General features: G+C 48.1%; 1 long non-coding RNA gene and 1 pseudogene across 1 annotated transcript; one reads left to right on the forward strand and one right to left on the reverse strand.

The window, feature by feature from the left end:
• Window positions 1–3,315: 3,315 nt before the first annotated feature.
• On the forward strand, window positions 3,316–60,588 carry LOC144175950 (uncharacterized). The gene is made up of 5 exons (XR_013323726.1): window positions 3,316–3,447; window positions 12,325–12,500; window positions 21,215–21,451; window positions 54,810–58,533; window positions 60,452–60,588. It is a non-coding gene; the product is annotated as an uncharacterized LOC144175950 (long non-coding RNA).
• LOC144173766 (uncharacterized) lies at window positions 38,444–39,305 on the reverse strand (annotated as a pseudogene).
• Window positions 60,589–72,089: the final 11,501 nt, after the last annotated feature.

Here is a 72,089-nt window from a genome sequence, read left to right on the forward strand (position 1 = left end):
GATACATCAAATTTACAACTCATTTTAAATAGGCCATCTATCTTCTTACCTTTCTCTCAGAGTTAGGGAGGAGGCTTCTGCACTGAAGGTCCCTCTGTCAAACACGAACAAGACACCCATTTATAATTTTATTCCATCATGGCACCTTCGTCATGTATCATGCGACCTATCATTCACACTAGTATAAAAAAATAGGGTACCCATGCAGGAGTGCAATTCTGCAGCACTTCCTGTTCCTGCAGGACAAGTACAGGCGCGCAGAATTTTATAGCGACGTGTCGAGAACTGGTTCTACTGTCTCTTGTACAGCGCACCGACCAAATTTTAGAGTTAGAAAAACAATGAATTTTCGTAACAGTATTTACACGGCAGAAGCGTATGGCATTTTACTCGTTCCAAACCACATAATCAAACATAAAATTCTCAAGTCTATCGTGTACAACGATTCTCTAAGCGTTGTACGTAGGCAGTGTCATTAGGAAGGTCATCTAAAAACTATGTGATCAATGCTCTTTTCAAGGTGCTAATGACTGCAAATGCCTCAAATCTTGAAATAACCATATGCTGGGTACCAGGACACTGTGGAATCCCTGGCAATGAGGCCGCCGATCAAATGGCTGGTGATGCTGCTCTCATGACTACAGTTGACATTACAACCGTACCTTACACCGACCTAAAAACAAATATCAGACGACAGCTTCGTAACACATGACAATTTCACTGGAGTCAACAAACAGACAACAAACTACATGTAATCAAAACACAATTGGGACGCTACACAACTGACTCACACAACAGATACACTGAAGTCGCCCTGGCTAAGCTGCGGAAAGGCCATACACATGTAACGCACTCCCACCTGCTCACTGGATCTTCGCGACCCACGTGTAGCAGGTTAGGAAGGGACCTATCCGTAGTCCATATACTAATCACATGCAAAGCACTTGACACTACACGACACAAACATTTCCCTGAATTATACAGACGACACATTCCACTGCACACATACTTTTTAGCCGACGTACCAATGTTTTCTAGTCAACTTGCTTTTAAGAGTTTAGCTGTAGTAAACTTTCTGCAGCTCTTGTAATATCACGTGTAATCATCCTGGTCCTATACATCCGCCATCTCCATTGTCTTTTGTTTTGCGTCAATTTTACTTTTAGTCACATGTTTTAGTATTTACGGTCTCATTAAAATTCAGTAACTTTTTTTTTGGCGCTCTTTGCCCATAGTCGGCCTTGCGCCCAAAAAAACCAACCATATCATCATCATCATCATCATCATAATCTCTCTCTCTAATCTTTTGTGAACCTTTTATTTTGTTTTTGCTAACCTTTTATGAACCTTTTGTTCTCACATGTTTCGATTTACACGGTGCTTTGCGTCTCTGTCTCTCTCTATTACATTTCGTGAACCTTTTATTTTGTTCTTGTTAACCTTTTGTGAACTTTTTGTTCACAGATGTTTCGATTCACACGGTGCTGTGCCGTGAGCACGGACGCCGGACGGATTGAAGGGTGCATGAAGAGAAAATACAACTTTGTTTAAGTTTAAAGAGTTACACTTTAGTACATCACTCAGCTTCAATCCGTCCACGAAGGACCTTTTTTAACCAATGAAAACGCAAAAAATACTTAAGGACTTTCGAATTTCGCGCCACAGTGACGTGGATCGGCGCGAGTGACGTCATATGGGCCAGCCCGAAAGCCATAATTTTCAGTGGGTTAGGTGCACGTTAGCATTCAAGTGACTCGATCAAACGAACTAGCGGCCGCACTACAATCGTCCAGTCAGTGTCCTGGCGATGGATTAGTTCGACCGCCGTCAATCGCCCAAACAATTGATTCTGTGACGCCATAGAAAAGTTGCCGAAAACTGACTAGCGAGTCACCACAACTCCACACGTTTTCTTTAATATCTCCGTTATTTTTTTTTTTTGAAGTTTGCGATGAAATCGGTATCATTTTTATCAGGGCAAAGCAGCCTTTTTATTGAACCAAACTTTTATTGTCTTCATGGCTACTTTAAGGTTCTTCGCGCCAAAAAAGAAGACTAGACTGGCATCGTATGCGACAAAGCAAGAAGCCCATAAAATACGTCAGAATACATCAAAGTACGTCATTTTCATATACAGTATCGTGCTTGCATATTGGCGTCAGTTTCTGAAGCACGCACTACAAGGTCGTCAATGGTATCAACGGCTTCGCGACCATCGCGACGAAAGCCCATGTATCGAAATTTGACACGAATCGTCAGATCAGCTGTTCGTCGCTGGACTGAGCAAAATGAGCCAAATGCCTGGCGCTGCAAGTTCGAATTTCTGAAATTGCGATCCGATATGCGGCGGCAACGAGCGGCAAGCCACTCGTCGACGACGCGTTTCGAGTCTTTCGACCACGTCCGGACTCGACTCTACTCCTTTCGCGCGGGAGGAGGGGAGTCGAGTCCGGCTGTGGTTTCGACTTAAGTCCCTTGATCGGCGCTTAGCAGATGAAGGGACTTTAGTTTCGACAAGCGGAGCCGCGGCGCGCGGCAGCGGCGTCCTGGAAGCAGACGCCAGGCAGCCGGCTTTACTATTGTTTTCAAAGCGAGGAAACAAATTCTGTTCTTTGTGCAGGAATGGGCACAGGTGTTAGTGACATTACCGCTGGGATTGCAGAAAAAAAAAAAAAAAAAAAGCCTCTTTGGTTGCAACGTATGAAGAGGCCGAAAATGATGGAGCTCTTGGCCTGCACTCACTGCACTCATTCAGGTAGTGCAGCACTCGCCTATTCGATCTTCGAGTGCAGCGCGCGGCGCCTGCACTTTTCTCTTCGATTTTCCGACGGTGCAGAGAGTGCAGGATGAGTTCACGGCTTTCCGTGCACCTCCCAGGGAGGAGGTGCAGAAGCAGACGACGAAATTGCAGGACTGGTTCTGCAGTGGCGGCGCCTGCGCTTAACTGGCTGAACTCATTCTGAACTCATGCAGAAAGTGCAGGCCAAATCGAAGAGACCAAATGGTAGGCCAAATTGAAGAGCGCGGAAAGCTGCACTACTTCCCATTTCTTACAGCGAATGCTCATTCTGTCCTTGACAAAAGCTCGATCGAAGACACTTATTCCTGCTTTTTCTCTTGAAATCATGATTTAACAAGGTCTGGTCTGTTGCAGGGAGTGTTTGGCCTGAATTATGAACGTACCATGCCAACCGCGCGACCGCGGCGTCGCGTCCGTATTGAAATACCGCGCCTCCAGCGGCCTTTTTTTCAACTAGGGATGTTTGGAGGCAGTAGCACAAAGCAACAGGTCTTCGAAAACTCCCGCGTCGCAGTGACCACCACGTGAGCGACGTGTGAGTTGTGGCGGTCGTCGAATTTGCGTGCGTTCGGCGTGGTTCGTTCGTGCAGAAAAGTGTTGCGCGATCACTGCCTCGCATCACCTTTCCTGTTGACAACCCACCGCAGGTACGTAGCGAGTAAAGCAGCGTGGGTGAAGTGATGCATCTAGCTGCGCAAGTTTGGTACACATTCGTAGTGTACCAAGACACAAAGGAGGCGAGCAAAACGAGCGCTCGACCTGTTTGTCTTCTTTTGGGTCTTGTTTACTGCGCTGCATTGATAGAAGAAAAAGTGGGGCTAGAATTTTCACCGTTAGCCCCGAGTATCTTAAAAAACGGCGCTACGTGGAGTGCCCACCACTGGAACCGCTGCTTGTTATGGCAGGTCGTCTAATTCGGAGTATGCAGGATTTCGAGGGTGCAGGATACGAACTGAGCACACTGCCTCCGACGCATGCCGCACCGTCTGGTTGCACTTTCAGTGAACTGCGCGCATGCGTAGCTCTTTCAGAGTGTTTGCGAGTGTGGCGTACTGTTACACGAAATGTTCGATAATGAAGCGGCGCCAATCATTTATTCTGAGGCGTGTTTTTATGCTCTGTCGCCACTGAGCATCCAGTTATCTGCTACATTCGGGAGCCAAGCGCGCAGCAGGTTGATTGGAGCTAGCATGATGCGCTTCAACGATCACCCTGCTCAGCGGCGACACAGCGTGAAAAGGCGCCCTAAAATAAACGATTGGCGTCGCTTCTTCATTTCCCATAAATGCAGGGTACACTCTCAAATGCTGTCAAAGAAGTGCGCATGCGCCCAGTTTACTCACTTTGGAGCCAGATGGTGCAGCATGCGTCGAAGGTTGGGTGCTCCGTTGCTCGCATTTCTTTTAAATCCCCCTGTATAACTTTGGTTACGCAAAGAAAAAACATAGGGAGGGGGGGGGGGGGGAGGTCGTTATTGGGCCGCCTCGACTGCCGGTGCCTCGATCCGGTGCCCGATTTTCCCATGTATTCTTATGGGACCTCTGGTCTGAACGCAGTCTTTGGACTGCTCGCGGACCGTCGAGCATGCCCATTATTTTGCTGGCCACTAGAACTCAAAACATAAAAATGGCACCAGCGCCGGCCAAACTACAGTAACCAGTGGCAAAGCGCAGTGCGTCTTGCGAGTGATGCGGGAATACAAAAAAAAAATTTGCCCTTAACACTCCTCTACCATAATGTGCGCATTATTCATGTGGTGCGTCTGGTCCGGCGTGCGCTTTTCTTGCTGACCGTTTGGTTACGTAAGCAATCGTATCGCAATCCCCCCCTCCCTGTCAAAAAGAGAATCTGGTTTCGTCCGATTTTCTCGCAGATAGATTTATTGTTCTCACTTGAATTTGAAAGAGCGCAAAAAAGATGGGACAAGAAACTACCACGCACGGCTCTGACTAGCAACTGGTTGGTTTATTCTGCGGCTTGCGAAAGGAACGAAGGCGAGAAGGAATCATGAAAAACAAGTACATCAAACAAACACAAAGCGCTAGATCTATACACGTGCAATGAGCGAAGATGAGCAACGCTGATGCAGCACAGCGCTCCAATACGTAGCCAGAGGCACGAGGCAATGAAAGGCAAAACTGAACAGTGCAACTTCTTTTTAGTATTTATGAATCCAGATAACGGATGGAAGGCTAGTAATTACTAACGCAATCATCGCCTGCCTTGTGAATGAGTTATGCTTCATAGATTTCACGCTCACGCTGACCCTTATATGTTCGTGCAACACGCGTATCGTGGAATCTGGGCGAGCACCCGTGGTCGTGACAGTGCGTGGCAAGGTTGCTGCCAGTGCCCGTTTTTAGCGTGTTTGCGTGCTCGCGCAGTCGATCATTTAAACAGTGCCCAGTCTGACCAATATAGGTCTTTCCACAGGACAGCGGAACTTCGTACACAACTCAGCACCTACAATCTACGTAGAGTTTTGTGTGGCCTTTCACGCAAAAGGTGCACTTTGGCTCGTTAGCGTTCAATCACCTGCAAAGGCCACCTAGTTTGTTTGGTGCAGAAAATACCACTCCAACCCCTGCGCATCCCGCTACCTTTTTCAGCATCTGCGAAACCCCATGCACATAGGGAACGACAGCGAATTTCTCCGGCCTGTCTTTCACTGATCCACCTTCGCTGCGCTTGTGAATCTGCCCTAGCAACACCTCAGCCAAGTCACAAAGCAACGCAGCTGGGAAGCCTGCCGACAAAAGCCTCGCAACCTATGATTCATGCGGGCAAGACCGCTTAGGGGAGCCCCTTAAAGTGGCTAAGGCGATGCTCCGTTTCACTATTCCAGTGTGCCTATTCACAATTCCAGTGTGCCTAACTCACTTAAAAAAATTATGGCGCACACAACCACTGCTTCTCCTTCCTTTAGAAATTCTTCCGTGGTGTCATCGGGTCCTGTGGTGTTGCGGCGACTGTGCTAACTTAAGGGGGCAGTTGGGTCTTTGGGGCCGAAAAATGGTAAAAAAAGCGTTTATGAAAAATGGCAATTTCGGCCTCCACGGCCATTTTTCTATCAGTCTGTAAATTTCCTCATCAAAAGGCGCCATATTTTGTTGTTATTATATTATAATAGCATTTTAAAGTGCACTCTACAGCTCAGCGCAGAATTCGATGGTGAAATGGCACTTCTTGCAATGCAGAGCTAGCATTTTGCCCTCAGATATCTCGGCACTCAGAGCAGGTACACCTGTAATTCTTTTTGGTTCTGATACCGAAATGTGGTGAGATTACAATGTTGGAAACAACTTTTTCAAATGGAGGCTTTGGAAAATTATTGCTGTGTTCAATTGGCATCACCTGCGAGCCGTTTCTGGCAGAGCACAGGAGAAGCGAAGTTTGCCGTGTTGTAAAACGACCAAAAGTAGCTGGATCAAAAAAGTTCTTCCTACATTGTATTCTTTAGTCATTTATCTGCCAAGCCACGTGGTAATTGCCATTCTGTATAGAGTGGTTATTTTGTAACTGTGACCCAAACTAATGGCGATTAATCATTGTCTCAAAAAATAATCAACTTACAAAAAATCTAATGGCAGATTTGAAATCAGCACAAAAAACTCTATAATGCAGTGCAGTTTCATTAAAATTGGTTGGTAAATAAAAACATAGCTCTAAGACCAGTCTGCCCCCTTAACTGATGCTTCCATCCTGCTGCTTGTGCTGCAGGCCTACAATCCGGTGCTAGGTTTCCCCGAGGTGCAGCCTTACTTGGTTTTTCGGCTCGGTGGTGCGAAGGAGGCAATAGCGAGGGTCCCCGTACATGGCAGCGCAAAAACTATTCGTGCCACACTGGTCTTGCTTCCTCATTTACGTGGGCTCTTTCGCGGCAACTGGCTTTGTGAACTCCTCATCAGTAGAGTGCACACGGTGTCTGTGCGGCCCACTTCAGGCACGAACGCACGTGAACTGGTGAGTAAAAGATCACGTGAGAGATAACGCCACGAACGCTGGGCAGCCTGTTCTCGAAGGTCCAGCCTGCCACTGCCAGGCACTTCCCACGAAGCGCACGCTCATGTGCGCTCAGTGTTTTTTCTCGGGATTTCTTTGCGAGCTCCTGACGTGGCGCAACCCCACGCGCAAGCCTGGACAACACTGGGCGGTCCTCGCGAGGAGCACGCTCACGTGCTCTCAGCTGGGCTGAGTTTTTTCTGGAGACGCTCCATGGCGGACTAAAAGCTTACTGTACTGCTAAAGGGACACTGCAGTGATATGTAAACATTGCGGGATTACTAGCGCAAATTGTAGTGCGGAGTCCCCAGGCCATGTTTCGACCACTCTAGGCGCGTTTACGCGATTTTATTTAGTAGAAAAACTAATTCGAACATGCTGTCCTCCTCTCTTTACGCTCGCCCATTTTCTGTGGCGTTTTCGTGTGACGTCAGGAGGGGATGAGCTGGCAATTGGCTGCGCCACGGCTGCGCTACTGCACGGCTCCCCGGCCGACAGAGTCAGTCGGCCCAGCGTTTCGTCCGCCGGCCGCCGGCGGGTCGTCGCAATCAAGGAGGTTAAAAAAAATTGCTTGGTCGCAATTCGTTCGCTTAGTTGAAACGAAGCCAGGACACGTTTGTGAATGGAAGAATGTGCCTTTCTTTACTTGGTTTGTTTGTACACTGTATCTAGCTCCAAGTCAAGGTCGCTTCACACAAGCGCTGCACAAGCGCACATGCGACGCTTCGCTGACTGGTACGCCAGTAGGAAAATATAAGGCCTCTTGAAGGCGGGAGAAGAGTCAGCGAAGTCAATATAGGTACTAAGAAAATAAAATCAACTGATATTTTTACCGTACAGCGTAAAACTAGGGCGCGGGAAGCACTTTTTTGCGCTGGGCGAACAAGCACAGCGGTCAGCAGCACGACTACGCATCTGCGAACGCTTTTCCGTCTACGAAATGCAATTGCTAGAAGTGAGCTACTGTGGAAACTCGAGCGACGCTTACTGCACGATCGCAGTACAACAAATAGTCACCTAAGCTGCTTGAAATGCCAAAACTAAATAAAAGTGTAAACCGGTTGTACAATATATACCCTATATTAACTAAGCTTTCGCGTCCCGCTCCGTGGCTCAGTTGTCTGGGGCGCTAGTTATGTCACCGCAAATGTTTTGCAAGTCACGAGTTCGAATCCCCGTGGGAACGTGTTTTTTTTTTTTTTTTTTTGTAAGTTAACTTTTTTGTTTTCCGCCGATGTTTTCTATATTGAGTTCACCTTTTTTTGGGCCGCAACGTTCATGGTTACACGAACTAGTTCACAAAACGCGCGCAGGCTGGCACTGGCACGCTAGCGAGTTCTCGTTGGCGTGCTGTTGCCATAAGCACCGACTGCTTGCAGGCAGTGGGCACAGGCCAGAATGAAGAGACCCTTGGCCTGGTGCGAACACGCTTTTTACGATACAGGCATGAGGGAGGCAAGTTCCAAATATGGGGGAAAAGCGCATGACATCTGGGCGTCTGCGGGTACGCGGAGGGCGTTCATGCACTGCGTAGGTCTCGGCTAGTGAATGCTACGACTACAAGCCGTCCTGGGAGGCTTATCTTGTGCATTTTACAGCCGACAACATGGCAGAAGCGCGGTACGATGATTACTGAGATATTGAGAATGCCCATCCAACAACGCCATTGGTTATGTTTTACAGAACCGAAACCGAAACCGAAACTTGTGTGATTGCTAACCTTGGGCATCGTCCAATCACGGCGCCCCTCCTCCCAACGTCACAGCCTTAGTTGGTGCGGCCGCCGCAAACCGCGCATGGTAGTTTTTCTTCTTTCGCGCTTTGTAAAATAATTACCGATTTGTCAACCGGATAAACGATGAAAAGTGTGCTAATTTGAGCCAGTCTACGCAGTGCAAGCAAAAACGGGAGCTTGACAAATTCACTTCAGTGTCCCTTTAAAACCAGCTTGCTCTTCGGAATTCGGCGGCCGCAGCTTCGCAGTCAACTAGCTCTGCGTGGTGTCGTGCCACCTAGTGCCTCCCTGTAGCCCCAACCACCCCTTCTTGGATTGCACAGGTGTGCTGTAAGCCTGTGCGTAGCACATACTCGCAGTGCGTGATTGGCCAACCAAAGAATCCATCACCAAAAAGTTTCATGTTCAACCATTGTCATCGTTAGATGAAGGGGTCTACGATTTTTTTCACTGCGACCTGTGTTTACAAATATGTTACACAGGGTGTTGCAGCATTAGTGTGCACACTTCAAAGATGTTTTTGAATTTTTTTTTACAAACTGGTTACTCGTTTTAACTTTTTTGCGGGAAGTTCACATTCAGTGATATTTTTGTTAACACCACGATTGTGGACCAAGTTTTGCTTGATTGTCCCGCAGTCAGGTAAAACCTTTTTGCCTGTTGGAGTTGTTTTACAGTGGTCTTTGGTCTACTTTGTGAACCAGTAGCCCCATTGCTTTGTCAGCATTTTTTTTGGCCACAATTCTATAATGAGGACCAAATAGCCAAGGTGGAATGCTCACTGAAGTGTAAATGCTTTTATTTGACTGCAAGGTCACTGTCTATCATTGGCGACAGTCAATCAGAAAGCAGCTTTCTGAAAAATTTTTGTGGGGTGTGCTATGTATAATGCATCGCCTCCTGTATTTTCACAATGCCAAACGCATCGCCCGCTTCTCAATGGGAGAGCCGGGTACGCCTGGTTCGCTGATTCGCCACAAGATGGGGCCGCGGGATGAACCGGGCCGGGAGCGGGCTAGCGGGGCAACAAATCAACTCGAGAGCGGACGATTCGTGGCTGTCAAGGCCTCCCCCTCTGATGCCTGTTCACTTCGCTCCGGCTTCTTGGTTGCTTCAGTTCGCCTAGGTACAGTGTTCTAGCTAGTACACTGTAGCCTAGGCGCCGTGACAAAGCTTTCTGCTTGGCGCTGAACAACTCTTTAGTACAGGCGGCTTTTTTAAACGGTGCCAGCGCGCAGGATACGCACATTTTTTTTTATTTCGTCACTTCGCTGTTGTTAAATTTTTGTGTTGTGTTTCTTTCGATTTTTTCGAAATTATGTTCGATCAAATATTTCAATCTACTCAATTAAAACAAACACGGGTGTTATTTCCGCCAGTTGTGCATTTTTTTGTGGAAATGCAGGGTGTTACACGGCCCTGGCTGTGGGGGCACTCGGCAAGCAATGGTAGGCATGGAAAGGTTTTTATTTCGTAATAATGTAAAAATACTAAGAACGACACTCACGCAGCCATTGTTATTAAAAACATGAATTGCGATTAACAATTTTAGCGGGAAAAAGTTCTTATGTAGGACATTCCGGACAAGGACATGAGCTGTCCTTGCCCGTCTCGTCCTGCGTCCGAGAATTTTCGGGCTTGAAGTTGCTGATCATGCAGTACCAATTAGCTCAAACCCATTCTTTGATAAAGTATTCGCGACATTCGCGAAAGTATGGTTCCCATTAAACCTGCAGCCGTCCATGTCCCGCCGTATTAAAAAAAAAGTACTTTTATTTAACCATGCAAACGCCAAACCCATCAATAACTACATGTTTGATTTATTTGTGGGCGTGGCGCGTCCAAGACGAACGGCAGTAAACTAACTTCAAAGCTATATCGACGCTATCAATGCTCGCCGACAGAAGTTATATTTACGAAGTTTTTTTTTTTTTTTTTTTTTTTTTTGCATACGCTCGAGGCGAATCTCGCTTCGAGGACATATAGCCGTGCTAGCGTATTGCGAGAGTTCCAATTTGAATTTCCTTCAAGCTGCGCGACCTGGTTGAATGTTTTAGCGGCTGTAAAGATGCGCGATGCGCGGCAAACACGCTGCGAGGGGGGGTTATTTACATTGGAGGCAAACAAAAAAAAATATATGGTACAAATATACAAAAATGATATAACGCGAAATTGTTTGCTGGAGTATTGCGCGAACCATTTCCGTCTGCGGGTCATCTGAGATTATGCCTGCCAACGCCGGCCATTAGTAAGAGCTTTAGTGAAAACGAATAGACTAATTTTAACCGTTATAAAATTACGCAATACTTTTTCTTTGTGCCAATACACGTTTCTGCGACAACAATTAATAGCCTGTGAAAGTTTCAGTTAGACTTCGCCCTAGTTTCATTTCTACAAACCAGGAAACAAAACCCGCCCATCTGCCGTCTGCATTTTAGGCGATTTAGGCATGCAGTTTTGCGGCACCAACAAACGTCAAGCGCTTTTCTTATCTATTACTTTCTTCTAAATTTTTGAATTCCACACCACTTGAATATTAGTCCGAATATAAACTGCCGAGCACGATGTTTGTCGCTGTTTTATTATTATTTTTTTTGAATCCCTGTCTAGTTCGTCAGAGGTTCTTAGTAGGCTTACGATAACTTTTTTTTTGTTGCCCTAATGAGTAAAAAATGACCGGGCCATCGTACACTAACACGAAACCTGGGGAGGGGCAAAGCATGCACTGTATACATGTATTCAAAAATTGTAAGTCTCTCTTAGCACACAGCGCCAGACATCCCAATTATGAAGACGGTGGAGAAGGGAAATTGGAAACGTAGAACTGAAAATTTTAAGACTAAGCGACTACGGCACGGAATAGGTTTAAACAAGGAAGCGCGAACAAAAAGCGATGTTCCGGTGTGTTGTTCTGCGACGCGTTTTTCCCACGTACATGAAACATTTCTAGCGCAAGGCGCTGGGAAACTAGTGTTCTGGTGTTTTAGTACCGCGACCACATGAGAATATGACGACGAAGGACGGCGACAACATGAGCCGCCGACAGCCCGAGCCGCCAAGGTGCTTAAATCAACCTTATCAGCAGTCATTTTTAGTCTTGGCTGCTATCAAGGAGACAGGTCGGCCAAAAAACAAACAAGCAGAGGCAATGAATGCGCCGCGTCACGTTGCAACGGCCTGAAGCGCATCCACCGCGTCTACGGCCACTGTTGGCGAACGACAGCAATCTGACATTCATACAAAGAAAATGTGATCACTGTAGCGCCCCTTATGAGAAGTGGCAGAACAAAATAGCTTGGTTGCCGTTGTCCACCACGCGTCGCCCCAGGATGAACCGGTCACGTGATTAAAGCACTGGGAAGGCTGGCGATTGGGGGAGAGTGGCCGGAGTAGAGGGAGAGGGCTTGGTCGGCCGGTCCGGGCTGATGTGTTTGGCATTGTAAAAATACAGGAGGCGATGGTATAATGTTGTGGGGCATCGTTTGTCATGAATAGCACGCCTGCACCTCGTTTTACCGTGCAAATGGGTCCCGAGTTTCTTTTGCAGTGGAGAAAATTGACGCAAGCGATTTACTTTGTAATGTGTGTGCAACACCGTTAAGTGCGGCTTTTGTATTATTTTAATGTGTGGACTTGGTGGGGGCATTTGTGCAACCATATGGTCGTGTTGACCTGGAATAAGACTACATTAGAAATGCAACACTACCAAATCATCGATTCACCGATCTGTAAATTGCATGTTTCCTATTTCCCTTGCTGCGGCCGTAATCTTCTGTCCATTTTTCAGCTTCCTTTGCGCTGGTTGGACCTGGACCTCGAGGTAGAGCTGGATGCTGTGGAGGGCCGCTGGGGACGTGGCACCGGCGGCAGACGAGCTTCCCGCCGAGTGCCAACTGCCTGTTGGTGTCACCTAGTAGGCCCACAGCTCAGCTGGCCTCTGCCCTGTTAGGCCAGGAGGGGACGGTAAGGGCTGCCCTCTTCTGATAGCACAGGTGAGGGCCGGGGTGTGCTTCTTTGAGGTCCAGGCCGGGGGCTCACGGCCCTGGGAATCTGTGAACCCACCTCTTCTTTTCACCTCTTAGCCTCTTGACCAGGAAAGCAGTGGGTAATTTATACAAGACGCGTTCCTGTCTGTTATTGAAGGCCTTGCTCATTGAAGGTTCAGCGCTTAATAGGAAAGGCTCATCAGGATGTCCAGTTTGCTACTTGCCTTGGGTGCTTAAATTCGGGTTAAACCCAGCCAGTGCTGTGCCGAATGAAATCATTATCCGTGTTCCAGGCGGTGTTGTTGAAGCCTGTTTTTATTAGCCATTCGTTAGCCCTCTTAGGACCAAAACAAATCTATGCAACTAATTTTATTTTAGGTGCACAACGTTTGGTTAGTGCAGGGTGGAAAGTTCTCGAGTTTCGGGAAGATTAATTTATTCACTGAAAAGTGACAGTGGTGTACATTTAACGGTACGCTTGGCTCTTTCCATAGCAAAATAAATGTTTGCTCTATGCTGCTACTTCACCACGTAAAACTTGTTGCATCCCTGTTTCAACAAAGTGTAACATTGCATTTTGGGTGACCGTCCTTGTTAAGTACAATGTCACCCGCGGGGGAGGCTTACTGTCTGCAGGTGTTTTGTGCGGAGGCACAAACAGCACCGTGCGACATTTCGTAGGAATGCAAGGTTGATGGGTTCATGTGTAATTGGGATAATTCTCCCAATTGCCATTGAGGACGAATAGAATTTCAGAAGTTCTGCGAAAAATTCGTCCAGCCTGTCTGGTCTCTTGTCGAACAGTCTCAGCTTGTGTTTTTCTTCTTGCAGCATCGCAGCATATTCGGCAAGTACTGAGTCTCGTTGGTGACTGTGCAACCTTCTTGCAACAATAAGGGCATCCAGAACTTTCATGATACCTGCTAGGCACTGCTCTGGTTTGGGGCACATCTGCCAGGGGTCCAGAGAGGACGAGCCTCTCGCGAAGCTCAACCTCAGAGGGCTCGGGCTCTTCAAAATATTCTTGGTCATGCCCACTGAGAACATCTTGCGCAGCATCTTGAACGCAAATGAATTTTTTGCGCTGACCTTTGAGTTCTTGAGGATTTGTTCGGCTGTGTGGCCAATATCCACCTTTTCACACACTGGTTGCTTGGGTCTCCAATGCTAATTTTCAGCAGGCCTGTGACTGCGGTTGATGCAGACAGAACTGAAAACTTTACAAACTTTGTGAGCAGCACTTTGGCAACAGTTTCAAGGTCCTTTGCCAAAAGGAACACAAGAGGCTTGTCTGCTTGATATCCTGTCAGGGAAGGCGTTGCAATATTTGCAACGCCAAGAGCAAAATGAAACATTGTTGGAACCAGTGGGTTAGTGCAGAAGTTTCACAAGTTCTGGAATGAGGCACGTTTCGGCAGATTCACTTCCTTTCTTCTTGCATACTCAATGTATTTTTTCACATCAGACCACAAAAACAGGGCTCGCTCAATCACGGGGACATTTTCCACCCAGCGATGGGCAACATACTTAAGGGGAAATGCTATCTGACCAATCACTGCTGTGAAGTCTTCACGTCGTGCTTGTGTGTGGTTAGCGCCGTCGTGTGTGTCTTCTCTTCTGTGTCCCGTTTCAAGCGCTACTTACGATGAATCAAAACCAACTAGCCCAACTGTCAATTTTACAAAGTCGTCGGCGGTGCACTCCATGCCAAGTTGGTCCCAGTTCTCGATCTGGACGGAAGATCCGGCTCTTGCGAAGCGGTGGCCGCACAGAATTTGGAGATGCCACACTTAGTGAAGCAGTTAGCAATCGGCGGCGGCGGCACACGCTGCCAAGCCATCGCAATGAAGTGTAGGGCATCCAGGAGGTTGATTTGCAAGTCTTCGTTCCTGCGGTCAATTTTCGCGAGGAGGCGGTGCAACAAGAAACTCTTGTAGCGATGCTTGGCATTCTTGATGATGCCGGCATCAAGCGGCTGCGACTTTGCAGCGTAATCTCATTCGGGTGCGCTGGGCACTGGTCCAAAATCAAAACAATCTTCCTGTTTTCGCAGCTCGTCTTACCGTCCAGGTGGGTCACAAACTCCAAAAATGACGACGACGTCATCCACACCGTCTTGTTTGCTTCAGAAAGGCGAGGTAAACTGCCTGGCCACCTTGAAGCACCGCGGCTTGTGCGGCTTGCCTGTGACCGGGAGCTGCATCTTCTCCGGTCCGTCTGCATTGCAGCAGAACAACACATTGTTTACCGTGGTAGAAGCACAAACTCCTCTCTGGCAGCAGGTTATAAAAGAGCCCAGCCTCGTCCTCATTGAAAATGTCTCAAGGTTCGTATCCCTCAATTAAAGCTGGCAGTGTTGTTGCCATCCAATCCTCAACGACGGAGGCGTCGGCCTTTTTACCTTCGCTGCAGATCTGGTCTTGTAGGCAAGGCCATGCCTGGCCTTAAACCTGTGGATCCATCCTCCAGAGGCCTGGAAGTCGTCGATGCAGAGCAAAAGTGCTACGTCCGCGGCTTTTTCGCATAGGACTTTGCCGTCAATATTGACGCCTGCTGCTGTGACCTCTTTAAACCACGTCAAAAGAACTTCTTCTAACTTTACGTGATGGGATGTTTTCGCCTCCTCCTTGTTTATCCCGAAGCGCTGCACATTGCGCATTACCTGGTCGCGCTGACCGACAAGCATTGAGAGAGTGGACGCCGCTAAATCCAACTTTTTGGCGAGGTGTGCGTGCTTTTTCTTCGGCTCCTCATCCACTTTCCTCAAAATTTCTAATTTTTTTTAAAAGAAAGCACCTTCGCTTCTGCGACGTTGTACCTTGGGGTGCAAAGAGCCATGCACCAACCTGCATGGCTCTTGCAAGTTGGTGCTTGAGAAGACGAGTGCAAAGAGACATATGCACACGAACTCTACACGTAATTGACGGACAAGGGGCGCAGGAAACACGAAAAGGCGACTTGCAAGGCGACAACAGGACAGCCAGAGCGCGGGGCGTGGAGGGAAGCAAGGAATGTGGAGGAGGTAAAACAGCGAATACTCACCATCAAAAATAAGAGGGAGCGCCTGGTTTCTGCCAGGCGCTCCCTGGCAGAAACCAGCTCCCTGGAAAGAGGTGAAGTCGGTCTTCAGCACAAGCTGTAAGCTGTTTGTCACTAATCTTTTTACCCTTCCAGTACACTGAAACATAGGAGATGAGGCCATTTGGAGTAAATCCAATCGGTACTTTCACCGTGTTGGAGTTTTTGTACGGTGACCATGTTGCACTTAGTGCAGAGGTGGCGCTTGCTTTTTCCAACCATATCTCAGTACTGTCAATTTTGACCCTAATGCGGTTGAATTTTGTCCTAAGTGCCTCTGGTTGCCGTGAATTAAAAGCAATCTCACCAGGCCACACCATGAGCGAGCCCTTTTAACTCTGCTACAAGCACAGTCAACACGGTTTCCAACAGCTTGGAAGCTGAATTATTTCCAATGTCATATAGTCGGTCTGCCAGGAAACACAGGTGTATGTCCATGCGCAGTCGCATCCAAACAAGAAGCGCCTGGTCCACCTGGCTTAAGTCTTGGCTTGGCACACGTTGTTTGCGGGTGAAGACACTTCTTACCCACACAAAAGCTTGCTTATTGGGCAAGTCAGTATAGTATGATACCTTGTCTGAACTTCCTGCTATTTTGTGAAAGCCCCCATGCCTTGACATGGATACCCTTTTCAAAAAGCAACAAATTTTTTTCTTGAAGCAATTTTACTTCTTCCTCTAGCATGTTGACCTTTCGCTTGATTCATGTCGCGAAGTTCGCGGCACTTCTGAAGATACTTCTGTTGCATGTGTACCTGAAGTGGAGCCAGGTCTTGATTTGGTGCCAAGCTTGGTGTTGAGCTTGATGCTTCCAATAGACCATCATGTGATGCTGTGGGTTTAAAGTAAGGGTAAGCTCGGGGGCTCTAATACCGATGGGGCATCCTTGGTAAGCCAAAATTATCGGCAACTTTAATGTGAATTATCTTGTAGAGTCTCTCCCTGTTTATTAGTTTAAGGCGGCCAAAGCTTTAGAAAAAATTTACTTGCATGCATATTCTTAGTTTCTATGTAACCAGTTTCTTTAGTTGAAACAAACTGGGTGAAGACGTTTGAGAACAGTGACTAGAAATAAATAAAACCTTAATAGTCGAAGAGAAGACAGGGTTTTTTGGTAGCAGCCCTAGGCAGGCTGTGTTTCTTATTTCCCACTACTGTAGTCATGCACTATCACATGCGAAGAAATTGCAATGTCAGATAAGTGCGCATAAGTTGTCATAATTTTGTAAAGTTTAGTGTCATGACGCGTGTCACATGCATCAACGTTCATGTATCTGACCTGCTGCTTGGAGTAATATGTGATGAAAACAGAAATGTGGGCCTACCAATGTTTTCTTGTACTCCAGTGCTGAGCTCGATAAGGGCATCCAGAGCATCTTCCATTTGAAGAGAGGGCAAGGCAACTTTAAAGCAATAATCTGTTTTTTTTTTTAAATTGCAAGTGGCATTTTTGTCAGACTTAACAGCAGGGGTGAGACAGCTGCGCATATTGCGCATTTTCGAAACAATGCCATTTTCCTTCACCAAGCTGCTCCAAAAGCATGGAAATTGTGAAAATTGCGCCAAACTGCTCCAGACGAGCCTGAAAGGCACGGATTTTGATGCTCATGTCAGTTTCAGCGGGTAATAAAGCCTCCCGCATCCCGGTCACTGCTTTTATCGTCGGTCAGTCATAAACGCAGAAATGGCACAAATACAAACACTGAAACAAAGCAAATGATAGCTTCTAAAACACGATTGGCTTTCCGTCCAAGTTCGCTGAAACGGCTTTCCCGATTGGGCATCGCTGTGGCAATAAACGCGGCAGCCGCCTGATCCAGCTGCTGCTGCTTGCTTCAGAAGCTCAGTGCACATTGCCGATATTTTTGTTGGTTTATTTTACGCTATCAGCTGGGTTCCAGTCTATTCATTGAATCTGTTGTGGCTCTGAACAGTGACGTTAACGCGGGGATATGGTTTGAGATTGGTGCCAGATTACAGGAAGCTGCGTGGCTCGAAAGTTCATTGAAATGGGGTGCCCACTGCTTCGGCGTGGTTTGTCCTTGAGTGCGAAACGCAGTGCGTGTCTATAATCGGGGCCTGCGAGGCCTGTAATGTCTTGCTGAAGGTCCTGCCGTCTCGGTCAGAAGAGCGGGCATTTTGAAAATAGAGCCTCCGTGCCTCACTTAGGGGCAGCTCTTGGGAGGCAGCGTGGGAGGCGATGTGCTTCTCTCTGCCTAAAAGCATAATGCAGAAACACCTGCAGTGATGGGAGACTAGAGAAAATACAACTGTACTTGCATACCAGTGTTCCATCCTGTGGTGCCCATCTCCAAAAGTCCATTCACGGCATCTGGGGGCAGATAATGAGGGAAGGGGGGCAGCGGCACAAATGAGGCAGTGGATTTTGTTACAACGATGAATGTACCATTGCACGCTTACCTTCTGGTGGCGTAGCAGTGTTAGTGGTGCATGCTGCATCCAGTGACATTGCAATCACTGCTACAAGAGTCTAAGTTTGCTGGGAATGGGGAATAGCTTAGTGCCATGTTGGCTAAGGTGTCACTGTAGAGGTTACTCTGAAAGTCGCCTGCGGCAACTCCAGATGTGATCCAATCGGGCATCGTGACAGCGTTGCTCAGGCAACTCAGTACTGCACCCATTGTCTACAATCAACATAATATATGTAACGTGGCCAGGCCAGTGGCGTGCTGATGATCTTACCGCCGCTATGATCACTGCCTGGCTTAGTGGTGCTTGGTCCAGCTTCAGCTTTCTCTATAAAGATGCAAGGTGAAGAAGGCAGTTGCAGCCCTTCCTTGTACCTTTATCCGACGCCGTGCACTATTTGGTGTAATATTTTGCGCTGCCCCGCTTGACTGGACAAAATCTTTGGTTGTAATAACAACTGCAGTGGACGGACAAACAGCGCCCAGAAATAGTACCAAAAGTGACAAACTTTGCCTGAACACTGCCCCCGATTTAGGGCTCACTGTGGGCGCTCACATCTGCCTTTGTTCTTTTCCCTGTCAACCTTTGCGAACACAAGCACGTTAGGCACCCAATCTGGGTGAGCTGTCATTGTGGATCGTGCACTTGCATTTAGGAAAGCATGAGAAGTTTGGAAATAGGAACTGTTACTACGAAGCAAGAGCAATTTACTTACCTGACACGAAGTGTGCTCCGCAGATGCAATCACTGCTTTTTGGGTGCCAGTCCTTTTGGCAGATTACGCGTGTCCACAACGCTCCCCGAATTTCATTTTTTGGGAATCGGAAGAATCTGATGCTGCTGCCTTTTTTCGCACGGTTTGTGCAGCCAACAGCACAGCAGCTCACTGGCGTCACAAATCCACCACACACAAAAAAACCCCCACTTTTGAGTGCGTCCAAACCAGTCTCACTGCATGCATGCTGTACGCCGGAGCGAATGTTTTGCCAACCACTGGCCCGGCGGCCGTGAGCACGTGCATCTGCCGTGACGTCGTGACCTCTGGGTGTCGTACCCCGGTACAACACGCTCTACTGCTGCACAATTGCATTAGACGACTTTAGTGCTTCACTGTCGTTAGTTCAATCTTTCATTAATTTGAACTGAGTGGCGTCCCCTTGGAGTTTGAATTAACAAGCTTTTACTGTATATACAGTAGAACCTAATTGATCCATTTAAAAAAGAAATGCAACGGAGAAATGTACTATCCAGGAAAATGTCTGATCTGTCAGAGCATAAAAAAAGCAATGGAGAGACGTACATGAGCATTTAATGGCCTTTTTTCGCTTGTACATGTCTGTCAATGTCTGCTGACACACGCTGCAGCCCTTTAAAAGCGAAAACTCCTTTCCTAAACATTGCAGACTTTTGTTCACACTGGGATTGCCCTTTGCACAAAAGTAACTGCGCATTGCTTCCAAGCCGACTACGGCCTGAGTATTTGCCACCTCTTCCTCCCCATCGTCGCCGTCATCTTTCTCGGAGGCTTCGTCCGGCGCCAGCGCTGCTCCGTGGCGTGATTCCGCCACGATTTCTGCCAAGGTTGAGTGTTGTGCACCTTGGAATGTCGTTATACAGGCAACTTTGGCTAAAGGCAGCCGTGTTAACCAGTCACTCCGGCAAACCCAGCACTGTGGGAAAGCCACCACGGTGACTGAGGTGGCCTGACTTCTGCTCAGTGCCTGCTTATTGCGCTGCGCGCCGATTCTTGGTCCGCGCGCACACCAGCACGTTTTTTGCTCACCGCAAAACGAATCATCGGGCCGTACTAGGATAAAATCTGTAAAATTTTGGACATACTTACCGGGAAATGGTGTTATCCATGAACGTAGTAACCAGGAAAAAACACCATAATGCTATGGGGCATGTCTAGTGTTCACAATTGAACACAATTGAAAGCGTAGTGACTGGGAAATCGTGGAAAGTATCAATGGGGTTTTGTTGTACTCTCAGCTCATTTTTTTTTTGCACTTAAAGCCAACTAATTTTTCAATTTTTTTCAAAGTGTACCCTCCCCCTGCCTTCTTTAGTAATAAGCAGCCAATGACTGTCTAGTGATCTACTGCAAGGCCAGTTTTTGTTGGAGCGGCTGTCCTGCCACGTCCTGGTGGCTTCACTGACGCTGCCGACACTCGCCAGCGTAGTCGTGTCTGCTGCCTGTAGCTTTCCCAGAGCCTGTGCGTCACGCTCACAGTGTGACGAGATGGCTGGAGTGTCCTGTCAGTGGAGAAGCTAACGGGATGTCCTCGCTGCCTTGCAGGCCTTTCAGGCATAGGAAGGTGCAGTGCTGCATGTGCAGCGCACATATGCTGACCGCATCGTGTTTGTTGAACAGCTGCAGAAGCTCGTGCACTGTTGCTTGCCTGCTGACGTCCGTGTCACGGGCGACCCACAGGCTGCGGCCCTGGTCTCGCAGCCACAACAAACTCCACGGCAGCGTGTGCTGTGTTAAAGACGACATTCTCTCTTGGGCTACTTAAACGCAGAAATTCTGGTCTGTCTGTCTGTCTTTCTTCCTGTCTGTCTGTGACTCGATTCAGCCAGCTGGCCAAAGTGAAACGGTTTATATACCAACTGCCAAATCTAAACGTCTAAGTTGGGTGTTAATGTTCATACTTGTCAACATTGTTGAACTGGAACTATACATTATGAGGCAAAAATTAATACATAAGTGATATTTGCAGTGTTCCTTTATAAAAAATTCATGGATGCTTGATTTTTGATTCTACATCCAGCACAGAAAGAAAATCGCTCTGTCGCATGCTGTTGCTCGTGCCGCTATAGCTTCTGGCGGCATTTCAAGAAATCAAATGGCAACAGTTACAGAAGGTTCCACTAGCTACCTTCCACTTTCCGCTTGGAATGCATGTGGAGAAGGGCAAGGTGGTTCTATAAACGTTCAAGTAGGACATCTCGATTCACGCGCGTCTCTACCGTACGGCAGCGCTGGCATCGAGGCACATGGCCTGGTGCAGTGGAACGTGGCAAATTTAAATTGACTTGAGCAAACCTCTGGCGTGTTTACCTTGGGAGGAGCGCTACAGGAGAGGAACAGCATGAGAGGTGAGCGGGAAAGAGAAGGGAGGCATTTCGTCGACATTTGCAACGAAAGGAGCAGATACGCAGCCAGTTTTTGTTCTGGAGCCGTGCCTTGAAGGCTGCAGCTTATCTCGTGCAGTTTGGCCCTGTCCAGCTCCTGCCGTGCCTCCCGTGAAGGGGGGTAAGGCCTGGTGCCCCCTCGAAGGAGGCCTTGAGAGCGCAGTGCCTGCGGAGGCCCACCTCAACCCTGCCATGCAGGATTAGGGGCTTGGCCAGTCCCTGTGCCATCTGGTCAGCCATCATGCCATCCGGCAGGGCCTCACCATGCCTGCCTGAGCACCGGTAGGCACAACACCAATTTTCACTCGGGAGTGGTTAGATGGGGTTGGCGTCAATGGTGTGGCATAAAGGGGCACTAAAGGGTGGAAACAAGTTGGCCTGTATCAATAGATTATGCTGTAGAGAATCTAAAAACGCTATTCTCGCAAGCAGGAGATGTTAAATAAGGCAGAAAATGCCAGAAACGTGAAAACGGGCGACGATGCCCCGTACACTTTCAGGTACTAGGGGTTTGTGATGTCGCAATAATTCTGCATTGCGAGAGCTCATTAGACAAGCATCTATAAGTGTGTTCCTCAAAAGAAAAATTCCTAAGTGGTTGAGAATGTGAAATAAATGCAAATCAACACTTTCCGTGAGCTGATCTAATTTAAAAGACACAAACTACAGCTCCTGTACATTACAAGACAGGCGGCTTTCCTCACGCTTCAGGGTCGGCCGCCATGATGCTTTCAATTTCATTTTGGAAAAGCATTGGTGCTCAATTAGCGAAGTCAATAACCTACGCGGGTAAAGCCTGACCTGCAAGCAATATCTCCGGCAGTAAATGTGCCCGTGCAGTTCAAACCTTGCCGCCGGTGAAAGGTTAGGGTACTTACTGCTGGCGGTTATTAAAATGATCCGAACTTGTGCTTTTCCGTTCACTGCGAGCTGCTGTTGAAATCGTGCGCGCGTAGCTCTACCCTTGGTATGTTTGAGCTGAGCGGAGCCTTGGCAATGAAAAATTGGGACGGATGCGGGAGGCGAATGTGTATTTCACGCCAGATTGGTGCGCTGTGTGAGAGAAGAGAATATGAGATGGCTGTGATCGCCGGACGACGTGAGATGAGGGCTCCCACTTGAGCTTGAGCTTGAGCCTAGCCAGCAGCCGCGGCTACAAGGTATTCGAAACGGCGCTTTCCGTTGCTTCGGCGGTTAGCGTGATATGGTCTGGGTGTCCGGTGTAGGCCGGCATACCGGCCGCTGGAGGGGTGAAAAGCATTTCTCATTTCGTTGGTGACAAATAACAAAAGAAAGCCAGCAAATGTTCTCGGCGGTCGGCCTTGGCTTGGGGACGTCAAAGCTACCGTTGCTTAGCGACAACTGCTTACGCTCTAGACTGCCCCGGTGCCTCGCTTCGACTTTGTGACGCGATGTCTGTGGCACGAAAAAATGGAAGGGAAGCGGGAGAGAGAAATGCCAGCTTTCTTTACAGATTTCTCGGGAAATAAAGCATCGTTGCTTGTCGAACAAAAAGCTGAGAGGGCTACGAAACGTATGATCTTTCATTTAAAAGAAAATTTCATTCAGCCTTAAGTTAAAGGCTGCAAGGCATCCGGTTGGTCTTCCAGCCAGTGCTGATATACCTGCCCAACCAGCTTGGCTTCTTGTTGGTGAGGCACCGCTCTGACTGTCCATGATGTGACTTCTGTTAGGCAGTCCAGCATTTCTCCAGTGAAATGTGCTGTTGGGCTAGTGGGTGCATGATGCCTTACAAAAAATAGCACTAACTGGGCACACGTTGTGAGGAGGACAAGCGCACATTTGGTTCAAAGGTCCAAACTTCTTTCGTTCTATTTTGATGTTGACTTTAATGTCGACTTTAACATAATTTTGGCAAAAGGTTGACTTTGCAGTGTTTAATGACATTTCTGTAGCGTATTTCTTCTTTTGGGCACTTTACGATTACAAATTTAGTCCTTTATGATTACGATCACGATCAAATTTACGATTACAAATGTACTAATACGGGATTTATTGTAAGCAGTTTTTTCCCTTAGATTGGATTGTACTTTTCCGCATGATTCTGAACTTCGCTTTCTGACACTGTTGTTTTAACTACTGGTAATTGAATAGTTTTTTTTTTCTTCTTTTCTTGGATTGTGTCTGTGCCTTTCTGCACGTGACATCGTTTGTATACCTATTGTACCACTCCTGCTTGGACCGAGAAGGTCTGCAGTAAACTCAAATAGTAATAATAATAATTTCACCTCCTTCTTTACTGTGAACATTGTGGTGGAGGATGCCAGTGTGCAGATCAGTGACCATGAAATTAACGGACGCTTATTTTTACTACATCCTAACGAACAAGGCCCCAAGCCCTGTGTTGTCTGGACGAGCATTTCGTGGATAGTTGTTTTTTACCACTGTTCGAAGACCACTCCAAAACCCTTCTGTCGAAATTTTGTACTTTGCAAGCAGGCTCAACTTCACCAGATTGTAGTCACCTGCAGCAGCAGCCCCTAGGCGTGCCACAACCTGCCAAGCTTCCCCCCAGAAGCAACGACAACCACTGTAGCCAGGTGCCATGGCTGAACGAATGTCTCTCACACAACCTATCAAAATTTACGAGATAGAGACTGATGTCATCTCCAGTACTGAATAGCTGCAGCAAATTTGTCGTCTTCACAGCGCCTCCCTTGAATGGCTGAGGATTTCCTATTTGCTAACCAAACCTGCTGAAGCTTTAATTCCTCAAACTTAATCCGGGCATCCCTTGCCTCTTTCTTGTACTGCCCCCTCCATTCCTCATCCTGCCTCTTTCGCTGCTTTTCCTTTTCAACTGGACATATTTTGTCCCACGCATCTGAAATTTCATCCTCCTCCCCGTCCTCCAGGATAGATAGACGAAACTTTTATTGCCGGAAAGGCGGATACGTGGGAGGGGTGGTGACCGAGGGAGGAGAAGACCCCCGTTAACTTTGGCAGCCCGGGCGATGATGGCTTCTTGCACCGCCCAATCCGAGCTGCCCAACGTCCTCAGGACACCCGTGCTCACCGTCTCAATACGGGGGGAATGGGTTGTGGGGGCATTGCCAGAGGAGGTGATCCATGGTTTGGACTGCCCCACATCAAAATTCATGTCGTGAATAGCTCTTCGGACTTTGGGCTTCCTCATTCTGCCGTTCACTTGGCTTTGGCGAACGCCTCACTGTCCAAAGAGATGAACGAGCCCTTTTCCCCAACCCGGACAAGAACCTCTCTGGCGCAGAAGCTCAAACGCTGAGGCAAATCCAGACGAACACTTATCCTAACAAATCCCGGCTATCCAAAATGTTCCCTCAAACACACACAGACGCATGCAATAAATGCGGAAACCCTTCCAACTTATTTCACGCAACATGGGCCTGCCCTATCATCTGGCCTTCAGGAAACAACCCCACAAATACGGTCGCGCTATGGGAGGCAGCTCAGGCCAGCTCCGACTTCGGGATTAAGAAGGACTTAATCCTTCGAGCCCGGAGAGGAGCAGAAGAGTCTGGGGCCCTGGAAGGAGGGCACCACCCCTAAGACAATCGCGCCACCTCCTTTTTTCTTAATAAACGTTTCATCTCTCTCTCTCTCTAACCCCAACTCCGCTGCTAGCAGCAGCAACTCATCCTTTGCGCACTTAGTGATATCCATGCTTGGCGGAAGCTGTCTGCCTGCAATCCCAAATTGACTGCACACTCGGAGGGGCAGTCAATTTAGTGCTGGATTCGAACCCTGTTCAGAATCGTCTGGCAAAGCGTAGTTGCTGAAGCACTTACCAGTGTGTGGTAGGCTTGTGTCTCCCAGAGCCATGTTGCATCGGTTGCTCCTGGATTGCCGTTGCCGCACTTTCTTCGCACGTCAGGAAGGCCTTGTTCTCTTCCTCCTGGAGTCTTCTGTCCGCTCGTCACTCGTTTCTGCATCGCTCGTGTTTTGCAGAGGCCACGATGAGGAATCCGTGCTGATCCTGGATCAGGTGGTTTTTCTGCACGCAGTTTTTAAGTGCGAAGCACTTCTTATTCGGGCCTACTCCTGCTTCCACCGCCGTCCTCCGTCCGCAGCCTAGCAACGGAGCTAGCTACCGTGCCTAACAACGGCGCCGGATTTCCGACGCGTGAGGGCGCTCGCATAGCGCCTCCTCTCCCCCCTCGCCTACTCTCCTAAAGCCCCTTTACTACTCTCCAGCTCGCAACACCCTCTCTCGGCGCGCCAGCCAGGCCACTACACTATAAAAAAAAAAAAAAAAACAGCATCCGGCGCCAGGTTTCGATCCGAGGACTTTGCGGCCGCAGCGCGACGCTCTACCGACTAAGCCACAGACGCGACGCTGATATCAGTGTTAGTAACGCGCCGTATATCTTTAACGCATTCAAACTACGTCGTCAGCGGCGTGCGTTGGCGACTCAGCGGCGTTATAGCGGCTGCAACAACCCTTAACGGTCCACTTTAGCGACCACAAGGCGGTCGTAATGACCGTCGCATACAACGACAACACAAACAAGTGCTGAAATAAATACTGTCGTTTCACTTTACTTTGCGTGTGTGTGTGTGTGTGCGTGATTACATTCCCTCTCGAACATCTCTCGAACATACACGTTAATTCACCAAGATTTCCGCAGAGGGACAAACGAGGCGTGTTAAGCCGAACGTGATCACGAGGGGGTGTTAATGTAACTAACGGGCAAAATGCCACCAAACTTCAACAAACTCCCCCTCATAGCATCACCCCGTGCTTCGCACTTCCTCATACTCCCCTTCGGGGAAATGCGGGGGAATTTTTTGTCTGCCTTTGCTTTATCCCGCCGCTGCCAACCAGTGTACAAAAACCTTCTCCTTGGTTTTGCCCCTTGCACTCAGCTCCCGAAGAGACATGGTAGCGTGCACACAAAATGCAAGTGACCCAACAAATGCAGAAAACAACAAAAATAGGCAAACAAACATTGCCTTTTAACTGCCTTCTCGACTGAAGCTGGAGCTATCTGTTTCCTTCTTCCACTTGGCCAGCATGCCCCCTTTCCTTTCGGTGTTTTCTTTGGCATATCTAAAAGAGTGGATCCCTGTGCATTCAGCAATGCCTTGGAGCTGTTTGAGAATAAGTAGGAATAACCTTTCAGCAGCCCCTTTGAAACCACAACTGTCTCTAAGACCCCAGATGGGCTTCGACTGTAACCTTCGCTCTAGGCTGACCGAGCATTTGCTCATTTCCTGTCTCACCCAAACGCACTGTCTGGTAGTCTTCTCTTTCGACGTACTTTTCACCTACTAGATCCATAGTACAGTCGAACCCCGCAATAACGAAACCGCCAGGGGAAGCCAGAATATTCGCTTTTGCGGGAATTTCATTGCCGCGAGAATGAAACATAAACTCCCGTAAAATTGGCTACAGACCAAAAATTTATTTCCTAGAGTAGGTTATATTACTTCGTGAGCCTCACCTTGCAGCCAATATCACAGTGCAGCTCTCACTGTACAAGTGGTTCATTGCTAGTCGCCGTGCGCGCCTATGAACGACGAGATTGTGTCAAATGCATCCAAAACAATCCATGGGTTTACCTTCTATGCACGTTTTTCGCCCTGGCCCTCGGCATCGAGTATGTCCGGTCATGCAAGCGAAGCCCAGCTTCTTCTGTTTATGAACTTTGCCAGACACAGTGGCATCTCGTTGCACCAATACCGTTTAGAAAACTAAGTGAGCACCGGTTTGTTGACGTCCAGAAAGGCCACAGCCGTCACTGTTTTGTTTTGCGCACATGCGCCATTGAGAACTGGTGGGATCCCCACTTTTCAAAATGGTTGAGTGAGCTGCAGGCGTTTCCAAACTCGTCGGTGCCATCCTCCCTTTATACTCCCCTCCTCCACTTGGGCCGCTGACTTGGGCGATGATGGCTGCCTTATCTCGTAGCGATTAAAACCTCCACTTTTGGGCTGGCGAAGGCATCTTACTGAGAGCAAACATGCCGATCGCCGCACACAAACAACAAACGCTCGTGCGCTGTTCAACGGTAGTGGGCTAGCGTAGCCCAAGCCAAAGCCGCGACTTGAGTCACCATGTGTCGCCCCCTGGTGGTGCCACTGCGAGGCTGCCTCCACGGCCGCCGGCTACGCGGTCTTTTGTAAACAAATATGGCGGTGGCCATTCAGGCGTGCTGTGGCAGAAGTTTACGCACTTTGAGTCCAAAAAATAATGAATTTGTGCACTTTCTGGACACAGTTAACCTCCAGTGGGTAAATAAAATGCCGACCGAAGTTGCACCGAATTTCGTTAACGCGGGATCAGTTCCCAAAAACGTTTCGTTGCCGCGAGATATAAAATACATGGGCGTCTATGGGCGTTCGCCGGGGATGCGAAAATATTTCGTTGCCGTGGGAATTTCGTACCAGCGGGATTTCGTTATCGTGGGGTTCTGCTGTAGCGGCTGTGTCTCTCAACTCAAGGTCTCTGCGAAGTGACGGGTAAGGAGGATGAAGGATCGGCAGGTGCCCCGCAGCCCCAGTCAAAAAAGACCATTAGGTTTCCTAATGAAACTCAATTGGACTTAGTCCCATTGCGTTTTCGATCCCATCGGGTTTCCCTAATGGGACTCAATTGGACCACCATTGAACCCCTTTGGTCTGACAAAACCATTCGGGTCCCATTGGACCCAACAGGACCATTAAGGTCCCATTGGACCTTTAGCACCATCACCATTGAGGTCCCATTAGCTCTTTACTGGGGAGTGCGATCACGCTAGCTATGATGCAGAGACAAACGAAAAATTGGACTATAAGCGTGATTAGGTGATTAAGCGTATCTGTTTATTGCATGCCTATTTACAATAGTATAGTACAAAAAAAGGAATTAGGCATTGTTGCCGAACTCATCATCTTCGCCTGCTGCATCTGCTTCATCGGCTTCCGCTTCATCAGCGGTGTCCACGGCCTTGTTTGGCTGTTGGGTCCTGCGCATTTAAGAAGACATGGGGAGGGGGGTAATGAGAACAAGAAAATTATGTGCGTGTATCATCTGTTTACAGACACATTGTACCGCATGAAATCTTGTGATGGAACTCATGCAGAAGACCAAGCAAGAACTTCCAGCTTCTGGCAAACGTACCTCCTGGCCACCTTTTCAATTTCAGCGAGTTTCTCACTGACATACCGGTTGAAAGCCTGCAACTCGGCAGGCCGAAATGGTTCGCTGAGCCCTTTCTCGCGCAGCCGGTACTTGAAGCACTCTGCAAATGGTAAAAGAAAAATATACAAAACAAATAATTACTACATTCCTCAAAAAATCAACTTTGCAATGCGGTTGCTGCCTAGAAAGAAAAAGCAAAATTGCAGTAAACTCATTTGAGAATATTTGATTGTGTACACAATAAACATTAGCTTGCAATTTCATAGGCAATACCTCGCATCACACCCAGCTTCCAAGGCATGAGGGGTTCTTTCTTGGGGCGGTCTGGGAAGCGCGGGCAATGCTTTCCTGAAAGATAAAAAAATGTGGAGCAAAAAAAATGGAAGTGCAAGTGCATAATAAATATTCACTCAGTACAAATCAGCTGTCGTTACCACAAGAAGTATAAAATCAAATACCTCCGAGCGATTTGTTCCTCAGTTTTGCCGGATCCCAGACCACCACAAGTAGGTTTTCTACAAAAATGGAGTCCTTATGCTCTCCTTTAGGTAGGCCCGTGTGTCTGCAGACACCAGCAGCCCCTTCCTTATATCAACCTGGAGGAGAAAGAGCAAAGTGAATGAATGCAAACCTAGGGCAGATGCTGCTGACAAATTTATTCCAGATTTTCCTCTGTGCAGAGGTGCTGTTAACTGTTCCCAACAATTAAATACTGCTACACAAAAAAATTGTTCCAGGTACTTAAAATCTGTGAATGCACAAACAGGCCTACAATGCATGTGGAACAGAACCGCGTAAGAAAAAACTAAAAGTGATGGGGGCTGTAGTATTCTTCAAGGTGGCAGCACATAAAAAAGCTAGACAGTAGATTCAAGATGACATTGCCAATTTCAAAATGAATGTAGTTGGCCATATGCAACGCACATGTTAGCTCAGAACTAACACTGCCCTAACTAGTTGGAAAAGAAAGGGAGCAGGGAAGAAAACTCTTACCTCACGCTGCTCAGCGTCGCTGGAGTCGCTGGACAGTTGTCGACGAACGCAAACACGTTTCGCTTCCGTTCGTTTTGTAATTTCTTCTGGTGAATCTGCGCAGAAAATTGATCGGGCGTAATTAAAATTAGAGGTAAATCACAATAGCTCAGCACACCATTTAGTCAGTCAGGACATCAACAGCATTTAAACGACTGCAGAATTGTTAGATATTTTACGCTGAAGCGTTTATAAGCTGAATGCAACTGAGATCAGCACCCAGTTGTAACCGCATTCATGCATGTTAATTAAGCGCTGCACTTACCGCCCAGGAGGAGGATCCTTGCGCAATAGAAGTCTGCGTTTCTACTTGTCGGTCCATTTCACTAGGTATTGGCGGGAGGCAAAATCCGTGTCATCTTTTGGATGAAAATCCGTCACATCGGTCACTTGGACAATGGCGCAGCTGTTAACGCTCTTAACGGTCTGAGGGGAATGACCAGTCCCGTTTGCTTCCTTAACAGTAGTCCGTTCTACGGAGTATCATGAACTCTGGCATTGTGCAGCCACGTCAACACTGCAGACTAAGTGCTCGGGTTATTCAGGCTTCACAGAGCCTGAAGGGCTTGGGGCAAGTTCCCCTCTACACTTGTTTGCCTCTTGCTCCTCTGTTGCCACAACATCGAAATCCACGCTTACATAGTTGCAGAAGGCTGTGCTTCCACACATGACATGAGTGTCGCAGAGTAGCCTGCATGACGCTGCAGCTGTTTGATGCCGGGTTATCATCTGGCATGCCTACCCGGTCCATTGACTTGACGCTGTGATTACTGCTTTCGTTGGTGGCAAGTGCGCGTCGATAGCAGTTTGTGGTGGTGCTGGCAGTCGCACTCAGCCATCCAGTGTGAAGCATCTCCATTGCCATGTGCAAATCGGTCTTCGTGTCGCAGTTCAGTCGCTTGTATAACACTAGCAGGTCTATCACCCGCTTTTTGTATTCGGCATTCACGGACATGGACACCTTGATCGAGAGTCTGTATCACTGCTGCACAGTTCGAAGGCAGCAACCGAAGTTTAGTGTTCTCAAGAGCCACAGCTGTGTGGTGGGCAACGCAGTCATCCACAAAAAGGCATGCCTTGTGATTGTGCCTTTTTAACATTTTGTCTTAATCACTCAGCCACCACTTTCCTTGTCATCCAGGCCTTCCTGTTTGACAGGTACTGCAGTGGAAGTGTCCTTGTTGCTTTACAGCATCGTGGTGACAGGCTTTTTCTCTATCACCAAAGGTGGAATCTTCCCAGGCCTGACCATGCTCGTGTGCAGGAGCATGCTGTGCTTCCCACTGCGACAGAGCTCGCCTTTTAAAGACAGTCTTCTGCCACAACCCGTGGTAGGGAGGAGAGAGCTGTCTCGTCAGCCATGAACACGTCTTTCTCTTCGTACTTATGTACGAGGGGTTCAAGGCTGGCCACAACCCACATCATTGCGGTCTCGTTGCCAATGGACAGGGACTCGCCAGTGATAACTCTGCCGGCATTATCATGGTGCTCATTAAACTGCTGTAGCTAGCCATCGCGTGCAGCAAAACAGTCACAGACCAAAATGCGAGCTATGTTTATCACGTTTCTATGGTGGAGTGCTCCACTTGCAGGCAGATTGGTAGCCCTTGCATCTGAGAAACCGTTTGAACAGTCCCTCCTCCCCACTTCAAAAGCAAGAGACCGCAGCTTTCTCCGGCTGCACCAGTGATGGCTTCCTTGCTGCTGAAAATGGTAGAGAGAGTGCTCGGCGCAATTTGGAAGTCCTTGGCCAATTGTGTTTTCTTAGCCCTTGCTGCAACGGTTTTGATTATGGCTGCCTTCTGGTCAAGCTTTGCATTTTCTCTTGGATCTACTGCTGCTGTTGTTCATTCTCCTGTCATGACAAACACAACTGGGTGGATGAAGGAGAGCTTGAGGGAAATTAAAAAATAAGTCTTCTTCATCGCTTCTGTCACCGGTTCCTGGATGTTCATTGCAAAATGCTTCCAGCGTGTACATAGTACTCATAAAAAAATCGTAAGGTCACAGCTGTCTGCTCTTCCACCATCCATGAGAGCTTGAACTTGGGATCCTCCAGAACTTAAGAAAACCTCTAACTAAGAAAACCAAGAGCAGTGGCTTCCACTGCTATAATCATTTTACTTCGAGGTACTGCATATACGCAAAATCTGATACTCTGTGGTGTACACGCATTGCGTCCCTGCGAGAGCACGCATTGAGATGGAAGAAGGGGAGAGGTACTACAGTCGAACCTCAATATAACGAAGTAGTACTTTCCGGAAAAAACTTCGTTTTATTGCGAACTTCGTTGCATCGAGATTTTTGCCTTTCAGTGACACAAATGATGTCATCATGAAGATATTGATTTTACAAATTATTTTAGACAAAACTATTAACAAACCGACCGGTGAGCATTGTATAGTGAAGTTATTTCGAAATCTTGACTGATGGTTCGAGGTAAAAGATGCCACGAAACGCGCACCATGCTAGAGCCCCGGGGCGGGCGCACTCTGATTGACGGAATACAAAAACGAAACTCAGTGAAACTCAGCGGCAGTCCTCTAATGCGTCAAGCAACACTGGGACCGGTCACGTGCTATTGCGGGCTGATGGGAACGGGACGCGGGGGTCCCCACAAAATGGCGAAACTCAGTTTGTCAGCGCTGAGGCTTTGCAAACAGTGTGCGCGCTCGGGTGGTAAATCGGTTCCGGCCGTCGGCTGCCTGATTACCGGTGGATCACTTAGTGCGCTGTTCTAGCTTTGCAGTACGGGTGCGGTGCTTATTGGTATTGCGTGATGTCTGCAACTTCACCAAAAGTTCCGCCCGAAGCAGTGTTGACGCTTACCCTACCAAGTGCTAGCGCGGTGCAAGAGAAGCCTTGCAGTTGTTAATTCTCGAAATAAAAAAAAAAAGCTGTTCTAGCAGTTACCTGGTCGAAACATCTGGTAAGTTTCTGCGAGCTCTTGTTGAAAGGCTGATCGTTACAGGTGCAATCGTTAAAAGCTTAACTTATCAACTCTACTTCAAGGAACTGTGCCGAACTACAAATTTTTTCCCCGTTGTTTTATTAAAGGCAACAAAGTCTCACTGCAGCTTTTGGAATCTCGTGTAGCACTCGTCGGTAGTGAAGCAATGCCAAACATGGCAACTGCAACACGGAAAAGGATTGGAAGCAGTGGGCAGGCCAGTCGTGCATCGTGTCTGCACTTGCACAGGACCGGCTGCAATGAGTTGGGCGTGAATTATTTCGAGCGTTGTTTACAAATGATCAACTTTTATTTTGCAAGCCTTGCACAAGGCAACTCACTTCGCGTGCGGTCATGAAGTCGGTTATTTTTGCCTGACGTTTGCTGAACAATGTAGGCGTGATGTGGCGCTCGTTTGTTGCTATGGCTACCAAAGCTTGTTTGTGCTCGTGCACGCCGGCATGCCTGTGCAATACGTCAATAGCATTGAGCACTTCTGCAGTAGTAGGCGCCTTCATTGACTCCTCGGTGTCTTCATCACTGTCGGCATCGTCTTCCGCGGAGGGTTTTTCTTGGATGCTCTCAATAATGACACCATCGTCCAGCTCCTTGGTTGCGACAGCGTATTCATCGCTTGACATGAAATCTCCAAGGCTGACATCTTCTGGCACGCCGCCGCCTTCACACAGCTGCTGCCACGCCTCGGCAACATCTGACTGTGCCTCTCCGTCGCCCGCTTCGTCGCCGCATTCCATGTCCGATGAGTCGCCCGCAGCTACCTCTACAATGGCAGCCTTTCTGAAGCAGTTGACGACGATGTCCTTGTTCGTTGACTGCCATGACGTAGACAACATTTCAATGGCCATAAACACGTCAATCTTGGTGTCGCGTTCATGCTGCATGTTGAGCAGAATCCTTTGGATGATGCGCTTCCTGTACGCGCACTTAACACTGTTGATCACACTTTGATCCAGCGGCTGGATCAGCGAAGTGCAGTGTGCGGGAAAATATTCCAGCTCGACATTAGAGAGCTGCACGTCAACATGGTGAGCTGAGCAGTTGTCTAAAAGCAGGCAGATTTTCCGGTTCTGCTGCACCATATCCTCGTCCAGCTCCATAAGCCAGTCGCTGAATAAGGCTCGCGTCATCCAGGCCTTCGCATTGCTTACGTACGTTACGGGCATGGTCTTGCCTCGGAAGCAATGCGGCCGTCCACTCATTCCTATCACAAGCGGCTTCCGTTTGTCGCTGCCATCCATGTTGGCACACAACAACACGGTCAGCCGTTGCTTGGATTGCTTTCCGCCGTGGCAGCGTTCGTTCTTGAGGGCCAGGGTCCTCTTGGGCAGAAGACGATAGAACAAGGCCGTCTCGTCGGCATTGTAGATGTTGCGGCGGTCATACCGGGCGAGAATGCCAGGAACGCTGTCACGAAGCCAGTCTGTGGCTCCAACTGCATTTGCCTCTGCGCATTCTCCGCTGATCACTTTGCCAGCGATATTGTGGCGCTCTTTAAAATGTTGCAGCCACCCGCTGCTGGCTTTGAAGTCATGGCACCCTAACATACAAGCGAAGTCTAGGGCTTTTTGTTGCAGTATGGCGCCACTCAAAGGCATGTTTTTGACACGCATTTCCATAAACCATATAAAAACGGCTTTTTCTACGTCGACGTACGTAGACGGTTTTGCCCTCTTCCTTTCCGCCGTACTCCGGCCGCAGTCCTTGGCCTTCAAAATGGTTGAAAGTGTGCTCAGCGATATGTCGTACCGGTCAGCCACTTTCTTCTTTTTCTCGCCGCTGGCCACTTCGTTGATCATCTTTGCTTTGAGTTCAAGTGAAAGCACTTTTGCGAGGAGCACCACTGTCACGATTTAGACCCGCGTTCGTGAACCTGGGAGGGTAGGGGTACCCTCCAGCCGAGAGACGACATGCAGCGTGCTGGTGGTGACGGTGACTGACCCCCGAGCAGCCGTGCTCGGCGGTGTTTATTGCCCGGCCACACACAATGTTGCCCACCGAGCCTGGTGGGGCCACTGAACTTAGCGGCCAACAAATATCAGGGATGGGGGCGCCACACACTTGTGGCGCCCCCGAAACGGAACGACAGTCTCAACGTGCTCGAATGAAGAAAAAGAAAATGGACGCTGACGACAACAAACGTCTCCATGGACATGAAAACATCTCGCCCTTTATTTGAACGTCCGTACGTCGACGGCGCCGCGGACGGGTGTTTTTTTTTTCTGGGTGTGCCCTCTGTACATGTTATCACGATTTTTTTATAAACAGTAATGTTTTTACTTTAACTGTAGTCAGATCTGCCGAAATTTGATTTCTGTGCTCGCAGAAACTTCGTTGTATCGAAACTGTGCCTTAAAACTACTTCGTTAAATCGAGGGTAAAAACACATGCACCTTAATGGCAACAAGAAACTGAAACGTAAAAAATTGGTTGCATCGCGAACTTCGTTATATCGAGGTTCGTTATATCGAGGTTAGACTAGTAGATTTCACTCACCTCTTTGAGACTGCCTCCTGGAGGGCTCTATCAAGGGGTATGAGTACTTGAGTGTCGGGAGGGATCACTGATACCGCAGCAGAGAGTGAAGCGTACGCTGCAGGATGCCCATGTAGATATATTGTTCGCCTTGCAAGATATCTAGCGCCTTTCCTACAGCATACGTTGCTTGAAAAATAAAGAAATACAATCAATGCACAAATATTCATAAAGAAAAGACATTTCTCGTGTTGCAAGCGTGGGAACGAAAGCCTGTCAAACTTTCATTGATGAACTTTGTAGGCTAACGTACGGGATAGCAGGAGGACCCAGGCTAGCTTCGCTAGAGAACGCTACGCGCCGTACACTAGCCCTGCGGAATCCGAAGACTCATGCACGCGTTCGGGTACTCCCATGCGGTAGACAGGCTCCGGCAATCCAAAGTGAGGCTTTATTGCCTGGCATATACCAGACAACACTGCTCTCGCTTGCGGGGAGACAGTGGCTCCTGTCGCTCGCTCAAGCCGCGAGACTCAGACCTCGATATCTGTCATCACGGCCGCGGGAGCAGGGGAGGCATCCCGTAGCGACCGATCAGGGCAGAATCTCTCAGCAGAGTCCCCGCGGTACGCTCTCGCGGGCCGCTCGTCAGCTCGGGTGTAGGAGAGGAGGTCTCCTCCGGCGATCGGGAAGAGGGCGGCCAGGGAGAAGGGGACGAACCGGTCGTCCCTCCTCCTTGCCCTCCGCACACGTTCGCGGCGAGCCGGTTCGGCGCGTCGTGCAGGGTCATGAAGAGAGCACGACCTACGTGACGCGCCGGCTATCCAAAATGGTGGCTACCAGCGCGCCCGAAACGTGTTCGGACAAGGCATAGGTACACTAGGATCCTCATAACCCCCCCCCCCCCCCCCCCCCCTCCCCGTCCTCAAGACCGAGCCCGCCGACGAGCAACCCCCCCAAAAATAAAGGCGTACGCGGCCGCTTCCTCTGACCTGTTTTATTTAAAATTTCAAGAGGTTCTCGCTGTCGGTGGTGTCGCCGCCCGAACTAGAAAAGTGGCGTCGTCGGCTGCCTCCAGTGTTGCGCACAGGGCCGGAGGCAAAGGCACGTCCTCCTCAAACAACACCACCCCGGCCACCCTGGACGTCGTCCTCCGGACCTCCGCCGTGATGGCCGCGGTGAAGGACGGGTCGGTCGCCAGGGCCTCCACCACCGAGTTGATCAGGCTCGGCAGGGCGGCCCTCACGACCTGTTCGGCCAACGCCGGGGCCAAAGCAGCAGGAGGGACCAAGCGGGCCGCCGGCAGGGGAGCTGCCACCACAGGAGCCGGGAGCGCGGCAGGAGGCGCCGCCGGGCCCGAAGTCGCCGGAGCGGGAACCACAGGACCAGGTTGGAGGGGCCCCGGGGGAGCAGCCGGTGCTGTCTTGCGGGGAGCGGAGCTCGAAGGCGGCGGCGGGGCGTAGTCCAGGTGAAACTTCGACTTGTCGTGGCTATCAGTTAAGCGTAGCCCGCCGCAGCCCGTGCAGTACTGCGCCCCCGGAGACGGGGCCAGGGATGCGCCGCCCGCCGCCGCCGCCGCCGCGGACACCGTCAGCCCCTCAAACATGCCGAGGGAGTGGGACTGCCGTGCCCGCGGCCGCCGCTGCCGCTTCCAAGGGCGGGTCGAGCAGAACCTCACCGGTGGCTCCTTTCCCTCCTGGAATGTCTAGGTGGTGACTGTCCTCTTAACCGGCTTCGGCGCAGGCAGCACGAACCCTGCCGGTACACCAGGCTGGGTAGAGGTCCCGGGCAGGGGGGAAGGCCCGGGCTGGGAGGAAGGCCTCGTTGGGGAGCCGGGATCGCCCGGAACACCGGCCGGTCTCGAAGGCTTCGAGGAAGAAGCGACCGGGCGCCGCTTCTTGGGTGCCGGCCGGTCTGGGCGAGGAGGAGGTTGAGCGGGGGCCATGTTGGTGGTTTGAAGGCGAAGGAAGGAAAGGCCTACACCGCGTTCCCACATTAATTTATCCTCGGAGGAAGGGCCACGCACCAAAAACGAGCGTACGCTACCTGGCGGGGGCGCAGTGGCGCCTCACTTCCCGCTGGGGAATCGACTGACAGGAAGTAGGTGAAGGGGTCGAGAAGGCTCCCCTGTTCTCCCTTCTCCCTGTAGTGCAGATACCCATTTCCCCCTCCCCTACCGCTTCGGAGGCAAATGGAGGGCGAGGGCCCTCCGCCGGACCACGCGAGTAGTGGGGAAAGCAAACCACCCGCGCTCCTCCTCGCGCTGAAAGTGCCAGAGGCAGAGCGCTCTGTTTACCTCGGAGGGGTTGCGGAGGAGGTGGTTACGTGCGCTTGCGCAACCGGTAGCGATGGATGTTTGGCCGTTGGGCTGCCACCCCGCGCTTCGGCTGCTTTCGCAGACTCGGAGCTGCCTCCTTATCATTCCAATCGTCGCTGCGCGAAACAAAAGGTTTCAGATCTGCGATGTTGACTGGACCGCCAACTGGTTTCTCTTTCGGATCTAGCAGCTGATACATGAGCGGGGTGAGCGCATCCCCAACTCGGTACCGGCCCGACCACTTGGCTGACAGGGAAGCAGAGATGCCCTTGGTTGCGTCGCTCAAGACGTGGTTGTGTCTGAGGACTAGGTCACCCGCATTGTAGCGGACCTCCCTATGCGCCTTGTCGTACTGGGCCGTCTGTCCAGCGCGCGCTTTGCCTAGGTTTCTGCGGGCTAACGAAATCGCCTGCTTCATCCTAGAGCGCAGTTGTGCCGCGTACTCACTCGGGGCCGAGGAAGCGGCGGCCGCCCCCCCACCAGCCAGCAGAACGGTTTCCAGTGGGTTGGGCAGCTCTCTCTTGAAAGTGAGAAATGCGGGCGTGAACCCAGTCGAGTGGTTAACGGTTGTACGCAAAGCGAAGCTCAGCTCGGGCACATAGGCATCCCAGTCCCGGTGCTGTTCGGCAAACGTCGCTAGCATGTGCTTCACGTTCCGATTCAACCACTCAGTGGGGTTGGCTTGTGGGTGATACATCGTCGTCTTTCGGTGCTTAATGCCCAGGGCCGCACAGGTTTCGACGAACACCTTAGCCGTGAAATAGGACGTGTTGTCGGTAATCAACTTGGCGGGGTAGCCAAACCGAGTACACTAGCCCTGCGGAATCCGAAGACTCACGCACGGGTTCGGGTACTCACATGCGGTAGACAGGCTCCGGCAATCCAAAGTGAGGCTTATTTGCCTGGCAGATACAGGGAATATACCAGACAACACGACTATTGCTCGCGGGGAGACAGTGGCTTCTGTCGCTCGCTCAAGCCGCGGGACTCAGACCTCGATATCCGTCATCATGGCCGCGGGAGCAGGGGAGGCATCCCGTAGCGACCGATCAGGGCGGAATCTCTCAGCAGAGTCCCCGCGGAACGCTCTCGCGGGCCGCTCGTCAGCTCGGGTGTAGGAGAGGAGGTCTCCTCCGGCGATTGGAATGAGGGCGGCGAGGGAGAAGGCGACGAACCGGTCGTCCCTCCCCCTTGCCCTCCGCACACGTTCGCGGCGAGGCGGTTCGGCGCGTCGCGCGGGGACATGAAGAGAGCACGACCTACGTGACGCGCCGGCTACCGAAAATGGTGGCTACCAGCTCGCCCAAAACGTGTGCGGACAAGGCATGGGGGCACTAGGATCCCCACAACTTAACGGCTTTAAACCACATATCTGTCTGTCATCCCTGCGCACTTCTTGTTGTAAAAAGAGCCACAAATGACATTTGTCTGACTCAGAAGCTTCGTCGTTAGGTCCCCTTCGGTTACAGCAGAGGTGGAGAGCGCGCCTGGACACTTCAGCAGTTCAGATGTGTGAATAAGGGCTTGCTCTGCCTGCAGCACAGTTCTCAAAATACCTTCGGCGACGAGTTTTCCATTGAGGAATGTTTTGAAACTGGCCTGCTTGGCCGTGCTGAAATAAAAGAGAACGGCTCTTTTTGAGGTAACTGTGCCGGAGCACATTTCCAAGTTTGAGAGTGTGTACACAACGCCGTCAAAGCCAGGAAACTGGTGCACCGACCAATATTTAGTCAGCGTCTTCAGTTCTCGCAACTTGTGGAGTCCCACTGGTACACAGGCTTCACTTTCGAGGCACTCGTCAACAGTAGTGGGTGCGTCATTGCAGGCTTTCTTCCCGTTGTGGGTTTCGGGCACGGCAGGCTCTTCCCGTTTCCGAGGGGCGCGTTTAAGCGGAGCTTTCGAGCTCAGATATTTCAGAGCGTTAGGCAAGACTGGGAACTGCATCTGGCGTCAGCGAGGGCACACCGCGGGCGATTCTAACTTCTTGGCCGCCGACAACGTGCACATTGTCACGCTGGATGAAGCGTTCCTCAAAGTGAAGCTCACATACTGCACAGTTTTCTTCAAGCGGTTTATCGCCACGATGAAGGTTTCTTTCCCATATTTTTCTGTTTTCATCCTTCGGAACGCTGAAGAGCGACAGCTTTCTCTCCGTTTTGACGCCTGCGTAGCCGGTGCGGCATCCCGGAGTGTAACAGTGCCGATGCCTTGCTTTAGGCATTGCGAAGGCGTCGAAACTGGTTATCCAAGCCTCATCACATCACAAACTGAAGCAGCGGACCCGCACAGGTTTAGGCAAGCGACCGAATAGACCTTTACAACACATGCCAAGCTCGGCGCACTCCGATATCCTATGCCACCACTCGCAGTTCAGACAGACAAAATAAAGGGCTATAAAATAAAATAAAAGCCCAACCCATACCACATACGTATCCCGGGTGACGCCAATTAAAAATAAACAAACTGGACCTAAGTCAAAGAGTGTTTTTACGAGAGGAAAAGAAGAAAGAAAGAAGAAAGAAGAGAGATCTATCACGCGAAACCAAGTCAAGGGAGGGGACGGGAGGCAATCAGTGGTATTTTTTAAACTATTATGTGAAAGCTCGGTTATGAGTCAACATGTCGGTCTTCATACATGTGATCTTGATATGCAAACACAAATGCAGTTTAAGTGCTTCCTCGATGGTGAAATTTCATGCTCAACGTTGACTCTTCTTGATCTTGTCTTGATCTGCCGTCTTCGTTCTCTGCCGTGATCCGATCTTCATCTTCCCCTGTCCTGCTGTCCCTTGTGTCCTGGTAGCCCTTCTGTAAAACTCAGAAACTTATTACTTCCCCCGACCCCCCTTCCCCGTATTTTTCCTCCCCTTTACATCATATTGAATCTTGCTGTTACTGATGTTCCAACCTGAACTATCTTGGTTGTGGTTTCACCTTGTTTCTGTTACTGATATCCCTACCTGAGCTATCTTGATTGTTGTTGCAACTCGTTTTTTACGAAAATTTGTTAGACTTCCACTGCTTCCCACTCCTTCAACTTATACTCAGTTTATAATTTGTACTGCCTACTTTATTTCACCCTATTGGTCTTATGTCGTGTTTATCGCTCATTTTCAGTAATATATGATTTCTTGCACCCCATTACACGATTATATCTGCCACCTAACCTCTGTTATTTTCAAGCGGGTGCGGCCACTATATCTCTTCCTCTGTTCCTTAAACCTTACTGTACATATACAGTTGTACCCTTTCACAATATTTTTTTTTCCCATCCCCTTTGTAACCCTTCCTAATTTCCTGTGTGCATCTTTTTACTTGGTCTTCTATTTTTGTTATAAGAGCACTAAAACACCAATGGGTCCTCAATTGCAATTGTGCCCTCCTGAGTGACCAGCCCTGGTTGATATATTCCCGTTTTAGTCCCTGCCCACCCTGTTTATAATACTTCCCACCACTCTACTACAATTCCGTGCTCTTCTTGAACATACCTCCCACGGGGGAGGGTATTTGTCCACCTCTTGCCACGAAATGCACCTTCCCGCCTAGGTATGCCAGGGGGTCACCAACTCAGACCAACTCTGTGCTTTTGCAGTTACCTTCTTTCATTTTTTTTTTCTTTTGCCGAGTTATCCCCAGGGTCTTCGGGCATTGTTGCGCACACTCGAATTGGAGCATTGTTGTACCTTGTGCAGTATTGACAGCCTCAAGCTGTGCTACTGCGAAAGACCACCTCCTCGAGAAGGAATAATCAAAAATCCACTGCCGCACCTCTATCATCCTGGTGGCCACGTACTTGGTCGAAGTTTTGAGGGTGATGACCCACCCTGCGATAGAGGCTTATTCCTATTTGCTCCTTGTCTCTTTTCTCCCACTTCCTGACCCCCTGTGAGACCGCCACTGGAAAAATGCTTGCCAGCCGCCTTTGATGTCATTTTTTTTTTCAAGTGTGGATTGGCCTTCTTTCGGTGATACTTCCAGTTTTATACCCACGTTGGTTGATGGATATAAGTTTGCCATGTCGAGCCCCTGGGTGGTCTGGTGGTCTTGTGCGGCAGTGAACCGTTCCTCCCCCTCAGGGGGTGAAATCAATAGTGAGCACGGCGGAATACCCATTAACCTATTCCTCTTTAGTTATAATATTTTATTAATCTCTTCTACCATTTGTGCTAGGAACTCCGTTAGCTTTTCGTCTTTTATTATTTCTTGTTTTTGTTTGGATAACTGATGCTTTAGTGTCTTCTTGAATTTACCTCTAAGGGATTTCGTCCTTGGACAGTCGTCTAAGTAATGGTCAAAACTGTTAGCTTCTTTTTTACAACTGCATATTTTATCATCTCTAAGCCCAAACCTATACATATAGTGGGGCAACCTGCCATGGCCCATCACTGCTTGTGATACAAAATGGTTTGTTGGGAAGTGACTTGGAATATTTTTAACGTTGGGGACCCATTGGTACGCCTGAGTGCTTGAACCCTCCTTAACCCATTCTTTTTGCCACCTGTCTAAAGCCTCTGCAAATAATTGTTTTTTAATGAAATGCTTTGTCATCGGGATGGTAAGTTTTTCTACTTGCTCTGCTGCTGTTTTTGCGAAATCATCAGCTAATTCGTTTCCCGGATTGCGTGAATGACCCTTTATGTGTGCCAGTTGGATTATTCCCTTACCCTTATTGCTTTCTATTAGTTTTTTAACTTCCAAAATCATGGGATTTTTATTATAAGGATTGCTAATGGCCTGTAATGCTGAAAGACTGTCTGTTATTATTTGTACCTTTTTACATTCCTTGGAACTGATATACTCTATTGCCTTGGTTAGTGCTACCACCTCCGCCTGAAAGTTATAGCAAAATTTCGGTAAACTATATTGACAAAAATCTACCATACTCAAATTTTCATTCATAACCACAAAGGTCCCACCTACTTTGTCATTTGATTTCGACCCATCCGTGAAAATGTGAAATTGACAGTCCTCTTCCTCTGAATTTTCTCTATTGTAAGGGAAAGCTAATAACTTTGCTGGGTGCCTTTCCCACTTGTCTATCTTATTTATTATATTATTTCTATGGAATGCCACACCTTCCCATGTAAAAGGTTTATCTTCTTTCATAATCTTGTACGTTTCTACCTCCTTCTCAATCGTAAGATGGATTGGCAAGATATTACTTACTATATTCAAAGCGATATTAGGCGCTGTTCGATAGGCTTTGGCTACTTTTAGTAGAGGTATCCTCTGTATCGACCTCAATTTCCGCTTAATGCGACTTTTAGCTGAATACCAGAAGGGTGCTGCATATACAATTATCCTTTCAATAGCTCTTAAGTATAATATTCTTAAATGTTGACTTGTCATTCCTTTTTTTCTAGATGTGAATTTCGATAAATTCACCGCCAGCAGAGTAACTTTGTCTGATATAATTTAAATGGCTCATAAAGCTTAGGCGACTATCTATGATGACTCCTAATATCTTTATCTCTTTCTCTACCTTAATATTGTTACCCTGCATCTTAAAAATTGGCGGTCTGTTCTCGTATTTGTTCCCGAGGACTATTGCTTTACATTTGCCCATACTAAAGTGCAGGTTTTTCGTGCTCGCCCATTTTGCAACTTTCTCTAAGGCGGCACTTGCTGCCGTTTCAATTTTACTCCTTGATTTCCTTTTAATTACTACCGTGACAGGCACAACCCAATCCACTGTGACCGCAGCGCCGCCACGCCAACTTTCCGCAAACTGCGCTTCACCGCGAAGCAGGCGCGGAGCCGGCTCGTCCCACTCAACTCCTTCTAGTACACTCTGATTCGAGCTAACGAGGACAGCGGGGGTGCTGCCACAAGCGTCAGCATTTGGCGGTGCAAAGTGTGGTTGGAACCAAAGAAAAAACATGCTCCAGCCAAGTCTCGGTTCTCGCTCCCAATCACTGCGACGCACGCGGCGTGCCGCGCCCTTTTTATACCTTTCTCCATAAGTGCCTGAATGGATACCGGAATCCCAGCTTTTTTTTGGAATCCCGCAACTACGGGCTGCGCTTCCTGCCGGACCCTAGTGCAACTGCTGTCTTTTATTTTCGGTATAAGAACATAGGTGGCACCACGCTACGCTACACCTCCAATGGGAGCAATCCCTTCTTGAGAAGCAGCCGCATGGCTGCCCCCACACTAGTTGATGACGGCGACAGCTGATGATATGCTCGTCTTGTCAAAGTGATTTAGCTCAAGGTAGCCAGCATCGAGAAGTGAAGCCAGCTTGAGGTCGTGCTTTTCATCTTCCTCTACTGGCCGTTTAATTTGCTTCACGGACACCTGCAAGGTGCAGAAAATCATAGAAAAGGATGAAATAGGAACAGCAGCCTATTTATGACGGCTAATGGCAAAACACATACTACTTGCACACATTATTTTAGACAGTTGTGTAAAACTCCACGGACAAGTAATGCATAAGGTTAGCAAAGCCTCATAAATCTGCTATGCCACAAGTGGCATGAACTAATCTCGAACTCTCCAAAGTGGTGTGCATACCTTCCCTGTTGGCAGCTTATGCTTGCCAACAGTCTCCTTTGGCAAGGAAATGGTCTGTCCCCTCACCAGGTGTCCTCTAATGTTCTTCAACACATGGGATGTGTCGGCAAGAAAGCAGAGTTGCCGGTTGGCTAACTGCACATGAATGTCTGCAGGAAACTACAGATTGAGCTGCCTGTGTCGGAGTGATGCCACAGCATTTCCAAAGGGCCGTGTCGCCCGACCCCGCATCGGAAATAACGGCGTCCTGGTGGCTGTCACTCCCCTCAGCCACTTCAAAAACCAAATTTTTCGGAAACGTGCCATCAACCGAGTCCCCTGCAAGACAGTGGAACGCAAGCAGGTTTAGAGCAGCACACAAGCGCAAGAAAAGAACAACATACAAGGGAAGATATTTAAATAAAGCTTAGATAAATTTTGATCCAGTGTGCCTGTGCCACAACTGGCGAATTGATAAAATAGATACTCATGGATTAACTCAAATGACACACAATTGCTAAGCGGCAGTCAGAGGAACTCTCACTGGGTGCATCTTCAAGCTGGAGTAGGATGTGGCTGTGTGTGCTCCTCCCCCGGGGCTTAACTGTTCACCTACACAGATGTGGTTGGATGAATGGCACTCTCTTGTGGTTTTGCAGGACGTTTGAGATGACACACGAGCAAGTCAATCAAGCAAAGCACGCATGTCATTGCGCCTGGTGAATTCTAACTGCCTGAGCTTAAAAAGGCGTGTCCCTAGTTCTAAAATGTGGTTCCGACGGCGGGTGCAGTGCAGCTACACTGCTGGAAAAACGCTCGTCAAATTTGAAAGGTCAGCTGTGCCTTTGTGGTGCAGAAGCGAAGCTGAGACGGCCAAATCTAGGCTCCGGTTTCCTACCGGTTTTCGTTTCATGCCCACCAAGGTTGAACTCCAGTGGCACGGTAAATGTGTAACCCAATACACTGAAAAGTTACGGCTGAGATTACATTGAAGTAGCTAGCATCCATGTAGCATCCAAGTCAGCAAAATGTGAGATGCATACACAAAACCGACACTGGATGACAATGTTTTTACTAAGTGAGCACCCTAAACCAAGGCTGTGATGCCACACCCTTTTTAACACTAGTGCCAGATTGCAGCAAGAATTATCTGCATTTACTGAAGTAGTTTTAACTACGCAGCCCCGTTCTTAAGAGAGCTCCTAGCAAACTCACAAAAATGTGTAACCACAAGCACTTGTTATTTCACAAGTTCCAGGTGCGTTGTACAGCCTTGCCGTTTCGTGAACTGCAGTAACTGGTTAGCAAGTGGTATGCTTGATGGAACTAGTGGGTTGTGCTGCAGCCAATGTCTGTTTATTTTCTTTCCTTTCGCAGTGGCTCCAACCTGTGGTGCAAATGGGGTGTGAAAATTCGGTTACACAAGACCAGTGCATTTTGGATGTGCCAGTTTTTTTTATTTTTTACATCTTTTCTTTCAAATCTGAAAAGTTGGACAGAGTCGACAAATTTGCGGAATTCAGGTCCAGCAGCTGCCGTACCATGGTGTAAGATCCCCTTGGAGCAGACTGCTAGCACGAGTCGGCAACCCAGTGCAGGCAAAATGCGAGTAGTGGCACGTGGCTTTTTTCGGCTACTGCAAGCAAAAGTGTGGCATGAAACTTTGTGCTGGAAGCTGGATTTCATGGTTAATGGGGTGGACTGGCATGCCATAAAACTGTCTGAGGAAAAAGCAAACAATTTTTTTTTAGAAAATATTGGGAACCAAGTGCTTTAGGGGGGCAGAAAGCAACTAAGGCTGAATGCTGCTCTGCGAACACATGAAAGCACCTAAGTTGTAAACAGGTAGCTACGATTGGAGCTTGAGAGTTTGCATTACTATGGCTTGGATGAATTTTGGTGTGTCTCTGACAGTTTCTCGTCGGGTGGCCAGGGATGCTAGTGGACCGTGAGCAATGCAAGTCAATCAAGGACAAAGATTGACGTCGGACCAGTTATGTCCTAGACACAAATAATCCTCTCCCCCTGCCCCTCCTGCCCATCAGCCTTCTGCAGGAGAGGTTGGGTTAGTGACTGCTCCACTTTCTTGGCGGCTACATCCAGCACTGTCGACATCAGACGTGGCACCAACTCGGTCATCGTTCCCTTAGCGAAAAGATGCCGTATTTTTAATGTATTTTGAATGCGTTTAATACATATATTAACTTTGTATTTATTCTGCATTATTTTGTCCACATTTCATATGCATTTTGAATACATTTAAAATGTATTTAAAATGTACCTCCCCAAATACATAAGGAGTGCATTGAAAATATATATTTACTGCATTTTAAATGCATTAAAAATGCTCAGGAAATGCAATTTTAAATATGTGCAAAATGCATTAGTAATGCATTTTAAATGCACAGAAAATACTGCTTCAAATATACTCAAATTGTGTTTCTAGTGTATACTAAATAAAACCCTAAATACATTGAGAGATGCCATTGCAATGTGTCTTAGGGGGAACTGTTAACGTTCAACTAGAAATTTTCATTTTGTGGTTTCAAAAAGTTTATAGGCTATAGCCTAAAGATACGCTCCATTATGAAAATGTAAACCGGCCATGCTCTGAATGTGGGCCAGCAAATGATTGAAAAGAACAGTAGGTATGCGCACAGTTGTTTATTGTACACCTCAGCCGAGTGGCCAATTTCGTCATTACTAAGCAGCAGGAATGAATGCCTTTCAGCCACCTCTGTAGCCAGCGCAGAGCAGCGTTGTGCATCAGAGTCCTCGTATTTCGGATTCTCCCACGCGGGAAATTTCGACAGCACCTGCAGTGAAAAGAAAAGAAAACGGGAAAATATTAGGGAAAAACTTCTGTTTTAGATGCAAATACATGATAAATTAGTCGGGCCTTTTCTTTAGCCGTGCGAATGTTTCTCGTGAGCAAGAATTTCTTAGTTTCCCTTCAAAATAAAAAAAAAAACGTCATGAAAACAATGCCCCTTTGAAAGACGTAAGACAATGTATGTTATGTTAAGCATAGTTTATATTGTCATGCGGCATTGGATCTTCAATACCATCATAAAGAAAGGCTGGTGGGTGGGGCGGAGGTTTATGTTCGGACATGGTGTAGGGTACGAAAATTAGCAAAAAAAGACACAGCTAAGATAACAAGGTTACCAAACATGTAACAGAGTTCTTAGCGTTACGCTACTTCTCTTTCTTAGGCGCTTGAGTTAACTTGAAATGCTGGCCATTCTAGTTTTTCAACTAACTTGGACAAAACTGGTCATACTCCACAGGACGCTAATAAAATAAGATAAATAGTAATCTTATTAACTATAATTATTTTTATGTGTTCCGTTTTTCGGCGTCACCTTCTTCGGAGATTACGTTCTAAAAAAATATGGCGCTTCCGCTTCCCACATTCTTGATCCATGCCATTGTGGATGGCGACGCGGACGTACGAGGGCAGATAGGGCACGGCGTGCAGCGGCCGAAGTCCACTGTTTAGCATGTGGCGGACAAGGAAGAACGCGAACACAACATTCCTCACGACCACAGGTGGTGAGAAAGAGAGAGATAGTGAAGTGGAGATGAGTAACGAGCCGCGCCGCCGCCTTGTGTCTCCTTCCACCACTGTCACGTGGCCCCGCTCGCCCCACATCACCAAGCTGGGCCATCGCTTGGCATGCAGCTGGGAGAACGAGGAGGTTGCCGCGGCCGCTCGCCGGCGACTCCACGGAAAGCCTCACCTCCGAGATAGCTGTGACGCAGCGCGGCTGCTGTTGGGAGGCGGGAGCTTTGAATTGCCATGCCGCGCGGCTGCCAATGCGGCAAAAACTGATATTGTCGGCGTATAATATGCATTTTTTTCTTGAAGAGACCAATTCAGTTTGTTATATCCATTGGGAGGTCCGTTTTTCTTCGATAAAATGAGGTTTAAATTGCATGTATATCTATGGGGGTTTCCAGGGAAATCTCATTTACTTTGTTATATCCATTATTTTGTTATATCCTATTACGTTATAACGAGGTTCGAGTGCACTCATGCGGCGTCAGAAACTCCCGGAAATCATTGTCTTGGTTGTCGTCAAGACCGTCCCTCTTGCAAAATCTGTAACAGGGAAAGGAATATCTAGTTTTAACTAACCTACAGCAGAAACGTTAGAAACACTTACACTTGCAAGGTCCAACAACTTTTGTCCTTTTTTTTTGTTGGTCAGTGGGCAATATCTGGTTCAGGTTCATCTGCAGACTTGCCTGAAGACTACATCACTTGCAAGTGCTGGGCATGCAGCTTCTACTGCATGTTCATTACAGATGTCAAGCAGTACCTTGAATGCTTTGGTCACGTGGAATTGACACAACTGCACTGCGGGTTTGGAGGGGAAAGTTTCCCGCACTGCAGGTATCTCCATAAGTCCTTGTTGAGCACAGCAGCACTTGTACTTGAGGGAGCTGCGTTTTCGTGTACAAAGATGTCGAGGAGTTGTGTGACAACATGTTGCTGCTCACTGGCCACAAAAGCATAGGCGACCACATGACTGCGGCCAGCGCCATCCTGCTGCCCATTCTTCGTCATCTTCTGATTCCGAGACCCGCATCACTTTCTTCTAGCATGGCAGCGATCTCTTCGTCGATCAGGAACTTAGCTGCTCAGCGCATATACCCAGAAAGCAATACCCAATTTTAGAACTTATGTCCACCAGCGTGGTTCATCGTACAGACGCTTGTTGCAAATCAACAGTTGGGAACACCATAATAATAATGCTTTATTACGCGTCCGTGGACCGTGTATTCAATATGTGAGCAGAAAATATTATGTAATGTTTACAAAATACAGAATAACAGCCAGAAACTTACCTCTCCGTCGCTGAATTCCGCTTGAGCTGGGCGCCTCCATTTTATCCATTTGTCACAGCGCTTCTAGCCGACTCCTATACCGCCAGGCTCGGTGGGCAACATTTGGGCAAGCACTCAGCATTTGAACAGCCAGCCCGACCTTCATTTTTTGTTTTTCCCATTCGAAGTGGACCTTAGTAAGTTTTTAACCAAGGTGCACCACTCCTTGCCGTTGTAAAAGTTATTGCTCTTGAATGTGTTGCCATTTAATGTGCGATCCATCACTACCGATTAGATGAACGGCTGATCCCAAACAGTTCCTGACTAATTTCACCATGTGGCAGCCATCCAGCATTAAATCGGACTATCTTTGGAGGGTCAGAAAGGTGGTCGAAGGTAGTTCTCACTGTGCTTGAGCAAAAGTTCAACCCGGCACCAAGGCATCTTGCCAGAGCGAAGTTTGAGGCAACTCCATCAAAAGCAAGGGACACATCTACTCCCACAGCTGCCACTCTTTAAAGGCACTCTAGTAAGCTTTGCCCTCACTGATACCCAAAACAAATTAGTAAAGAAGTACTCCAGGGGCACCTTCAACCTCATGTTGAGGGCCACTAACAAGAATGCACATGCATTTGTAGCAACGTGAAGGCTGTCCTCGGACACCTCCCTTTCAAAGTCAACATAGCCTGTTGCCGACAGTGGAACATTTCTTTATGGACATTTCGTCTGCCGTAAAGGCTGCCGCCAGTGGCTGTAGGTGCCCCTGAGCCATATTTTTCAAAAATGTTAACGCTTCAGATGTGAACCCCGGTTCGCCATTTACTGGCTTATACCACTCTCACAGTGTTAATTGTGAGAGCAGCCCACACAAAAATTCCGTCAGCCTAATGGTCTACAGGAACCTGTAATTTCAGACCTTGCCGGTCTGATGGCCTGCTGGTCTGCTGGACTGCAGGCTTGTTGGGATACAAGCCTCCTGGGCTACAATCCTGCTGTGCTCATAGCCCAGCAGGCTCCTGTAGCCTTGTGGGCAGATTCCTGCAGACCAGTGGGCTCCTGCTCACCTTCCACGAAATTATTGGGCCGATATATGCTCTCCAAATACCTCAATCACAGCGGAGAAAAAAGTTTTGAGCAATGAATTCTCTTTATTGCCCATCAGCATCATTTCCTCTGCATGTCTCCCAGCTTCTGGGACAGGTGTTTCCGCACTGCCTTCAGCCGTTTGGCCTTCTAATCTTCGAGAATACCTTCCCCCATGTACATGTGGAACAGTGCTCCATAAATCCCCCATGTACATGTGGAACAGTGCTCCATAAAAAAAATTTCATACACATAATCATCACGTATAGACTACATTTCCTTTGTTGTATGCCCATTTTTCCACATCAGAAGCCCAGCCATAGCATATTAGGCTCGCCTCTACTCTTGACTGTGTCAATGACCCTTACCCTAATGCCATGACAACACCAAAAAAAGGGAACCTTGTTTTTCTTTAAATAGAGCTAAAAGAAGCAATACAAAGTACAGGTGCAATGAATAATAAATGCAATGTAAAAGAGCACCCTTTATAAAAATATAATAAAAACTGAACTTTTTCTTTTAACCAAAAAATTCTCACAATTATGATGCTTCCCAATGCAAAATTTTAGCACTGTGAACTGGTCTTGGTAATGGCGCATAGCTGCTGTGTCTCACAAAGTGTTTGTGACATCAGCAAATCCACGATGGTGTGCACTACTTTGTCATTATCTTGCAATGCGTGGCCACCGCCAAGCATGTTGTACTACAAAGTGAAACGTTACAATGGAATTAAAACAAAGAAAACCGTCTGCCTGTCACGAGCTGCCATATTTTATAATGCTGGCTACCTGAGGTTTGCCTGTAAAAAAGCACGTGCTCTGCAGAATTTCTTGCTCAGATTTTGTATGTTTGCACGTCTCTCTCTCTGTTTGTTTCATAAAAACGCTTTAACGATCCCCATCAATCTCTTTTCATCATAAATTCACAATCTGTGATCTCACATGTTGAGTACAGGAAATTGTTTGGGCGTCCCTTCCTGTCTCATGCTCCTAGCAATTGCTGTATTAATTAAAAACTTCTTAGCTGCTGCTATTTTCAAGACGAACTAATGTACCAAAAAGGCAACTTCAGTGTCCCTCTAGCCATTATATAATGGTACAGGTTTGATGAAAGTAGAAAACTGCGCGTAAAAGACAGGACTGTGACAAGTAGACAGGACAAGCGCAGACTCACAACTAACTTTATTGAAACAACAAAGAAGAATATATGTCATTTCTGGCACATGCGCACACAGAAGCCAGTCCGTTTATCTTTTCCTGTCAGTGCACCATCCTCTTTAAAAATTCAAATTCATTGCCGTGCAAAGCAACGGATGGCACGCTAACACAATTTTTGTCATTCCTGCGTATAAAAAATGCCTCCATCAACTCTCGGGCGATTCGATCACGGCCTTTGCCCAGCACTGTAGTTTCATTTATCAACCGCCGACATGGTTTATCTTCACAGGCAAGACAATGGTGCGGAAGGTGGGACCCTGTTTTGTTTTTTATTGAAAGCTAGTGTTCCCTCAGGCGGTCATTGATGCAGCGCCCCGTCTGCCCAATATATACCTTCCCGCAAGTGAGCGGTATAGAATACACAACCCCCTTTGCGCAACGCACAAACGGTGTAGCATGCTTCGTTTGGCATGCTGCGGCCTTGTCGGATCCTTTTAGAATCTTGGGGCATAAGCCAGCCAACTTACGAGGGGCAGAAAAGACTACCGGCACTCCGTGCCTGTTGGCCACATTTTTCAGGTTGTGCGCTACTTTGTGGACATATGGCAAAACTACAGGTTTTTCGCTTAGGAGCGTCAGCCTCACAAGTCCGGTTACACTTGATCTTTTTCAGCAGTGACTCAGCCACCGCTATCAACACCATCAGAGGGAAACCAGCAGTTAGCAACCTGGACACCTGGGCAACAAAACTTTCACGCACCCTGTGGTGGCAAGAATTAACAAGCGCTCCTTGGAGACATGCCATAGCAACCGCCCTTTTCACAGTCTTTGAGTGCGCAGACTCATAAGGCAACAACCCTTTACGTACTCTTGGCTTGTAAATCCAGCATACATGATCCGGTAAAAACGTGAGGTTCAGGTCTAAAAACTGGAGACAGTTATCGCTCGGCATTTCATTGGTAAAAGAGAGGCCTTTCCCCACTCGTTGAAACACTTCTAAAATCTCGTTAGCAGTGACAATGTATTTAGAAACAGGTAAGGTTAACAATGATGCTTTTAAAATAATCAAGAAGTCGTCTACGTATCTAAAAACCTTCAGTACCTTTCCTTCAAGGTCGTGCTCCAGAGATTGATCAATGCGGGCCAAAAACATATCACAAAGAACTGGGGCCACGCACGATCCAATACACACGCCCCTACGTTGAACGTACAAATTGTCCCGGAATGAAACAAACGTGGACTGAAGATAGAATTCTAGAAGGGTCATGAAATTATCTAGTGTCATGCCGCACGAGTTCTGGAATGAAATTACATCGCCATCTTCAATACACTCTCTGACAGCAAAAAACATGTCTTGGTGCGGAATAGAATAGAATAAATCTGTGACATCAACGGAAAAGGCGAAACCAACTGGTGGGCATTCTTTTAGATATGACACGACCTCAAACGAATTCTTGGTAGCAAAAGGATCATGTAGTTTGACGGCAGTAAGGTGCTTTTGCAAAAACCGACTGATTTGGTGCTGCCACGTGCCCCTCTCGGTGACAATGCATCTAAACGGGAGTTGTCTTTTACGCGCAGTTTTTTACTTTGATGATGCAGCACCAACTAGCTCAACAACATGCTGTACAGGTTTGAATTCTCTGTGCTTTTGTTGATCTCATTTCATTGATGCATGGGAACTTTAGGGCAGCAATCTGCGAGAATAAGGTATATACTCTGCACACACACATAATTCCACTGAAATACACACTCCCTTTGCTATGCAGAGCAGAAATTGGGCTTAACATTACACATACAGCTGGCAGTGACAATTTTTGCCTAAATTGTCTTTGTGCCATAGTGTTCCAAGGCTGCACACCTCTTATTAGAGTACTAAGTACTTTATTGGCAGGTGTGCAGCCTCAGAACACTATGGCACAAAGAAATGACAAAAGAAAATGTCAGCAATATAAACAGAATTCTATTTATATTCCGACATTTTTTTAACTTGCATGCACTGCATGCCATTTTTAGTAACCTTAAGGATATAGAATCATTATCTCATATAAGCAAATGAGTTTAGAAAAAACTTAAAACCACAAAGAAGCAGTCAGCATGCACCTCTGAAGCTTTGAGTGGTAGTACACAGCACTTGAAGGAGCAAAACCTTGAAGCACCTTGCAGAGACGACACCTTCTCGGGTGTCAGCTTAGGTTTTGGGACCGTACATCCCAAAGACCGACACTTTTTAGAAAGTGTGCCCGTGACACTGCGGTTCTTGAGTTGAGCAGGGGTTCAGTAGGATGACGCTGCAAAGCGGCAAAACATGGAGTCGGTCGGGGCCCGCAGGAGGCTGCCCCAGGTCTCCCGCTCCAGCCACACACCGCTTCCAGCGTAGACCTTAAAAATGTAAAGTTTGACATAAACATTCATATATTAAACTCCATATCTGATATAAAATATGAATGTTCCTATTAATGACAAAGCATTGACTTATTCAATCTAAACAACCTGCCAAGAATGTGCATGCCTCGGCACAAAGTACTTGCAAGCCCCCCTGTTAATAGCAAATGGTCCAGAACCAGCGTCTTAAACTCCAACTCTAACAAAGCGTTACCCACGTTTTTTTTCCACTAAAGAATGGAGTGTAATCCCTAAGCAACCCGCTTAAAGCTTTCACAAATTTGATATAGCTTTTTAAGCCACGAGCAAATCCACTTGACAACCCTCTACATGGCTAGGTAACGCAGCCTACAGCACCCACAATTTCGCTTTCTGTTTCCCAACGGGGCAGAAAAAAGTATGAGTTAACCGCTCTTACAGCATCCCCAAGAAGTGCACTGGATGAAAAACACTGCAGAGCTGGTCCTGCACAGTGGCACAGCTGTGCTGCATTATTGTGAACTGGTTCAGGGAGAATAGACCAAGCTGAACAGACCTCACCACTGCTTGTTTTTGGTGAAAATAAGAACACAGAGCACATACAAAATCAGTCGGGTAGCTCACTAGCACCTTAATAAAATGCATGCCATATTCTTGGGATACGTAGTGTTTAAATGCAGATCACAGTGCTAACTGCAGTCTTCTCGGTGACAACGCACACCTGCCGTGCGTGTATCAGGAAGTGATCACATCAAGAGCAAACATGCGGTGGCACGCGCTATACTCTAAGGTTTTCTTGTAGCCCACCGCCGGTGTGAAGAGTGTCTGGCACTTTCTCGGCACGTTGCCCTCTCCCTCACACTCTCCTGCTCTTCCTCTCTTCAGTGACCTGTTTGTTCGTTCGGTTACAACAAAGCTGACAGGGCCGTGAAACCACGAGCGGGCGCTTACGAGGCTTTAAAAAAACTTCTCTCCCGAGGCTCTTTTCATATTTTGGCATGCCAAAAAAAGATTAGTAGGCACATAAACCTATGAAACAGGAATCTCCAAAGGCTATTATGTGAAAAGTAAGAATTATGCATCCCACATATGTGCCAAACAAACACAAGCTCATCTGCATGTGCTACCTAGTGGTCACAGGATTCCGAACGTTATGCTGTTGTCGAGCGACAAATGTCAACAAACTTATACCTGCTATAGAAACCAAGTCACCATGTGTTACCTAGCAGAACGAACATGCCCATTAAGCAAATAAGCCGGAGCTTAAACCCTCAAATTTTGCTAGCTGCAAAAGAATAAATTGGGGAGAAAAAAGTTGCGAATTTAGAAAAGTACTGACAAATAAAATTGTTTTCAAAACTCCGAAATACCTTTCCATCATCTCTCGAGCTGCCAATGACGACGTCAGGCTGTTGAACCTGGGAGGCCGGAGCTTCCAGTCCCATGTCTTCAGCAGCCCACTCCTCATCCATGCTCTCCCCTGGAAGGCAATGTTGAAATATCCATGCAAGAGCATTAGTTCACTTGGCATGTCGAAAATGCCACACTTTTGTCACACAAATGGCACACAAAATGGCCAACAAATAATATAAACTTCATAATTGACTTAGACAATCACAGCTCGACAAACCTAGCTGACAAAAAGGGGACCTAATAAATGTAATTGTGACCTTCAAACCAAGTTGGAGATGTGTGCCAAGACCTACCTGCATGAGTAATTTGAGCATTCTGACTTCAGAACTAGCAATTAGGCAAGCAGCAAAGTATGCTCCAACAAAATTTTTTTTTCTTGGCAGTGGCAACGTGGGAAAGTGCAGCCAGAGTAACCAGGACGAAAACAGCCCACAATGTAAGAAAATCATTCGCAGTAATGAGGAGAGGACACATTCGGCAATGGGCCGCCCACAGGTGCTCAGGTGTCCTCGTAATTTCCTCTAAACATGAGAAGTCTCACTAAGATGGAACATCCATTGGTGGCTGCAGCCTATGCACAGTTCAACACCTGACACTGTTAGGGTCCTTGCTTTTACTTTTTTACACATCCAATACACTGCAGACTGCAAATTTACTCTACAGTGAACAGGATGAGTCGAAAAGTTGTTAAACTTTGTTAATTAATCAGACACTCTATTAATTAATCAAACACTCCTGCAAATTTACTCGACAGCAATGTCTGATTAATGGGCAAGTACTAATGCCTAAGTATTGTGCTTCTGGGAAATAATGTTAAGACTTGCCTTTTTCTTTTTGTACTGTTGAATCTTTAGCAGCGTTTACGCGCACATCAAGGGAAGTTGCGTAAATCACCTGGCTTTCTAAAAAGTACAAAAGCTTTTTCAGGACACAACCAATTCACTATGAGCAGCAAACCGCAAACCATAATGAAGTAAATTCAAATTTGCTGGAAAATGCTCGGCAAGAGCTTAAATAATGAGAACCTTATGCACCTAACCATTTTTTTTCCTGTATTGATTTCGCCACCAAAAATAATGTAGCAAGAAAACAAGACCCATACACTTTTGTGAATCTGAAGAACCCTGTTAACCAAAGCACCATCTTAAAAAAAAAGGGAAACGGCCAAAAGGGCTTGCTCATTAGTAAAAGTGGAAAAGATTGAAGAAAATTTCATGACATGCCGAGATGAATCCTTTAGGACAAGCACACTGCAACACTGGCATTGATTTCTAAGCGACCTTGACTTTGACTACGTGCTTATTTTTTTTGTTTCTCTAGCCTTTAGATTTACTTGAATTGGAAACTTTTCAAGTATTCGAACTAGTAGCATTCCTTGAAGTACCTAGTATGTTACACAGAATGCCACAACTGTAAATTCTGTAAAACAAACCACAAATTTTTAAAACATGCAAATGCATAGGGCACTTAGCAGTTGCAAACGCCTTGCAGAGCACACTTCGCTGGAGGTCCTTGTTGGGCTGGTGCAGTTCTTTAACCTCTGCCCGAAGGGCAACATAGTCCTCCTCCTTGCAGCAACAGCTGCTTGTGGGCAGCACATTTTGGACAGACTGCCCTTGCAAATGTCCTTTGATGGCTTCCAGTTCATCTTGTGCAGCCTTCAACTTTCTCTTTACGGCCTCATGTATGTGCTTTGAAATGAGGTCTTCTTCAAGGACCTCTTGCAAGAGTTCCTCTTGTGCTCTGCGCACGTCTAATCTCAACTTTTTTGTTGATGTCCCCTGCATTTTGGAACCAAATTATTCTGTTAAAATGTAATTTCCTGCTCACTTTATGTAGACGACGTACAATTATCCGTTAAGTCTTGTACCCTGTCTGCGAGCGCCAAGTCCAGCTTGGTGTTCACAAGCTAGCTGGTTGGGCAGATAGCCACGGTTTTAAATTTAATCCAGGGAAGTGCACTTGTGTCTTGTTTTCCAAGAGGTGTGGCATCCGGCCGGATCCAGCCATTCATCTCAATGGTGTCTCGATTCCTGTCAAAAAGGAACACAAGTTTTTAGCTATAATTACCGACGACACTTTGGATAGGAGTCTGAGGTGTGACGCTTGTGTTGAAGATGACGCTGCCGCCATGGCGGGAATGTACCCACAGAGTGCTCGTGGTGCTAGTGCGGCCTGCGGGGATTGCCCTTAGTGTGGTGGCATCGAGAAGAAAAAGTGGCAAGCCACACGAGAGGTTGACATGGACCAATAAGAGGCAGCCACAACTGAAGAGCTATGAAGTCCAGGGGAGAACAGAGGAGAATGCCTGGAGGAGTGGACAGAGCAGGTTCGAGAAGCGCAACGTCCAGGGCTTCGTCGGGTTTTCGAAACCCGAGCTTGAGAGGGATCTACCTGGCACCTTGGCATCGTGGGGCTGAAGCACGACTCCTGACTTGTGGAGGTGCACAACATTGGCATGGTCCACCCCTGGGATGACCCGCTGCCTGCTTCCCGTCAGCTACCGGAAGTGCACGTTTGCACCTGGCCCGCTGCTACAGGGCACCATATCGTGAGTGGCTGCCAAGCAGACCGTTGTATACGAGGACAACGGTGCAGCCTCCTCGTTGACGTTCCGGTGCGTGCTCTGCCGCCATCGCAGCCCCACAGCGCCACACCTTGTATCGTCACCTCCCTAGCGAAAATTACCAAAAGACAAAACCAATAGCCTATTGGGTTATTTACACCAATAGCTATTGGTATTCAGCCTATGTGTGCATTGGTTTATTGGTCTAAGCCTATTGGTGCATTGGCCTAGGCCTATTGGTGTATTGGTTCAGCCCTACAGGTCTACTGGTTTAGACCGGCAGCCATTTTGGTTTTCAATGCCATATAGAACATTCCCGCTTTGTAACAATGTTGCTAGTAGGTCTAAGATGCGGTAGCCTCTACAAGCAACAGCAGATGGAGTACTACCCAGGCAGCACAGAAAGTGTGCCCCAAGACCGGCCCGTCTATGGCCGCTTTCTGGCATGTCCAGCCAGCATCCAGGTTCTGGCAGCCACTGATCATGCGTTGAACGGCCAACATTCGGCAACCAGCGCTTAGGTATTTTTCCATCCGCCCGTGTCCGGACGCACAACGGCACCTAACCGGCTGCCAGATATTCAGTTCTCTAAGGGCTGCCGATGTTGAGAAAGAGAACGGCCGAAGTACGGCCTTAGGGCGTCCGTTTTTTCTTCGGGAAGCGGTAATCGGCCGAAGCACGGCAAGCGACCGGCCGCAGACTGCGTATTCTTGCGGCAGTTGGTGTTCGAAAGGAGACCGGCCGGAGCGCGGCTGCCGTGCATTCGTTGTTTCAACGGTGAACCGTGCGTCCGGTGGTAGAATATTCGTTTTCTTCGGGCAACCAGTATTATGAAGGATACCGGCCGACGTACGGCCCCAGAATATACGTTTTTCATTCGGTTAGCTGTCCTCGGCCGAATTACGGCAAGCGAATGGCCACACAATATTTGGCAACCGGTGTTCAAGAGGAGACCGGCCTACGTAAGGTAGCTGGTTATACGTCATTTTTTCGCCAAACGGCATACAGCCGAACAACGGCACGCGCCTGGGCGCCGAGAATTCATGCACAGACGTGTTTGGAAGGAGACCGACCGGTTCTTTCCTGGGGGAGAAAAAGCCGTTAGGGTCCCGAAGACGGGGATGTGTTTTTCATCCGCTCCGTGTTTCTACGTTTTAAATGAACGAACATCGTTTGTCAAACAGTAATGAGTGTTCTCGGTGAACGGGCAAGGTGCAAGGACTCACTGGACATTAGCAGGGAACCTTTTAGGCCATCGAAATGTCATCTATTGCCACAAGAAGATTGTGCCACACCAACGGGCTAAGCCTCGCCAGTCATCGCCGCTACCACTCCTCTGCCGCCGGCTTCGTCGACGCATCAGCTCGAGGCTATTCGCCCCCTCAAGAAATAAAGAGCATTGGAAACATCGGCCCGGCAGAGATGTCCGATCCGAGATGGAGATGGTTCACCAAAATAACTGGCCTGCAAGGGCGTCGAGCAAGTGGCCACCACGCAGGAGCTAAACCGCCACCATGTCAAGGACTCCCCACCAAAGAAAGGCAAGTGCGAGCAAAAGCGCATGTTATTCTGTTTACAATTAAACTGCGACGAGCAATGTTGCACTATGTTGTTGATGATAAACGTAGAAGAGACTCGCTCGTGCATTTGTAGGATCAACTTCATGCCCTGCACTGTGTTACTTCATGGGATTTTACGACTGCCTATTTAGAAAAAAAACTTTTAAATTTGTGATAACAACAGAGCCTTGTCACTGACGAAGCCTAGCTGTTAATTTAGTTCCGATGTTTGAAGGTGAGTTTAGCTACTCTTGGGATATGACTCATTTGGTTAAACATATTCGCCAGCATCCTAGCAAACACGGATTTTGTCAGGATTTTCACACACGATTTGGCTCTTGCAATAGATAAGCTTAAAGTGGTTGACTGTATATTGGACTGCAAAAAAGCAAATGATGGTGTTTCATATCACCTTCTGCGTAGTACATTTCATCCTATGACCTGAATGAATCGGTTTTTGCATTGTTATTACTATTGGCCCTATAGCTTTGTTCAACAGTACTGTGTAATATACCGGACTCTAGCGAATGAACGTGATTCCGTATACCTGCAGCTTTATTTGAATTTAATAACATCCTGGTGTGCTCATTGAGAAAAGTTTCTGGATGTTAAACACTGTGTTAACGGCGCCTTTACAAGAAAACCTTCATTCCAATTGAATACGTATACCGTAAATTATGCTGCTGTGACAACGGCCGAGGAATATGAATACCTAGGAGTTTATTTAGGGAGTGGTTAGAGGTTAAATAGGCAGGTTCACACCATAAAAGTTACGGCTGCATATGTTTTTGGCTTTCTGAGACGAAATTTCAGTGAACCTCCATCTAACTGAAGAGAACAACCGTATTTCACTCATGTGCGCTCAATCTTGGAGTACGCATGTGTGTTCGTGGATCCCTACACCAAAGAACTGGTTGATACGCTCGAAAACATACAGAATATGTCAGTGCGATTCGTATCAGGTAATTGGCACGCTCAACTTAGAATGAGAGAAAGTAAAAGTAAACTGAAATGGCAGGTCGTGAAAGATCACAGACGAAACCACAGGTTGAACTTTTTTCGTAACATCTATCATTCAAAAACTGGAGTAGAAGGGGAGAAGTATGTCCATGCGCTATTCTACATATCGCAAAGTGGGACCGCTAGCTTAAAGCAAATTATTAACTTTCCTTTAAAGGTGACGCCTTGTGCGATTCATTTTATTTTACATCAATACTGCAGTGTAATTATCTTCCACGTATGATTGCATTAACTGTTTAAATTGACCATTTTCAGCGCGCTTTCTAGAGTTATTTTGTTATTTTGTCTCATATTTATTGCTTAGTGTTATGTACCTCCCTTCTGCAATGCATGCAAAGGCAAGCAGGCATTAAATAAATAAATAAACAAACTTCCAGAGGCGCAAGTTTGCCTCCGACGGGTTGAGAACCCTACGCATTCAACCTTGACCAATAAAATACTTATTGCCCTATTCGTTGCAGTATGCAAGGTTTCCTGTATGCATGCTACCATTGCTATGTTATTGCTTTGAAACAAATGTAACTTTAATTGTACGCCTTTCCTTGCGTGAACACAGAGGGATACAACTGCAGCCACCAGAAGCAGAGTGTCATTCGCAACGCGTCTAGAATTTTTTGAACGTAGTATGACATTAGAAGAAAATTATGTTCTTTTGCACTAAGTGGTGTGGACGTAACTCATGAAAACAACATTAAAATAGATTGAAAATGAAAGTACCTGTTATAAGAATAGTTTATGTAGTCATAGCATAAAAGTGTTCCGGCATATTGCCCTAAAAGAAATTGGCTAAAATCGGTGCAATTTATCTCTCTGAAATTCAACCCACTAAAGTATGCGCCCTCCGCCACCTCCCCCCCTCCTCTTTCCCCGTTTATTACAGGCAAGCCGCCCCACAGAGGATATCAGGACCTGGACAATACATCTATTCAAACTCTACACTCTACAAAGAACTGAATATTTTTTGTGTTCGGCAGTAAAAGAGGCACAGCAATTAAAGGAACGACAATTTGTGAGCACTGTTTAATAAATGAATTTTGCTGTCAACTGAGGCTGGTAATTAAGCAAGGCTGCGCTGAAAGCTTGACGGTTGGTGGTTGAGCGCGAGCTCACTTTGATGTGGCTGCATTGGACCGAAAATGCTGGGTTTGTGCTGCACTGCGTGAATGAGTCATCTGCTCGCGCGACATGCAGTGACCGGCCTCAGTACAGTTAACGTACTGTGGCTGAACTCCAATGCCCGTAGCACGGCCGTAGTTCCAGCAGCTATAGTCCGGCTGGAGTCCGACGACCGCATCTCGGCTGTCCTCCGGCGGCCGTACTTCGGCAGTACACGGGTGGTTTTGGAATGGCCGGAGCCCTACGGCTGGAATCTGGCCGTATGACCGTAAGCCGGTCGACTGGCCGACGGACACTGGTCGTTGGACAGCTATGGGAGTACGGCCAAAAGGCCCACATTTGGACATGGGCCGAACATGGCTGCCGGAAAACGGCCGGACAGAAAATCTCCGGCCAAAGTACACCGGCCTGTTTTAGGCCGAGCAGTCCTGTGTTGCCTGGGTAAGCTCTGTGTTATTTTTTGCCACTTAGTGTACTTCCCTGCCCCTTCATGACGTCTGCAATCTTCATAGCAACAATTTTGCCGAGCGCACGGTGGCGAGTGAGCGTTTCTTCCTCCGTGCATGGCTGATGAAGGTAGTCCTTGAAAAAAGCCTGCAAATAGGAAAAACGCGCCGATGTGAACTCCAAAAATAGCTAGCTTGAACACTGCTACAAATATGCAAATCTTAACAGTGACAACGAACAGCGCATTTGACAATTTAAGCTATGAGTGCCTAGCGTCACCCCTAACAATAACTTTCATTCGCTGCGGTCACTGGCCTCCTGCATTCTATGTCCATTTAGATGGACAAGAGCTTGTAGCATTGTGCAAATCTTGCCGATCCTTGAGTGCTTACCAGAGAGGGCTGCATACTTCTCGGGATCAATAGATGGCTTGGGGTCCTTGGTGCGGTTGGAGGCAGCCCCTGTAATGCTCCTGCTCACGAGCCTGCAGTCGAAAATATACTAACGCAGGCCTCGCGAAAGAAATACACCATCCTTCGGGCGTGCCATCAGATGAGTGAAGGCCGCGCCGCCTCAGGAATGGACACACCGTGTCCAAGGCAAGCCTGAAAAATTAAGACTGAACATAAACAAATCATTAGAAAAGCTGAATACTACATTTTAAGAAGCAGCGTGCAGACAGATTTATGATTCTCAGGAAAAGATGGACCCCATGGAGAAGCATTACGAAGACACCGTCCAGACTCTGAAGGCGTCGCGAGCCAAGATCAAGGCTCTGAAGGCATACATCGAGGACTTGGAACAGAGAAACAATGACCTCTACGTGAAAGCAAAGAGGCTCGGAAGTGGTTCTGAAGAGCTTGGAGTCGGTGCAGCAGGAAATCCAGTCACAAGCTGAGATGGCCGCCATCTTCAAAAGCACGGTGACACGCTCAAGTTCGATGCACTCACCAAGACAAACAAAGCGCTCTAGTTGGCGAACCAAAACCAGGAAAAGGTCATCAAACAGCACGAAGCCCAGATAAAACACCAGGCTAAGTGCCTGCACATCCTGCAAGACAAGCTGGAGGACAAGAGTGCCCTGGTGAAGTCCCTGGCACCTGAGAAGTCCAACCTGCACGAGGCTAGTCTCCTGCTGAAGAAGGACAAGGCAGCACTCGAACAACAGCTGCAAGCTCCAAACCAAGCTCCAGAAAAAGGAAGAAGCACTGCAGAGCAAGACCAGGGAAGCTGCAAAGATAGCCGCCGACTTGGACAAGCTGAAGAAGATGCAAGAGATGATTCAGAGCATCAGCGCTGGCATGGTCTGATGCAAACTCTCCCATCATCCTGGCTTTGTATAGTGTTGCGAGTTGCAACGTCGCAATCAGCAAGAGTGTTAATGAATGGTAGCATGTATGCTATATATCATCTCTCACATGACATTACAGTTGGTCTTCTGCACTTTGACAACCTCAAGGGGCACCTTGAGCAATCTTGGTGGCGGTACTGGCGATACTGCAGACCCCGAGCCCCCCAACATAAGCTGGATCCAACCGTGGCGAGGGGTTTTTAAGGTGAAGGGTAGAAACCTTAAACGGTGGCCGTCGGAGCCCAGTTCAAGCTCCGGCAGATGGGCTCCCTGTCGGTTTACCAGGCAGGGAGCTCCGGGACCTCTTAAGTTATCAGGGTAAGGCTGACGAAGAAAGGTGTGTGTCCTCTTCTGTGTCCCGTCTCTAGCGCTACTTACGATGAATCAAAACCAACTAGCCCAACTGTCAATTTTATTGAAAAAAGGTACCCCTGTCCCCTGCTTCAATGCTATGATATATGGCATTTTCTAAACCCCCCCAAACGTGATCGGGCCCCGAAAAGGGGCCGCACCGAAGTATCTTTTCCACCTCTTCTTAACTTAAGTCCTCCGAAACTGAACAACTATCCTCGATTCATCATGATGGAATCGGTAGACCAATCAAAACCTCTTGCTTCACATTAGGTACTTCTTATTTCAAAGTTTCTTGAGGGTATCGTTGGAGAATCATATCAGGCCAAAAAACATCGAACCGGTGAAATCCTTGTCGAGGTCAGTAGGCAGGATCAGGCCAATAAACTTCTTACTCAAACCAGTATCACCGATCTGCCCATCCGAGTCACGCCCCACCGCAGCCTAAACAGCTCTCGGGGTGGTCTCCGACTATGACCTGAATGAAACTGAAGCCGACTTGCTGGAGGGCCTTCGTGGCCAGGGCGTAACAGCAGTCAAGCGAATAACTATACGACCGGACGATAAACGCATACCCACAAAGCACCTCATCCTAACCTTTGACAGGTCGAGCCTTCCGGAATCCATCAATGCAGGTTTCGTGCGATGTCCAGCCTGGCCTTACGTCCCGAACCCGTGGCGCTATTTCAAGTGCCAACGGTTCAGACACGGAAAAAACTCCTGTCGGGGCCGACTTCCCTGCGCGAAATGCGCTCAGCACGACCACCCGTCCGACAAGTGTAACGTGCAACAGTTTCTTTTGCGTAAACTGCCAGGGTCCACAGGCGGCCTACTCGAGGAAATGCGAAAGATTTCAACTTGAAAAGAAAATCATAAACATCAAGGTCACTGAAAACATCACCTTCTCAGAGGCGCAGAAGAGGTTCGCCTCCTTCCCTCTGGGCAGGTACGCCGACGCAGCTCGCTGGTGGGCGGAGCGGCGTCTGGCTTCGGCAGGGACCCAGTACCGCGAGTCGGACATTCTCCCGCCCCCCACCGGGTCGCTTTTGGCGGCCCAACCCGCCTCCGCAGTGCTTGCTGAGCCAGCAGCGGTTGTGTAGACAACCACGTCTGGTGGGAGTGATGCTGCATGCTCCACTTCCGCACCACCGTCTCGAACCACATGTGAGGGCCCGGAGGAGATTGAGATGGGGAACCAGCGGCAGCTCCCACCGCACCGCCTGCGCCGTCCCAGGCGTTCCTGAAACCCTCGGCGGTTGTGGGCAAGGAAAAGCGCGCCCCAAGGGGTCCGCGGTCCAAGGAGCCTGATCCCTCGCGCGCTCCGAGGACATCCGAGAATGAAATGGACGTTGGAACGTTCTTGTCTGCGATGCATCCGCAAGGAACGCCTCCCGACGCCAAAGCCTCCTGACAAGCCAAAAAAGACGAGAGTCACAGCCCCGAAAGACGACACTTAAACAACACAGTCTAGTAGCTCCAAACACTTCATAACGGGAAGAGAAAACATAGTCCAATGGAACTGCAGAGGCCTTCTTAAATATCTTGATGTATACGAAATACTGCATGATAATCAGCCAAGTGTAATGTGTGTTCAGGAAACACATTTGAATTCCAAGCACACAAATTTCTTGAATAGTTACATGGTCTTGTACGTAATTCTGCCTACCGAGGGGGGTTCAGGCAACAGTCTCGTCAAAACATTACAGCACAGAACATTGCGAAAGGATGCGAAAGGAACAAGGGGCTTTACTGAAGCAGTGCAAACGAAATATAAATGGCACAGAAGATACAATAAACAACGCACATCACCAAAGCACTTCAATGTCCGGAGGCTTACGGCACGACAGGACGGAGGCTGGCTGCTTGCTGCCGTGCGGGCTCCTGGAAGGTGGCTGGCGGCGGTGGCTTTTCTCTTCCGGCTCGCGGCACTACCGGCCGGCGACTCCCCCTCTCGCTCGCGCCGCTCACATTTATATCCCGCGCACGGGCGAGGGGTTGTCGTTGATAACAGTCCCTTCGCTGTACGTAGTCCCTACATGACAATAACAGGTCAAACTCTGGTTACAATTTCTAATTTACACTGTATGAGTTGAGGGTTGCCCTGAGCACATGTAAACCTTCAGCTCCAGGGGCAGATAAGATTACATACAGCATGATACAACACCTACACCCAGACACTCTTGAAACACTCCTGCACCTATACAATAAAATATGGCTTTCGGGGCAGATTCCACACTCTTGGAGGAAGGCCATAGTAGTGGCGTTCCTGAAGGAAGGGAAGGACCCTTCCTCTCCCGCCAGTTATCGTCCCATTGCTCTAACAAGCTGCCTGTGCAAGCTGCTCGAGAAGATGATAAATCGCAGGCTCGTGTACTTCCTTGAGTACAACGGTCTTCTCGAGAGCTGCCAGGCAGGCTTTAGGGTGGGGCGATCTACCAACGATCAACTTGTTGCGTTGGAAGCCTTTGTAAAAGATGCATTTGCTCATAAGCAGTTCTGCCTTACGGTATTCTTTGATCTTGAAAAGGCTTACGACACAGCCTGGCGATATGGCATCCTTAGCGACCTGAAGTCCTTTGGTGTGTCAGGTAACATGTTAAATACCATTTCTAGCTACATGTCCATGAGGACATTTCGTGTTAAAGGGACAGACAACCGATTTTTGTCGAGTATATATTCTCTATCCCAAATGAAAGGGCATCACTTAAAGCACCTGGAAGAGAAACGGTTTTGCTGATAACGCCCTAGAACTTTTTAAATCGAATTTTTTGACCTACGAGCCGTATGTGTCCCTCCCAAAACTAATGCTGGCAACCATGACATACAGTAGCTCGGCAACATACTTTTGTCTGTATGCGAAATAAAAAACAATATTTAAAAACTTGTTCCCAGCTAAAAATGTTTGAATCGCCGGCTTTCCTGCTCCTTTATGTGTTTTTTCAATGCAACGGTCTATTTTGCCCGAATGCACCATCTGTTGGGATAGACGATAGGTAGAATCTGGCTTCACGTTGTGGAGGCGGGAAGTTCGATTTTTCCTGGGCGCGACGTTTTTTTTTTAAAGCTGCCGTTGGCGTATTTGGAAACTGAAATCACATATTTTGGCAGAACAAACGCCTCTGCCTCAGGCAGAATCGTCAAAGCTCGTTCACTGGGTCTGTTTACTGAACGCTGCCGTTGATTCTGGGCATGGAGGCTCAGTTAGCCACACTGAGAGCAACCCAGCGGCGGCGAGTGGCGTGTCTCAAAAAAATTTCAAAATAATGGTAAAAAATACATATACAATTTAAGCTTGTCCAAATACATGTGTTAAAAGGTTTCCAATACGTAAATGAACATTTACGCTGTTACAATAGCTGCTAGGTTTACAAGTCACGTGACAGGGACACATTGTAGTGCCAAGTTTCGACACTACGAACCGCCACCCTTCTGTTTTCAGGAAGTTTGCTGCCAAATTAAAATTATTTCCGCCAGTTTTTTTAGAAATTGCTTGTGGTTATGGGGCTATATAAAACGCTGGCTTTCATGTGAGCTAGAGAACATATACGCGACAAAAATCGGTTGTCTGTCCTTTTAAGGTTGGGTCATCCCTGTCCGGGATAACTGTGCAGGAAAACGGTGTGCCGCAAGGAGGAGTTCTTAGCTGCACATTGTTTATAGTTAAGATGAACTCCCTCCAAAAGGCATTGCCACCAACCATTTCCTGTTCCATCTATGTAGACGATGTTCAAATATCTTTTAAATCCTGTAACCTGTCAATTTGCGAACGTCAAGTACAGCTCAGTGTTAAGAAGCTTGCTGGATGGGCGGACCTTAACAGTTTTAAACTGAACCCTGGAAAGAGTACTTGTGTTGTGTTCTCCCGCAAGCGCGGGCTTAATGCGGACCCTGAGATTGCTCTTGGCCGTGCATCTATTCCTGTTGAAAGGGAGCACATGTTTTTAGGTGTCATATTTGATGACAAGCTTACGTTCATACCTCACGTCACCCCGCACGGGGCACCTTGAGCAATCTTGGTGACGGTACTGGCGATACCGCGGACCCCGAGCCCCCAAACATAACCTGGATCCAACCGTGGCGATGTGTTTATTGGTGGAGGGTTAGAAAGCACGAACGGTGGCCGTCGGAGCCCAGGTCAAGCTCCGGCGGATGGGCTCCCTGTCTGTTCACCAGGCAGGGATCTCCGGGACCTCTTTGACTACCACGGTAAGGTCAAAGAAGAAAGTACCCCCGTCTCCCTGCTTTCCAATGTATCATATGGCATTTTCCAAACCCAAACGTGATCGGCCCCCGAAAAGGGGCCGCACCGAAGCTTCATTCCCACCCTTGCCAACAATTCCATCTCAAAAGCCAGATAACTATCCGCGCTTCTTGATTGTTGAATCTCTTGACAAGTCAAATCCTATCTCCTCCGAGTCAGAGTTCCTTATCACCAAATTCCTTGAAGGCATCCTTGGCAAGTCTTTCCAAGCCAAGAAACTGAGAACTGGCGAAGTTCTGGTCGAGGTGAACACTGACCAGCAAGCCACAAGCCTCCTTACCCAGAATCGCATGGCAGATCTGGACATCAGAGTCACACCCCACCGTAGCCTCAATAGCTCTCAGGGTGTGATTTCTGAGCCAGATCTGATAAATGAGACTGAAGCCGATCTGCTCGAAGGTCTGAAAGGCGAGGGCGTGACGGCAGTGAGGCGCATCACCATGTGGCGAGATGATAAGCAAATCATGACAAAGCATATAATCTTGACATTTGACCGTTCCACACTCCCCGAATCCATCAAAGCGGGTTTCATTCATTGTTCTGTCCGGCCTTACATCCCGAACCTGCGGCGCTGTTTCAAGTGCCAACGGTTCGGGCATGGCACCACCTCCTGTCTTGGCAAAACGTGTGCAAAATGTTCATCTCAAGATCATGATACAGATAACTGCCAGGCTCAACAATTAATGTGCAGCAACTGTCATGGACCTCATGCTGTGTACTCCCGCACGTGTGAAAGGTTCCAGATTGAAAAGAAAATAATCAACCTCAAAATCACTGAAAACATCACCTTCCCAGAGGCGTGGAAGAGGTTCACCTCTCCCTCTGGGGAAGTACGCCGACGCAGCTCGCCGGGGGGCGGAGCGGCGTCTGGTTTCCACAGGGACCCAGTTCAGCGAGTCTGACCTGGTCCCTCCTCCGCCCCCCCCTGGGTTGCCTCTGGCAGCCCAACCCGCCACCACGCTGCTTGCTGAGGCAGCAGCGGTTGTGGTGGCAACCTCTTCCGTCGGGACCGGTGCCGCTCCCGTCCCTGCCTCCCGTCCTCCAGTGCGTTGCAGAGTGCCATGGACACCACGGGCCCCGCACCGGCTTCCACCGCCACCGCACCGCCCGTGCCACTTCTGGTGCCCCCGACACCTGCGGCGGTGGCGGGTCATACGAAGGGCCCCCGAAGGGAGGCTAAGTCCGGGGAGCCCCGTTCGCCGGGCACAACCAGGACATCGGACAATGAGGTGGACGTCGTGCTGTTCTTGCCTGCGGTGCACTGCAAGGAACGCGTCCCGACGCCAAAGCCTCCCGACAAGCCAAAAAAGGCGAGAGTCACAGCCCCGAAAGACGACACATAAACAAACACACACTCCAGTAGCTCTCACACTAAATAATGGGAAGAGAAAACATAATTCAATGGAACTGTAGAGGCCTTCTTAAAAATCTGGACGATGTATACGAAATACTGCATGCTAATCAGCCAAGTGTAATGTGTGTTCAGGAAACACATTTGAATTCCAAGCACACAAATAGTTACATGCTCTTCAGAAAGGACAGAGATGGTTGCACACACTCTTCTGGCGGTGTGGCCATAATCGCCCGGAAATCCTTAGCCTGCCACCCTGTCACTCTGAACACTATCCTTGAGGCTGTAGCAATCCGAACAATAATATTTAATAGGTTGATAACGGTATGCTCCATAACGGTATGCTCCATTTACATCTCTCCTGATTTTGCACTTCTGAGCTCTGACTTCGAGGCGCTGGTCGACCAGCTGCCCGAACCATACATCATAACAGGTGACCTTAATGCGCACAACTCTCTTTGGGGCTCCTCTAGAACGGATGCCCGAGGTCGCCTGATAGAGAAGTTTCTTACATCCTCCGGAGCATGCCTTTTCAACAAAAAACAGCCTACATACCATAACTTAGGACACAATGCATACTCGCATCTTGACTTGGCTATTGGTTCCGCAGTTCTCTTTCCATGCCTTGAGTGGGGTGTGGGCACGGACCCATATGGTAGTGACCATTTCCCCACTTCATTAACGTATATAGGTATAGGCCCGAGCAGTCCATCTTCCCATAAAAGGTTTAATGAATCAAAAGCAAACTGGAGCACATTCACAGAAACATCTAAACTACACCACACAACCATAAAACACCTACACGTGGAGGAAGCAGCCCAACTCGTCACGGCGCACATAGTCGACGCCGCCGAAAAGTCCATGCCCCAGGCCTCCAGTGCGTCCCGCAACCCAAGGAGGCCCTGGTGGAACGAGGACTGCAGGCGGGCGCGAGAGGCCCAGAACAAGGCGTGGGGTGTCCTTCGCCGGTACCCCACGTCAGATAACCTAATTTCTTTTAAACGGGCAAAGGCTTTGGGTAAGCGAGTGCGTCGTGAGGCAAAAAGGGAGAGTTGGCGCACCTTCCTCACTTCCATCAACTCATACACTGACACACACAAAGTCTGGACACGAATACGAAAACTAAAAGGACAACAGACACACAGCCTGCCCCTGGTTAGTACAACAGGGGACACACTGGAAGACCAGGCTGACACACTCGCACAACACTTCCAACACGTGTCCAGTTCAGCACACTACACAGACACTTTCCTGAAACATAAAAATACTTCTGAAAAAAAGTCCCTACATGACAATAACAGGTCAAAATCTGGTTATAATTCTGAATTTACACTGTATGAGTTGAGGGCTGCCCTGAGCACATGTAAACCTTCAGCTCCAGGCGCAGATCAGATTACATACACCATGATACAACACCTACACGCAGATACACTTGAAACACTCCTACACCTATACAATAACATATGGCTTTCGGGGCACATCCCAAAATCTTGGAAGGAGGCTATTGTAGTGGCGTTTCTGAAGGAGGGTAAAGACCCTTCTTCTCCTCCCAGTTATAGACCTATCGCCCTCACAAGCTGCCTGGGCAAGCTTCTCGAGAAGATGATCAACAGGAGACTCGTGTACTTTCTTGAGTACAATGGTCTTCTCGAGAGCTGCCAGGCGGGCTTCAGGGCAGGGCGGTCTACAAATGACCAACTAGTAGCGCTAGAATCTTACATTAAAGATGCCTATCTTCATAAGCAGTATTGCATGACCGTGTTCTTTGATATTGAAAAGGCATATGATACTACATGGCGCTATGGCATCCTTAGAGACCTCAAATCCTTTGGTATATCTGGTAACATGCTGAACACTCTGTCCAGCTACCTATCTTTACGAACATTTCGTGTCAGAGTTGGTTCGGCACTCTCAAACGTTCACGTGCAGGAGAATGGCGTGCCTCAAGGTGGTGTTTTGAGCTGCACTTTGTTTATAGTCAAAATGAATTCAGTTCGGAAGGCATTGCCACCAACAATCTCCTGTTCGATGTATGTGGACGACATACAAATATCATTTAAATCGTGTAATATGTCCATATGTGAACGACAGATCCAGCTTGGGGCAAACAAGCTTGCTCGCTGGGCGGATCAAAACGGTTTTAGGGTTAATCCTGGAAAGAGTACCTGCGTCGTTTTCTCAAGGAGGCGCGGTATCCAACCCGACCCTGAAATTAAATTGAATGGTGACTTGATTCCTGTAAAAAAGGAACACAAATTTCTAGGCGTCGTATTAGACGAGAAACTAACATTCATCCCTCACATCACACAACTAAAACATAAATGCATCAAAGCAATAAACATACTTAAGGTCCTTTCACACCACTCCTATGGCGCGGACAAGCAACTCCTCTTACGTGTCTTCACAAGCTTGGTGGGGTCCCGCTTGGACTATGGGAGCGTGGTTTATGGGTCAGCAACAAAAACAGCGCTGAAAATGCTAGACCCAGTGCTTCACTTAGGCCTCCGCCTCGCGTCGGGCGCTTTCCGTACAAGCCCCGTACAAAGCCTATACGTCGAGTGCGATAAATGGTGCCTAGATCATCAGCGAACATACATAGATCTTCTGTACGCTTTTAAAATTTCGTCTATAACCGACCATCCTTTCAAACCATTTATTTGTGATGCACCCATGTCCCAACTTCTTCTTAATCGTCCATCTATCTCTGCTCCGTTCTCACATAGGGTGAGACAGGAAGTGTCAGAATTATCTATAACCTTTTCAGACACCTACAAATCAACCCTTTCCGACTTTTTACCACCGTGGCAGCTTCGCCCCGTGTCGTGCGATTTGTCGTTTGTAGCAATTGACAAAAAACGAGTACCCACAATTGTAATTCTTCAGCACTTCATGTTTCTTCAAGAGAAATACAAGTGTGCAGAATTTTTTAGCGACGCGTCAAAAACAGCCCGTATGGTTTCGTGTGCTGCGCACGGACCTGATTTTAGGGTATCTAACACCCTAAACTCGAAAAGCAGCATTTTTACGGCTGAAGCCTATGGCATATTTCTGGTTTTAAAGCACATAGTTCATCATAAAATTCCCAAGTCCATCATCTTTACAGATTCCTTGAGTGCAGTACGTGCATTGTCATCTAAGCAGCTTTGTAAAAACCATGTTATTCATTTAGTTTACAAAACCATTATGTCAGCATATGCATTAAGTCTTGAAGTGACCGTATGCTGGGTGCCAGGTCACTCGGGTATCACCGGAAACGAGACAGCAGATCAAATGGCCGCTGCTGCTGCACTTGCAAACACAGTGGACATAAGAACAATACCGTACACTGACCTTAAGTCACTCATTAGACAGCACCTTCGCAATACATGGCAAGCACACTGGAATGAACAGGCAGACAACAAACTACACGTTATAAAGACAGTCGTGGGAGCATACACCACTGACACACACAACAGGCACAATGAAGTTACCCTGGCTCGATTACGGATAGGCCACACGCATGCAACACACTCATACCTGCTCACGGGATCTCCAAGACCCTTGTGTAGCAGGTGTGGAGATGGCCTATCCGTGATCCATGTGCTACTTCAATGTAAAGCACTCCACACAACACGACAGAAACACTTCGCCGACCTCTACAG

Source organism: Haemaphysalis longicornis, unplaced genomic scaffold, assembly GCF_048455015.1.
Source record: "Haemaphysalis longicornis isolate Haplotype H1 unplaced genomic scaffold, Haemaphysalis longicornis Haplotype H1 scaffold_3, whole genome shotgun sequence".
In the NCBI taxonomy this organism is placed as follows: Eukaryota; Metazoa; Arthropoda; class Arachnida; order Ixodida; family Ixodidae; genus Haemaphysalis; species Haemaphysalis longicornis.